This window comes from Balaenoptera ricei, chromosome 2, assembly GCF_028023285.1.
Source record: "Balaenoptera ricei isolate mBalRic1 chromosome 2, mBalRic1.hap2, whole genome shotgun sequence".
Lineage (NCBI taxonomy): Eukaryota > Metazoa > Chordata > Mammalia > Artiodactyla > Balaenopteridae > Balaenoptera > Balaenoptera ricei.
The window spans coordinates 12,767,539-12,839,627 of NC_082640.1; the positions used below are offsets into that span (position 1 = coordinate 12,767,539).

Here is a 72,089-nt window from a genome sequence, read left to right on the forward strand (position 1 = left end):
GTGAAAGTGTGGAGTCCTAACCGCTGGACCTCCAAGGAATTCCCCTAAAACCACTCTTGAGTCCTCTATGTTAGCTTTCCCCCATCTTGTTGTCTGCCAACTGGATACAGAGGATCTGGCAGAGGACTCTGTGGCCCTGGATGATGGCAGCGACATTAGGTGGAAAGAACCACAGCCGCTGGGTGGGAAGACCATCATTTACAACATGCTAACACACACTGAAATATGAAATGAGCAATAATTACATCTTCATGCTGTTAAGCCACTGAGTTTGGGACACTGTTTATTACAGCTTCTAGCTTTACTTGCCCTAATATACCAGGTTGCTTCTAAAAATGTCCCATAACCACATTTGGAGAAACACTACCCTAAACAAAACATCATCTCATTTATGCTCACGCATATTCCTTCAAATTTGACATTCATATTCTCATTTTACATTGAAGACGCTAAAACTTTGTTGGAATTGTTGCTCTAAGCATTTAGAAACTTACAGGTGAGTTTACAGCTCCACTGTTTTAAGGAATCTTGCTGGGTGATCAAAGTACCCCTGAGCTGTGCATCTCAGTGGGAAGATAAAAGTGCGTGAACCCAAGGTTAGTGGCGTCCATGGACTTGGAGCAGCGATTTGGGGAAATCAACAGATCAGCTGACCTGGTTCTGGGAGGAGCTATTCTAAATGGACCTAAGATGTGTCTGTTTGGATTTGATAACTTCCTTGAACTCCGATCCTGGAAAAGGGACGTGTTGTGTATAAAGAGCCTTAGGAAGGCATTATTTTTGGCTCTTGAAAATCCATTTCTAGAGATCAATTCTAAGGAAATAATTTGAAATAGGCTGTACAGAAAAAGCTCTGCCATGACACTGCCTATAGCTAGAAAAAGAGGAAATTACTTAAATATTGTTCAAGTTGATATGTCCTTTAATGATGCACCATTAAGTGAAATACATGGTCATTAAAATAATTACATGAGCGTTTGTAAGAACTTTGAAAATGCTTACAGGATAATGTTAAGTGAAAGATATTAAAATATAGATTTGAATAAATCTGGCTATCTATCATGAAAAATAAAAACATCAAAAACTAGTCATGGGGCTTCCCTGGTGGCGCAGTGGTTGAGAATCTGCCTGCCAATGCAGGGGACACGGGTTCGAGCCCTGGTCTGGGAAGATCCCACATGCCATGGAGCAACTAGCCCCGTGAGCCACAACTACTGAGCCTGCGCGTCTGGAGCCTGTGCTCCGCAACAAGAGAGGCCGCGATAGTGAGAGGCCCGCGCACTGCGATGAAGAGTGGCCCCTGCTCGCCGCAACTAGAGAAAGCCCTCGCACAGAAACGAAGACCCAACAAAGCCATAAATAAATAAATAAATAATTAAAAAAAAAAAAAAAACTAGTCATGGAGAAAAGATTGGAAAGAAATATACCAAAGTATTAACAGTATTTGCTTTGGGAGAAAGAATTTAGTGGTGATTTTTTCCCACTTATCTGATGTTTTTCAAATGTTCTTTTATGCTCATGAATATGTTTTATCATGGAAATTCATAAAGTAAGAAAATTTCAAATGCAAGGAATTTGTTTTTAGGGAAATAGTTCAGAATTTACATTTCAAAATTTTCTTCTTAAAAGTGTGAAACATAGCACACAGACAGAAAAATGTGTAAAATACACAACTCAAGGATTTGGCACGACAAGCACCCATGTGATCACCACCAAGGTGAAGAAATAGAGCATGGCCAGTCCCCCAGAAGCCCCTCTCATGTCCCCTCCCAATCACCAACCCCTTCCTCACCCCCAGGAGTAATGAATATTAAACTTCTGTGGTAACTACTTCCTTTTCTTTAGAATTTTGTCTCCTAAGTATGAATCCTTAAATGCTATGATTTCAGCTGCTTTTTGAACGTTATGTAAATGGAATCAGAGAACATTCCTTTGCACCTGCTCTCTTTTTCTTTCAACACTATGAGTGTGCACATCATCCACTGTGCTGCGTTCATTGCTCCGTAGTATTGCATTGTAGGAATACACTGCTCTTTATAGCATTCTCCTATAGACGGTTCCAGTTTGCACTGTTAGGAACAACGCCGCTATGAGCACTCTTGTACGTGTCTCTTAGTGCACATGTGCGGACATTTCTTTGAGTGTAAACCTAGAAATGGAACTTCTGGATCATGGGGTATGCGTATCTTTAACTTCAGGCGGTAACTCCAAACTATTTTTCACAGTGGTTCTAACAGTTTATACTCCCAGGAGCAGGAAGCACGTGCTTTAACTCTTTTTGAAGTGGGAGGGTATGGTCCAGAAAAGGAGATTCCAGGCAATTTGTTTTCAGTCCCTTCCTTCCCAGGGACAGACTGGGGAAAGCCTCTGTATCAGATTTTGGAGTCTCCAAGGCCCACCATGGATGCCTCCATTGCTATACACTCAGCAGACCAGAATCTAAGCTGACCTTGAAGTAAACCTACCAGTACAATGAAAAAAAATCTTCCACTCATAGAGCTGAAAGGCACTCAGAAATAACACTGGGGTGAAAGGAGTTAGATAACTGAGGTGTAAATTTCAGGATCTAAATGGATCACACAAATGAAATCTTTTTCAGTAGTTCTCAATCTGGGGCCTTTAGGAAGCCATAGAGGTGATAATGGGGCTTCACCAAGTATTTTAAATATTAAATAAAAACTTAGAGAAACCAACCATTTACTGAGGATTGGACTGGGCAGGATTTCTAAAGCTTCCTGGCTTTGCTTTCATCTGGAATTCACTGAAATCATAGTGAGAGCTCTGGCTACTTCATGCTCATTACAAGCTTTGGTTGGAAGTCATATGTTTCTCTGATGAATAAAAATAGAGAAAAATTAATTCATGCATAATCTCTTAAACCTTGGGGCCATGAGGTCTGTGGTGATGAAGAGGTTGGGAAGCATGGAAGGGTTGATCAGGCAGAACATGGGTGCTCTTGGCAACCCCTGAACACGCCCACAACTGCTGGCTCCAATAACTCCTTGGCCATCCTTACTTCCTGGAGCAGGCTCACACGGAGGTTCGCACGTGTGACGACCATTTTTACCTATACTTGCAGGGCATAGGGTCTTAGCATTTGGCTGGCATGTTCCATCAGAGTACAAGAAAAATCATGGAGATAGCACGCACCACCTCTGTCAGAAATACATCTTGGGAGGGAGAATGGATGTCACCAGATGATAAGTGGGAAGACTGTATTCATTTTCTGTGGCTGTCATTCAAATCACCACAAACTTGGTGGCTTAAAACAATACAAATCTATTGTCTTACAATCTGTAGGTTGAAAGTCTGACATAGGTCTCACTGGACTAAATCAAGGTGTCAGCAGGGCTGCATTCCTTCTGGAGGCTCTACGGGGGAATCCGGTTCCTTGCCTTTTCGGGCTTCTGGAGGCTCCCACATTCCTTGGCTTGTTGCCCTCCTTCCTCCATCTTCAAAGCCAGTGACATGGGACCTCTCTGGCCAGTTTTTCCGTTGTCACACCTCCTTCTGCCTCCTTTTTCCATGTTTAAGAACCCTGTGGTCACGTAGGGCCCTCCAGCATCATCTCTTTTTTAAAAAAATTTTTTTTGGAGTATAGTTGCTTTACAATGTTGTGTTAGTTTCTGCTGTACAGCAAAGTGAATCAGCTATACGTATACATATATCCACTCTTTTTTGGATTTCCTTCCCATTTAGGTCACCACAGAGCATTGAGTAGAGGTCCCTGTGCTATACAGTATGTTCTCATTAGTTATCGATTTTATACATAGTATCAATAGTGTATATATGTCAATCCCAATCTCCCAATTCATCCCACCACCACCCCTTTCCCCCTTGGTATCCATATGTTTGTTCTCTACATCTGTGTCTCTATTTCTGCTTTGCAAATAAGATCATCTATACCACTTTTCTAGATTCCACATATACGATATTTGTTTTTCTCTTTCTGACTTACTTCACTCTGTATGACAGTCTCTAGGTCCATCCACATCTCTGCAAATGACCCAATTTCGTTCCTTTTTATGGCCGGATAATATTCTATTGTATATATGTACCACATCTTCTTTTCCATTCCTCTGTTGATGGACATTTAGGTTGCTTCCATGTCGTGGCTATTGTAAATAGTGCTGCAATGAACATTGGGGTGCATGTGTCTTTTTGAATTATGGTTTTCTCTGGGTATATGCCCAGTAGCGGGATTGCTGGGTCATATGGTAATTCTATTTTTAGTTTTTTAAGGAACCTCCAAACTGTTCTCCATAGTGGCTGTATCCATTTACATTCCCACCAAGAGTGCAAGAGGGTTCCCTTTTCTCCACACTCTCTCCAGCATTTGTTGTTTCATCTCTCTGTCTTAAGGTCAGCTGATTATCAGCCCTAATTCCATCTGCTACGTTAGCTGCCCTCCACTGTGGAACAGGGGGTGCCCTTCGCGGGGACTAGGGTGTGGGTGTTCTCAAAGGACTGCTGTTCTGCCTACTGCAGACCCTTCCTCACACATGCTTGATTGCCGTGCCCTGGGACTCCAAGGGGGAGGAGGCCCTGGGTGGAGGTGGGAAAGTATAGGAGGCTGACTGAGAAAGTATAAAAACAGCTGCCTCTCTGCTTCCCCCAGGTGAGGCAGAGGTACAGGAAGGTGAGCAAGACCCGGAAATGACGTGACTGTGCATTGCGATCCTGGAAGGGACATCCCTGGGTTTACTGAAATACCTATCAACTCCCCCGGTGTTTTCAGGCCACTCCCTGACTTGTTGCTGAGACACTGATGTGCTGGGGAGTCGTATGGTTGAGCCCTCTTCGCCTGCATCTCAGGAGACATTTTGTCTGGGTTGTTTCCCGGCGGTGGAGGGAGTAGAAATAGCAGACGGAGGGACCAAAAATACTAGAAATTAATGGGGTCATAACAGCTCCTGTGAAACTGCTAAGTGCCAGACATCAGGCATCAGCTATAGGCTCTGTCTTAATCTTTGCAAAAGTAGACATCATCTATTATTACAACGATTTAGAGATAAAGAAAGGAGGGTTGTAGGCCGTGTCCTTGGCCATCACGCCCCCGCAGGCAGGACCACGTGGGGCGGGAAGAAGAGCTGGACACATCCGGGTCTTTTCTGGAGCGTGCTTGTCACTCTGAAGGAAGCTTTGGGCTTGCGCTTTCTGAGCTTTTGCTAAGCATCGTGGACCACACTTGGCTGTCTGTACCTTCTCCCTGGCAGCCTGGCAAACGGAAGCGAGAAGTCGTTACATTTCTAATTGAGCGGATTAAACATGCCAGTTCCCAGCAGCGGATGGCAGACTGGCCCTAGGTGCCACCTGGCCCATTTGAGGCCGCAGCGCGGCTGAGAGGGGCGGGGGTCGGGGGTGGCCAAGGGATTTAGGTCTCCTTTGTCCCCAAACTGCCTTGTTTGGGTGGGGCTGCATCTGTTCTGGGGGATGGCTGTCCTGTAATGAGGCTTGCGGTGTTGCCGTCTCTGCTCCCTGGCCTCGTTGGCGTGGGACCAGCCTTTCCAGGATGGGTGTGAGCCTGGTGCCCTCTTTATGGAGGAGGCAGGTCAGAACCCTGGAGCCTGGCTTTCCAGACCTTCCTTCTGACGCAGCTTTATTTACCACTGTGGTTCTCACTGATCTCTCCTGCTGGAACCCCCATACGTCCAAGGTAAGGTGCCTAGCTGCCGCCCACCCTGGCATCTAAGTCTGTACTGTTCCACGGTTCAAGTTATTTCCTGTGTGTTACTGTTACGGCTCAAGGAATTTTCTAGAACGCAAATACTATTCTCACTCTCTGGCATCTCTTCATTCATCCCAGTGCTGAAACAGAAGAGGCACATAAATAATTGCTCATTTGTTTGTTTATTTTAGAGTGAATTCTAGCAGAAATTAAGCTGTTTAAATGCATTTCTGACATACGTGGGCTTCTGGTAGAAATAATAGATCAGCAACTTCTGAGCAACACGCATAAATATATAAAATGCTTTTTCTGCCTTACTGAAAAATGATTTTCCGTCACCTACGTTTATCCACTAAAACCAAGAGTCACGTCAGAAAATTCTTTTAGCTGTTGTGTCAGTAACTCTTTTATATTTTGGAAATGTGGTATGCTTTCTCCTTCCTGAAAATGAGAACAGTTCAGGCACTTCTGTTTTCTTTCTGCCAGTGAGCTCAAAGGACGCCCCAAAACTTAGAGCAATGATATGAAGTCCTTCCTGGGGCTCAAAGTTTCCATTCTGTCCTCAGATTATTTTTGGTGAGAAGTGGAGTGTAAATGAAGAAAAGGAAAGTGGACGTTTTAGGAAGTATAGGGAGAGAGAGACGGGCTTACTGTTAAAGAAGCATCACTGGGAGATATTTTTTAAATAGTATACCTGTTACGATTGTCTTCTTTTCAAACCCATTTGATTCCTGACCCCATCCCCCAACTTACTTTTTCACTGGCGTCCACGGGGATCCTGGTCATAGGGCTGTCATTGCGGACCCCCAGCCAACAGCCCTGAATGCAGGGGGCTCCTCCACTCAGATCTTTGCAGCCTCTGCCCACCGAGCCTGGTGATGCGAGTCACAGGCAGGCCTGACACCAGTGAGTCGGTCCACCTGAGGCCAGGACTGAAGACTCCTCTGACATCGAAGCCTTGGCAATAACCGCCGTTAGGGTTCCCATCTTCTGGCTTGTTTTCCCTAGTAGTGAGTTTAGAGCTGTGAGTGGGCTCTGTTTTCCAGAGCACCCCAGGCTTTAAAGTTCGAAACAGCCCCTGGAATTTCTGCTGGGAGAGGATAGCCTTCACCTCAGCGTATTTAACTGTTCTGGCAGCTTCGTCACGCTGTTTGCTCATAATGCAATCCTGAGCCCCCTCCCCCTTTCCCTGGTGTCACTGTCAACACCTCTCTCCCCATCCCATAGTTGTGCAGAGGGTTTTCAGAGTCTGTGAGCTGGCGCGATGATGCATTTCATTTGTTAGTGGGAGCCCATTGTTCTTGCCATTTACGATTTTTTTTTTTTTTTGGCCTTCCCACGAGGCAGGCGGGATCTTAGTTCCCCGACCAGGGATCGAACCTGTGCCCCCTGCAGTGGAAGCACAGAGTCCTAACCACTGGACCGCCAGGGAATTCCCATGATTTTTTAACAGCTTTTTTGAGGAATAATGAACATATCATACAAGCCCATTTCAAGTGTACAATTCAATGGCTTTTTGTATATTTAATATAGTCACTATATACTATATCCATCGCCACAATCAATTTTGAACATTTTCATTATCTCCCAAAGCAACTCAACACCCCTTAACTGTCACACCTCTCCCCAGCTCTAGGCAACCACTAATCTGCTTTCTGTCTCTAGAGATCTGCCTATTCTGGACATTCCGTACAATTGGAATCATGCAATATGTGGTCTGTGTGACTGGTTTCCTCCTCTTAGCTTAATGTTTGCAAGGTTCATCCATATTGTAGATGTATTAGTACTTTACTCCTTTTTTAAAATTCGGAAGTACGTTATATAATTTATTTTTAACTTTAAAAAATTGAATTGTAGTTGACTTAAAATATTACATTAGTTTCAGCTCTACAACGTAATGATTTGTTATTTTCATAGATTATACTCCATATAAAATTATTATAAAATATTATTATTCCTTTTTTTTCAAATAATACTCCATTATACAAATATATCACATCAGTTGATGGACATTTGGGTTGTTTTCACATTTTGGCTATTATGAATGATACTGCTGTGAACATTTGTGTGCAAGTTTTTGTGTGGACATATGTTTCTATTTCTCTTGGATGTACACCTAGGAGCAGAATAAAGTAACTTTATGTTTAAACTTTTGAGGAACTGCCAGACTGTTTTCCAAAGCGCCTGCACCATTTTCCGTTCCCACCAGCAGTGTGTGAGAGTTCCAGTTTCTCCACACCCTCGCCAACACTTGTTATTATTTGTCTTTTTGATTATAGCCACCCTAGTGGGTGTGGAGTGCTGTCTCATGGGTTTGATTTGCATTTTCCTGCTGGCTAATGGTGTTGAGCACTTTTCATGTGCTTGTTGGACATTTGTATATCTTCTTTGGAGAAACTATTTAGATAGTTTGTCAATTAAAAAAATTGGGCTAATTGTCTTTTTATAACCAAGCTCTAATAGTTCTTTATATATTCTAGACACAAGTCCCTTATCAGATATATAATTTGCAAAATTTTTCTCCTGTGCACTTTCACTTTCTTGATGGTGTCCTTGGAAACACAAAAGTTTTAAATTTTGATGATGTCCAGTTTATCTATTCTTTCTTTTGTAGCTTGTGCTTCTGGTGTCATATCTAAGAAGTCATTTCCTAAGGTTATGAGTTTAAAAAAAAAAATCCTCATCTATCATCCAATATATTTTTTCTCTTTTCTGTACTGGTGTCATCCTCTAATTTCACGAGCAGATAACGTCTGTCCTTATGAAAGTGAGTAATAAAATGCTGACTGGCACAGGCCTGAGTACTGAGTGTGGTGGGCACAGCTAATTTCCTATCAAGCTTGCTTTTTTTCCATGGTAGTGAACTTGTCTACTTGTACTTGTACATGGCTGCCCAGTGAGACCTCATTTCCAAGCAGTTACTTGTGTCTCTGTGACCAAGTTCTCTCCAAAGACAGGGCTAGTCCCAACCGCAGAGGACCACAAGGCCCTTGGGAATGGCTGGGCCCCGGGACGGAAGAGCCTGGGTCCCTGGATGACCACATGAAGAGAGCTGCCCGCTGGCCCAGAACACTCACTCCAGGCTATTATATGAGGTAGAAATAAATATTTTGATCTTTAAGTCATTGAATTGTGGGGTGGGGGGGAGTCTTCTTGTTACAGCAGCTTAGACCTACATAAGACATGAGGTAAGTTGCGTGTTACTCCATTCAAGTTTTCCTTAATTGTGAATTAATTGGCACCCGTAGGGTATAGTCAGTATGCAGGTACACATCTGCATAACCACCTCTAATTCCCGGGCATAGTTCTTTATGGTAATGTGGCTGAGAGTCCAGGTGGTGGCATCACCATCCTGGGGTTCAAACCCCAGTCTCGGCTTATACCACTCATGACCTTGGGCAAGTTACTTAATCCTCCTCATCAATCTGAGGTCACTTTTCTCAACTTTAAAATGTAGGTGGTAGTAGTACCTGTTACCTGCTTCATGGGGCATTTCTTTTTTTTTTTTTTTTTAAAACTAACTCATCTGTTTCACTTTTTTAAAAAAAAATTATTATTTATTTATTTTTGGCTGTGTTGGGTCTTCGTTTCTGTGCGAGGGCTTTCTCCAGTTGTGGCAAGCGGGGGCCACTCTTCATCGCGGTGTGTGGGCCTCTCACTATTGCGGCCTCTCTTGTTGCGGAGCACAGGCTCCAGACGTGCAGGCTCAGTAGTTGTAGCTCACGGGCCTAGTTGCTCCGCGGCATGTGGGACCTTCCCAGACCAGGGCTCGAACCCGTATCCCCTGCATCGGCAGGCAGATTCTCAACCACTGCGCCACCAGGGAAGCGCCCATGGGGCATTTCTGAGGATGAAATGAGTTCACACATATCTAGTGCTTAGAGAGAGGCTGGCACAGGGAAAGTCATTGCTTGCTCCTAGCTTTTATTATTTTACACCTTGTTCAGGAGGATATTTTTTCCATAAAAATTGATGAACTCCTGTGTGCCTTGCACTCTGCTGGGTTCTGTGGCTAAAATTTTCTCGAGGAAATTCAGACAAAATTCTTTCCTCAAAGCTTTGACAGTTTAATAAGGAATTCAGATTTAAAATAATTATATAATGGAATTGGAGCTATAATTTGTTACAAAGTGTGTGGGATCTCAGAAGGACCCACTAGCCCCTGGCTGTGGGTTGAAAAGGTTTAAGGGTGGGTACCAAGAAGGAGGGAGAGTATTTTATTTATTTTTGGCTGCGTTGCGTCTTTGTTGCTGCGTGCGGGCTTTCTCTAGTTGCGGCCAGCGGGGGCTGCTCTTTGTTGCGTTGCGCTGGCTTCTCATTGCGGTGGCTTAGTTGCTCCGCGGCATGTGGGATCCTCCTGGACCAGGGCTCGAACCTGTGTCCCCTTCATTGGCAGACAAATTCTTTACCACTGCGCCACCAGGGAAGTGGAAGGGGAGTATTTTAAGAAGCTGGTTGAAATTCAGAGGCACCATTTTCCCAGCAGTTCCTGGCTACAGAATGCCTAGTCACGGCCAATGCCAACAGGAGGATGCTGTTGACCTCGATGAACAGTCTCCTAGGTCTCAAGCAGAACAGAAGCAGGAAGGATGTATTTGTCTAGGTGATTTTTTTTTTTTTTAATTAATAGCTACTCTATTTATTTATTTATTTTTAGCTGTGTTGGGTCTTCGTTTCGTGCGAGGGCTTTCTCTAGTTGCGGCAAGCGGGGGCCACTCTTCATCGTGGTGCGGGGGCCACTCTTCATCGCGGTGCGCGGGCCTCTCACTATCGCGGCCCCTCCCGTTGCGGGGCACAGGCTCCAGACGCGCAGGCTCAGCAGTTGTGGATCACGGGCCCAGTTGCTCCGCGGCATGTGGGATCTTCCCAGACCAGGGCTCGAACCCATGTGCCCTGCATTAGCAGGCAGATTCTCAACCACTGTGCCACCAGGGAAGCCCTGTCTAGGTGATTCTTAATGCAGAGCCAACCCCTATCACAGCATAAGAAGAAAAATTATCACTGTCAAGTCCCCTTTAAAACAGATGCTTAAAATGTTAGTTGAAAATATATGAAAAGTGATCAGCTTAACCTGGTAATTGTTTATACTTAGAAACCATTCTCCCATCCCCTAGCCCCCCAGTATACTTGAGGATTTATTTCTCACTGTGCATCCAGTTAATGGTCTTTCTAAGGCAAGATTTCTCTTATTATTCTACTCCCTATTAAGAAGGCAGAGAATCTTCACATTGTTGAATATGTCACCACAGCGGCATTACTTGTTTGTTTAAAGTCTGTGGGTAGTTAAGTAAGAAAATACAGAATATACAGTTCTGCTGCTATGATTACTTCTGATTTTTAAAGGGGAAGGAGGAGGGTGGCCAAGAGGTATTAGGAAGCAGCTTCCCAAAGAGGAATCCCAACGGGCAGTGAATGTTTCTAAAGCAGTCATTTGGCTCCCTCTAGTGGACCTTTCCAGAATTACTCATTCCCCCACGTATAACCCGGTTACACACAACAAACACACTTGTTTGGACAATGGAAAGATGTAGTGCAACAGTCTACCAACCGAAACTCTCAGCTATATGCCAAGGGTGGGAGAATTGGCTAATGTCCTTAGGTCAATCTAGCAAGAGGAAGAGCTTAATGGAAGAGAGAAAATTGATTCAGCTCTATTCCATGCAAAAGAGACAGGGCGTTTTAGCAATATTCGTATGTCAGTTTTCTAGTTACCAATCCCACCCACATCCTACTGCCTTAGTCTACAGCAAAAAGCCCATTCAGATTCAGTACATCTCAGGGTCTCGCCACCCCTCAACCCCCTCCTCCCCAAAAAAAGTGTTCAAGGGACTTGTAAAGGTGAGTGACGCCCTCTATTGGCTCAGGTAAGTCCTACATGTGAGTTTTTTTTTTCTTCATTTGGAAAAATCAGAATCTACGCCTACACAGAGCTATTTCTGAGCCTTTTAGAGTTCCAGGGGAACCCCCCCTCCATATTAGTTGTACCTTTATAAATTGGTTGATAAAAGATATTTAATGATAAAAATCAATGAAGTTCATGCACAATTTGCATTCTGTTCATCGTATGTGTGTGCATGTGTGGTTTCTGAACTTCAGCCGGTCAGTGGGATATAGATCACAGGGGTCCAGAGAGCCTGACCCCTGGAGGACAAAAGCAGGTCAGGTAAGACACCGCTCACTACCTGGGTATTTCCTTCCAGCTGTGGGTCCCCTGAACTCCCTCCTCAGCCCCCAGGACTGGGGGCCATTTCCTGCCCACTTTTCTATGATGCTATGTTGTTAGATGGGACCACTGTGCCTGGAGCCCGTTGTGATGGCCGTGTCATGGGATGCTGGGGAAGAGGCGTTTGTCCTTGGCTACATCTAGCTGTCCACAGACCTTGGCTTCAGTCCACTGACCCAGGGCAAACCGGAGGCTAGGTGTTCTCGTCTAAGCCCCACGCGTATCTCCTCTCACCTGGCTGCAGGGGAGGAGGGTTCACATCATCTCCAGGCCACCTCGTGGGTGACCTTACAAACGCAGCTAGCTCTGGCTTAATTCAGCCATTCAGTTTTTTAAAAATGGGTTTAAAAAAAAAATGGGTTTGACGTACCTACCATGCACGAGGGCCTGGATGCTATGGCAATTGAAAAGTCAGTAGAACGCTGTCCCAGCTCTCACAGAGTTTCCTTTCTAGAAGACAGGTGGCGTATTCAAGGAGAAATCTAGTGACCAACACAGGCAAACCTGGAATACGGCACTCACCATCTTGTTGTATTGAAAGCATCTGTTTAAATGCCTGTTTCTTAAATGAAAGAGACCTAGTGCTTCCATTTTCCCTCTCTCCCTCCCTTCCCTTCTTTCTCATCACCAGGCACAAGGCCAGGAACACTGTAACGATCAGAGCAAATACAAGTAGAGTGGGCTGGTTAGGGGAAGACTAGCTCACATATGCTGGTGGGGGAGGTGGGAGGTGGTGCCTCCTCTTCCAGTGGGTGTTTAGCTGTGACAATGGGTGTCATACTCAGCACTGTACAGCCATCTAACTGGGACCCCCCCCCCCCAATCAGGCCACAAACAGCCAATCCAGGCTTCTCTGCTGCCATCCTTTCCCTGATTCTTTCTGGTTCCACCCAGTCCCATCCAGCCCATGGATAGTTCTCGTCTTGCCTTTCTTGCGTTGTTCCCAGTTTGCCACTGTCATGAATATGGCGCTGCTGTGAGCTTTCTTGTATGTGTCTCTTGGTGCAAGCAGAGACGACTTGGTTAGATATTTACCGGGAGTGGCCCTGGTAGGTGGTAGGAGGCAGGTGTGCTCAGCTGTAGTGGACGCTACCCGTTGTGGTGACTTTGGCTGCTGAGCCGATTTTCCCCCGCTTTATCGTACGTGTTTTGTGGGCCACGAATTCGGGCAGGTGGGGGGTGACTAAGGTCACTGAGGGCCGGTGGTCTGGGGGCTCCCCAGATGGGGGCTCCCCCTCATGGCTAGTGCACATCGGGACAGCTGTGAGGCTGGGACCGCCGGGTTCCTCAGAGAGGCCTCTCCCCACCTGGCAATCTCGGGGCGGGGGGGGGGATGCTGTCAACGTGGCAGCCGCCCTTCCCCTCCCCGCCCCACCCCAGAGCGAGTGGGCAAGACCCAGGCAGAAATCCGCCAGCTGCTTCTGGCGGAAGTTACAAGTTGCAAGTCACGTTTTGGGCATCACCTCTGCCACGTAAGTCCCTGTGTCCCTGCAGCTCAGATTCCCGGGATGGAGGGTGAGCCCCTGCCCCCCGCCCCCCGCCACGTCCACGGGAGAAGGAGCAGAGGGCTTGTGGCTCCTGTGATTTACCGCACTGCCTGATACTTTCTTTTTTTTCTTTTTATAAATTTATTTATTTAATTTATTTATTTTTGGCTGTGTTGGGTCTTCGTTGCTGCATGTGGGCTTTCTCTAGTTGCGGCGAGCAGGGGCTACTCTTCGTTGCGGAGCACGGGCGCATGGGCTTCAGTAGTTGTGGCTCACGGGCTCAGTAGTTGTGCTTCGTGGGCTCCAGACGCGCAGGCTCAGTAGTTGTGGCGCACGGGCTTAGTTGCTCCGCGGCATGTGGGATCTTCCCGGACCAGGGCTCGAACCTGTGTCCCCTGCATCGGCAGGAGGATTCTTTTTTTTTGTTTTAAAGTGGTTAACTACCCTTTTTTTTTTTTTTTTTTAATATTTATTTATTTATTTATTTTTGGCTGTGTTGGGTCTTCGTTTCTGCGCTAGGGCTTTCTCTAGTTGTGGCAAGCGGGGGCCACTCTTCATCGCGGTGCGCGGGCCTCTCACTATCACGGCCTCTCTTGTTGCGGAGCACAGGCTCCAGACGCGCAGGCTCAGTAGTTGTGGCTCACGGGCCCAGCTGCTCCACGGCATGTGGGATCTTCCCAGACCAGGGCTCGAACCCGTGTCCCCTGCATTGGCAGGCAGACTCTCAACCACTGCGCCACCAGGGAAGCCCAGCAGGAGGATTCTTAACCACTGCGCCACCAGGGAAGCCCCGATACTTTCTTAAAGTGGTCTTAGGAGGTTTTAAATACCAACCTTTGTTGTAATGAACAAAACCTGTTCACATGTGTCTGGAAGCTTCCTTCTCCTCTCCGTCCCCAGCTCCAGGGCAGAGTTGCTTTCACTGCTCCCCAAGAACCTGCCCCGATCTCTACAGGGGGAACCTTGAGGCATCATCTGTCTTAGCTTCCTGCCCCCTCCACAGACTTATCACCCGCTCACCTGGCTCTCTCTCTCCTTTCCTCTTCACCAGGGCCGGCCTCTCTCCCGCCTCTGCCTCCCCCCATTCCGCCCCCCCCCACGCCCCCGGCTCTGGCCTCCCCCGGACTTGGCCCCAGCGACCACGCCCCGTCTTTCCTCCATCTTCGATCTCCCCAACTCCACTGCTTCTTTTCTCCCAGGTACAACTCTAACTGGACTGTTAAAAAGTACCGAAAACTTAAAGTGGACACATTAAGCATTTTGGCTTTTTAATGTATTTTTAGTGATCAACTCTGAATTATAAAATAGATCTCAAATCCAACAGAGGAGGAGAATGACCTAAGAGGAAAGAAGGGGGTGAGAGATTTTTAGACAATTTATATACACACATACATACATAAATATACATATATATACACACACATATGTATGATAGAATCTATAAACAAAATAGATTTATATATATATAATATATATACATGAGAAAAAATATATATGTTCTCTTTTCTTCCAGAAGGGTCTTGAAAAGGAGAGACATTTTTCAATTTATCAAAATATGAGTTCCAGCACTACTGATTGTAACCACAAAGTGTTGACAATGATTAAGATGTCTAGGGGTTTACAGATTCTTAGAACACTTTCCTAGATATCCTCGCATAGGGATATAGGATTGAGGAGAGTCTCCAGAAATCTTGTTGGTCCCATCCCTATATTTGGATAATCTTCTGGATACCCCAGTGACTTCCCCTTAAAGGAAAACTGTATCTATTGCTTTTTGGGAAGGTCCTTGTTGTTCATGTGAATGACAAAAACCCAGGTATTATTTCAAAAATGGAACAGAGTAAGTAAAAGGAGTGGGAGAAAGGCCCGTGCAGAGGGAAGACCTCCAGGCTTGGTTCTCGACCCCGACCACTGGCAGCACCCCGGGTGGGTACTGCCCGATTGCGCCTGCATGGGGTGTAGCCCGGGCTGAGCAGGCACCAGGTCAGGTATATATATATGGAAGCTATACCCCCAGATATATCATCTGAACAGCAGCAAGATGTTCTGGGTCACACAGGATACATGCTGCCTGGCAACTTGCATGTCTTAACTGCGCCTGCAAGTGTGCTGTCATTTTGATAAAAAGTATGTATTTTCATGGGAGAAGAATGATCTCAGAATATTAGGGTGGGTATCTCTGGGTGTTGGGATTACAGTGATTGAGATGTCCTCTTTTTTGCGTATCTGTATTTCCTAAATTTTCCAAATTGAATATTTATTACTTTGATAATAAGGAAATAAAGGTGGTTTACGAATAAATTCTTGTTGAACCTAGGATCAAAGTGAGAAAGGGGTTTTGAGCCCCGAGTGAGGTGTTTTCACCCCTGCCCTCCGTTTTTATTTAATAGGAAGACGTTGGCTTGACTGATACTTCCGCAGGGCGTCCAAATACATTGTCATCAAAACTAGGACATTCTTAGGAGGGAGGGACAATTGACAGATCAGGACAGCCCGGCACACGGGACATAAGGTCATCCTAATGATCACTGTTGGAAGCACTTTGTGCAGCCGTGACCCGGATGGCCAGCCACCCAGCATTCACTGTCATCCGAAGGAGTACTTCCTGGACTCCTACAGTGAACCAGGCATCATGTAGGTCCCGGAAAAACAGCAGTGACCTCGACAGCCTTGGTGCCCCCTCTGAGCCATCACCTCCACGGAGAGGACCTGCCCTGCCTTTGGGGACATCTCCAGGGCCTGCTGCTCTGAGGCAGGGTGATGTCAGACTGGGGCTCTTCATGCTACACCTGAGACTTGCTGTTTAAACCTGCATTCGATGCCTCCCTGGAGCGAGGTGGGGAGACGCTGAGGCTGAGTGGAATCTGGGAAACCATATGGGGACAGCCCATCATCAAGAGGGGAAGAATGTTAAACAAGTAACTACATAATTTATGAATTGCAAATGTAGTAAGTGATTTCAGAGAGTCTGGGGTGTATGAACGGGAGGATCCGACCTGACCCAGGTGCTTACAGGTTTTCCCAAGGAAGTGACAGGAAGCTGAGACCTAAGAGAGAGACAGGAGTGAGGCTGGTGAGAGGGAAGGAAGAGGCCCTTCTCACGTTGAAAAGTGAGAAGGAGCTCACGCCACGTCTGTGCATCCAAACGGGAAGTTCGTGTGCTTGGTTTCTTTCTTTTTTTTTTTTTTTTTTTTTTTTTTTAAATTTTTATTTATTTATTTATTTATGGCTGTGTTGGGTCTTCGTTTCTGTGTGAGGGCTTTCTCTAGTTGTGGCAAGTGGGGGCCACTCTTCATCGCGGTGCGCAGGCCTCTCATTATCGCGGCCTCTCTTGTTGCGGAGCACAGGCTCCAGACGCGCAGGCTCAGTAATTGTGGCTCACGGGCCTAATTGCTCCGTGGCATGTGGGATCTTCCCAGACCAGGGCTCGAACCCGTGTCCCCTGCATTGGCAGGCAGATTCTCAACCACTGCGCCACCAGGGAAGCCCGGTTTCTTTCTTTATTTTCCTATATTATTAGAAAAAAATCCCATCCTGCTTTTGAATGCCACATTTCCTTGTGAGCATTTGACTCAGCAATAAAAGGCAACAAGGATAAACTGTAAGCACAGGGTATTATACCCGATGTCTTGTAATAACCCTGTAATGGAGTATAACCTGCAAAAATACTGAATCACTATGCTGTACACCTGAAACTAACACAATATTGTAAATCAAATATATATCAGTAGAAAATAAAAGAGAAGGCTTTCTGGTGGTTTTGAGTAAAGCAGTCTGCAGACTCACTGGTTTCCTGGGACGTGCCCGAGAGTTCGAAGGCAGCCAGGGAGCAGGGGGGAGAAGCCCTTCCTGACACTGACCCCGGGGGGACAGAACCACCTCTGCTCCAGCCCCTCGAGGCCGGGCGTCCTGTGACTTGTGCTGCTGATGTCCCCACACTGGCCGTGGGCCAGCAGCTGTGTTCTGTCAGGGCCCATCTGTGAGTTTTTACGAGCTGACTGGTTTTGATGTCCCCAACTCCCTGTTGCTTCTTCCTGTGTTAGGGTCTTATCTTTCAAGTGGCCCAGGAATGCAGTATCTGGCTGGGATCACACTGATGGGGCCCAGCCGGGATGATCACTGAGACGGGGGCAAATCTGGTGCTGATGAAAACAGCCTTCTTGCCTCTGCCGGGCTGGCTCGGCCATTTCTGCTGGGGCAGTAGTTTCACTGCCAAGATCTTCACTGGAAGATCAATCTGGGATGTTTGATCCAGGATACATAACTGACCAGGGACGCTGGGGGCTTGCTTGCCTCCTCTCATTGGAATGCTCCTTGTTTTTAGGCCTCTTCATGGACAGGGTTAGGAAATTATTTTTTTTTTAAGATAAAATGAGTTTTATATGATTACATACTTGAATTTCCAACTCAAATTGAAAACTATAGGCTTTTTATGTCACCTTATCTATCATCCATTGGTTTCTCCTCTCTTCCACACCGAAAATCCCAGTTCCCAGTGACACCAACGTAATTGCTCATCTGCCAACACTATGATATGAAAATAGCTTAATTTTTTCTTTGGCAGTTCTTTTTGTCCTAGGTAACAGCCCATTGTGGAGAGACAGTCAGATTACCACGTTTTAAAATTACTTACAATTGTTCCTCTCCCTATGGCAATGCCACTAACATGATAGAGAGTTAGGTTCATTGTTTCACTTTATTCTTGATTATTTGGGGACTGATTTTTTAAATTTAATTTTGTTTCATAATTACGGAAAATATGTTCATGGTTTCTGACCCAAATCTACAAAGGAACGTTTATTTGGAGAAGTTGCCGTCTTTGGTAGATGAAAGTAGCGTATTACACACAGTCCTCCCCACTGTTATACAGCCTGGAGGTCATTTCATGCTGGCAGTGGAGACAGTCTTCATTCCTGTTTTTAATCGGACAGTACTCGTCGTGTGGCCGCATCATAGCTTATTCAACCGTCTCCTGACTGATGCACACTTCGATTGTTTCCAGTCTTTTGCTTTTACAAATGGCGCTGCAGTGAAAATCCTCGTACATTCTCTTTTTCTTATTTTTGCCAATACAGCTTTAGGGTCAATTCCTAGAAGTCAAATTGCTGGGTCAAAGGGTAAACGTACGTTTTCTGGTAGATATCACCAAACTGCCCCGTATGGGGTTGTGCTGTTTCGTATTCCCCAACTGTTTCTCCACACTCTCACCGACAGAGTGTGTTACTGCATTTTTGGACTTTGCCAATCTCAGAGCCGAGAAATACTATCTCAGTGAAGTTGCTAATTTGCTAATGTCATTTTTTTTTACCACTGAAATTAGAATAAAGAGGTAAGAAATGTTTCGTCTAGATAATATTCTCTTTAGTTTCATAGTCATCACAGGTACAAGGGTTACATCCAGGCTTCACTAGCCTGTGGCTACAATATTAAGTCTCATTAACTTTTTTTTTTTTTTTAGATTTTGATTGATTGATTGATTGCTATGTTGGGTCTTCATTTCTGTGCTAGGGCTTTCTCTAGTTGTGGCAAGCGGGGGTCACTCTTCATCGCGGTGCGCGGGCCTCTCACTGTCGCGACCTCTCTTGTTGCGGAGCACAGGCTCCAGACGCGCAGGCTCAGCAGTTGTGGCTCACGGGCCCAGTTGCTCCGCGGCATGTGGGATCTTCCCAGACCAGGGCTCGAACCCGTGTCCCCTGCATTGGCAGGCAGATTCTCAACCACTGCGCCACCAGGGAAGCCCAACAATGTGACTTTTTGTGCAGACATTCTGGAAGCATCGCTGAACTGAGACTGAACCATGGTCTAGGCTTCACTGAATCCACTGAAGTCATTTTGGAGGTGGTTTGGTCACCATGCCACCACGTGTCATGGTGACAGGGGCCCCTCAGGCTGCTCTTGCCCATCCCACCTGCTTGTGGATTGCCCGAGGGTCTCTGGCCCGGGAAGGAGACCCCAGGGAGCAGCTCTGCCCCTGCAGTCATTCCCATCCTGGAACCTTGGTTTAGCCTAGGATCTGGGGATGACACATGTCTTAGGCTCAGTGGAAGTGGTCACCCCAGGGCCTCTCAAAGGGGCTCCCGGGCTTCCCTGGTGGCGCAGTGGTTGGGAGTCTGCCTGCCAATGCAGGGGATGCAGGTTCGAGCCCTGGTCCGGGAAGATCCCACATGCCGCGGAGCAACTCGGCCCGTGAGCCACAATTGCTGAGCCTGCGTGTCTGGAGCCTGTGCTTGGCAATGAGAGGCCCGCGCACCGCGATGAAGAGTGGCCCCCGCACCACTATGAAGAGTGGCCCCCGCTTGCCACAACTAGAGAAAGCCCTCGCACAGAAACGAAGACCCAACACAGCCATACATACATACATACATACATACATTAAAAAAAAAAAGAATGTAAGCAGACAAGAATAGCATTAAAAAAGAAAGAAAGAAAGAAAGAAAGCCCTAGAATTAATTATAAAAAAAAAAAAAAGGGGCTCCCACTCCTGGCTCAGACCCCAGGCCCAGGTGAGGTAGGCTCCACTCCCGCTGAGGATGTTTCTTCTCCACTGTACCTCATCTTGGTGACTCTCCTCAGTGCCCACCCCCTGTGCAGGTCACCCTGCCCCTTGCCGTTTTCGTCCCCCTCTTCTTACATCTTTTGGGGTACCCATAGGGACAAGGATGAGGCCAGAGAGGCACCTAGATGTGAAATTTCAGCATCGGCTGCCTCTTGGGGTCTGAGGGTGAGTGTCTCCTGGCTAGTGTGGGCCCTCTCCCACCTCGTACAGCCTTGGCCCTGCTGCAGGTCTCGGCCCCAATCCGCAGTGTTCGGGCTCCGGGGAGATGGGTGGGTCTGAGGCGATGCAGGATGGCCACCCGCTTAACGTGGAACACTGCTGAAGACAGAGCACAGTTTTTGCAGCTCTCAGAGACTCCTGGTCCTGACTGTGGCCTTGAAAAGTCCTCAAGTCCATTCCTCTGCCTGAAATCAGGATTGTACCTGAACTGTTGTACAAATTTAACATCCTAGAGAAGCCACCTAACCCAATTTCCACCCATGAAGACCGCGTAGGGAAGAGGCTGGCGTGAGGACTCAGGAACCTCGGGTGTCGCTATCGTCACGAGCTACTTCAGTCTCTCTGGGATTCAGTCTAACGGTAAAATGCACAGGGGTTGGACCCAGTGCCTTTTCATTCTCTTCTCTCTGTGGCATTTTACGGTGTTTGGAGTCTGTTACTCTGGGAACAGTCAGTCCTGATAATAGGATGTTATCTGTAGGCAAAGCTCATTGCAGGCTGTGGCCGGCGTCCAGGGAGAGCACAGGTGTCCCAGGCTCTCCGCCAGCACTCGCCCCGGCAGTTGGTTTCTTATCATTAGTCCCCAGCAATGGAGACTGGAGGGGAGTGCTGGTGACCCCCAGAAGGACGCCAGGAATAGGCATCAAGTCCAGTTCTCAAGTTAACGATGCACTAAGAGATTCACGGACACCAAGAGCTTCCTCCACACTTGAGAGGCCTCCAGTGACTCCAAGAGCTGGCAATCGGTGAAGGTGGGGACCCCGAGCGAAGCAGTGCCCGAGGCTGAAATCAATCAAGCAGCGGTGCTTATGGAGTAACGCGTAGAATATAGATGCTTTTAATTGCTAATTGTTCTTGAGCCGCCTACCAAGATTTTTTTTTTTTTAATGTGGCCTAAATGTTCTCCTCACAGGCACAGTGAAGGAATTACAGTTTATTCACAGGCTGACATGCTGCTGATTGAAGTACAAAGAAGGGTAATCAAGGTTAGTTTTGTTTTTTTCATATGGCTTTTAACATTTACAAAGAAAATGATTTCAAGGGGTACACGCTAGAAAGAAACAAGCTGTACGCAGTTACCAATCAGTCAAATACTCGGATTACTAAGAATATCCCGCCCCACCCTCATCTTACCACCCCTCCCCCATAATCAGCATCTAAATGCAACAGGAATTACTCTTTTGTTCATGACTCTCAGGGGAGACTCCAGGACCCAGGCATGGGTAACTTCATTGAGACAAACATCCTTCCCTGACCCAGGCAGGGTCCCTCGCAGGATGCCCCCAGTTCAGATGAAATGAGCAGAAGTCTCTTTGTCTCCCATCCCTGTTCCCCAGAACTAGACTTGGGGGCCCCTCTATAGTGAGTTTTAATATGGGAGAAAGGTCAGCAAGTATGAGGACAGGAAATTGGACCCATGTGACAGCAAGCCCGCAGAATACCGGTTCTTTGAAGAATTCCTCTCTTGCTGGTGTATTGAGAAAATGGCCTTTTCCTGGAGTCCTGAGGCTCCAGTGATGTCTCTCGGGGCACCTTACAATGTCAGTGGGTTGACAGACCTGGGAAACTCAAGGTCACTGGTGATATAATGTGTTCAGAATGTCCTTGCATCATGGGGGATGGATAATGGTGTTTACGGCCTATGCCAGGGCAGAATCAAGCCACGATAACCCTTGAGAAACATCCTTGGGCTATTCCTAAGGACAGGCTTTCTTAAACCCCTCAGAGCACCGGTGAGCTCCAACATACAGGAAGAAGCCCTCCAGAGTCATCAACCAGCCTTCAGACTGAGGTCTATACCTTTTTAAGGTACGAGTGCCCACTGGGTCACATTTTAAACTCAGTTTTTTAGCCAAGCCTAACTTCATGATTCAGGACAAGATGTGTACGCAGGTGGCAATGTGACCTGTCTGCCCCACCCTTTCCTAAGTCCAACACCAGCCAATGGAACTATTCAGATCCTTCCATCGCTCCAAAGGAAACCAGGGTTCAGAGGAGCATACACAAACCAAGAAGAAAGTCAGAGAGCAGCAAGAAGGAGCTCTCTACAAAAAGCAGCCCTGCATCCTCGGCTTCGCTGCTGTTTTATTTTTTATTCTAATTATTTGTTTCCAAATGTAACTAATCTCTGCCATTTTCCCTGGGATGTAGCCCTGCTTCTGGTTCAGTGTCTTGGTTGGGGTGTGGTGGGGGGCACAGTTTCAGGCTTCTGCTTGAGCCTTTGTATCACGATTGTACTTGCTCCACAGATGGGGTCCTGCCGGCTGGGAGGTATATGCGTCCTAAGTACTCAGGGGCCGGCTAATGGATCTATGGGCTCAGTGATCCCCTGGTGAATGAATCTGGGCCAGGCCCACGCGCTCTGTGTATCTCCACTGTGACCACGGTGCTTTTGGGGTCCCTGGAGTCAGTGACAGCTCAGATCCCGTATCCAACAGACCTCAAAGTTCGAGGTTTTCTCCTCTCTAGTGTACAGTGACTACAGCACAGGGCTCTGTGTCCCTTTGGGGAAAGATTAGGGGAATTAGTACCACCTTAAAGACTTAAAGGATACGGGGTGGCGTCCCCAGTTCATCTCCACTTAACGCACCATATTGGAAAGAGCAGACGGCCACTGTGTATTCAGTCCCTATGTCATTCTTCTCTGGCTGCTCTTCCGCCACACAGGTCTCCTCAGTTTCTAAACACCCCTCCACATAACCTTTACAGTGTGCAGTTCCCTCTGCCTGGAATAGCTTCCCTCATCTCCAAGTCTTTCCATGGTACCTTCTTAGTGAGGCATCCCTGATCACCCTATCTAAAACTGTAACCCACCCAACGTGCCCTATCCTCTTTCCAGGCTTAATTTTTCTCCATAGCACTTAGCACCACCTAAAATTTTACTGTATTTATTAATTGATTCTGTTGCCAGAATCAATACTAGAATGGATGCTCCAAATGAGGACAGGACTCAGATGTTGTGCTGTTGACGGCTGGGTCTCTGGTACCTAGGAGGGAGCCCAGCATAGGGCAGGTACCCCTTAAATACTTGTTAAATACACGACTGAATGGATGAGTGATGTTGGCTTAACCCCCCTCCACCCCCAGGAGACCCAGCCTTTTCTGAATGCTTCCTGTCTCACTTCCTATTAGAGTCCCACCTCCACTGCCCACAACATGCCTTGACCATTTTCTCTTAGGTCCTGCAGGCCAAGCAATGTAATTGGAAACAGGAGTGTTTCATGCAGGTTCTATTTTTGTTTTGTCTTGAACTGGAGTGACCTCCAAAGAATCTTAATTTTTCATACTGACCAGAGTAAAAGCCGAATGATTCTTTTAATATCCCAATGAAATTATTTTGTTAGAAATTTGCTTAATGTTTTCACATCTATTTTCTTGGGTGAAATTGGTTTATAGATCTCCTTCTTTTGTGTTATCCTCTACCTTGGATGGGATTTAATGTTCATTGTTACGTTATTTTCCCAACTATTAAATTGACTTTCTCTCCCCCTTCCCTCATCCCACCAACCCAGGAACTATGTCATGGCACAGGAATTACTGGAGGTTTGAAAGAACTCGCTCATGAAACTCTCCAGGCCCAGAGTCATTTTTGCAGGCAACTATGAATAATTTCTAGTCCTCTATGCACATTAGTCTATTTGGGCATTACAGATTTTATTATAGTAATTTTGATCACTTAATATTTTCTGCAAAAATCATACACTTCACCCATCTTTTTCAGTTGAGCTCTACAAGAGCATGTTAGCAATTTTTAAATTTCCTGTATCTGTTTTTATACCCTGCATTTCATATCTAATTTTAGTTCAGATAAATATTCTTTTCTTCTAGATTACCTACTAGAAGTTTGTTTTATACTGTTGTTTTTCAGAGACCCATTTCTTTGATGTTTTACTCTTACTATATTTTTCTCCTAATTCATTAATGTCTCCTTTTGTCGTTTCTTTATTCTATTTTCCTTAAGATCACCTTATTCTTTTTTTCTACCTTCTTTAAATGAATCTTTAACTTCATTTATTTTCTCTTATAAATAAAAAAAGCATTTAAGGCTATGACTATAGTATTAAAAGCACCCTATAATTTTCTATATGTAGTGTTACTTCCTAAAAGTCATATAATAAAGAACTTGTCTGGTCTTTGTCCTGGGTTCCTGGGATGGAGCCTTTAAACCATTGGAAGTTCCCGAGGGATGTCTGAGTCTTTGTTATTCATAATGAGCACTGGACTATACCTGAGTTTATGCTAAGGAGGTGACTCAGGTGGGAGCTGGTCTTGCTGGAAAGACCAACCATGTGATCAGAGGATTTTAGCTTTGAGCCATGAGATATCAGCCAGCCCAACCTCCTGACTCCGGGTAGGGAAGGGGGAATAGAGATTGAGTTCAATCACGTGAGCAATGCAATCAATCATGCTAGGTAATGAAACCCCAATAAAAACTCTGAATGCTGAGGCTTGGGTGAGCCTCCCGGTGGCTGTGCCGGGACCGTGGTGCATCCTGGCTCCACAGGGAGAGGGCGCCAGAGCTCTGTGTCGGGACCTCACCCTATGTGTCTCTTCACTGACTGGTCTTGATTTGTATCGTTTAGAGTAAAACTGTAATAATAAGCATAGCACTTTCCTGAGTTCTGTGAGTCATTCCAGTGAATTATTGAAGCTGAGGGGGTCGTAAGAGCACCCCTGGATTGTAGCCAGTTGGTCAGAAGTGCAGGTGGCCTAGGGACCCCCAAAATGTGCCTGGCATCTGACACGAGGGCAGTCTTATTGGGGATCATGCCCCAAACCTGTGGAGAGGGTGCAGCTCCGGATGGTTTGTGTCAGAAATTCACTGCAGCACTGCAGTTTATATGTTATTTAATATTTTATTTTTTTAACACAAGTATATAATTCAATCTCTTTGCTCTAGTCATTTGACATTCCTTCTAGATCTTAAGATATAATTCAAAACAATTATGGGGTGTTGTTTTGTTTTTTGCTTGCTGTTGCTGTGAACAAAGAGGAGCAGAGGTGCTCCAATCCACCAGTACATAATCCAATGATCATTTCATCAGTCATAACTCTCTGTAGTTATTCAAACAAGTCATGGTTTCAACTTCTTTCTGACTATATCTCCTTTATTTTTTACACTGTGTGTATGTGTGCTGATTTGATGGTAGGCATGAAGTTCCTGGATATGAGGTTAATCTATAAAGTTGTTAATTCAATAAAAAATGATTGAGGTTCTCTCCTGTGGCCAAAGAAAGACATGCCTGGAGAGCAGATGAAAACCATTTTCTATTAAATTGCTATTATTCCTCTGCATGCATTACTTGGTGCTTCAGTGTGAGAACGCTCACACAGTACTTGGTTGGAGTGGCAGAGGTCTCCAGAAAGCAGGGTAGACTAGTGCAGCAATCGATGCTTCTATTTTTTAGGAAAGGTCCTTCTTAAAAGAAAATATGGTCAGAGTGGAAATGTAACAGCTGTGGCAAGCACACCTGAAATCAGGCAAATCACCTTGAGAAAGAGTGCTCCAAAGGTAGGCAATGAATGGGGCGAAGGATCCTGTCTGATTAGTCATTATTTTCTGAATGGGTCTTTCCCACCCTCTTAGTCTGGGAGATTATATCTGAGATGCTATGAGAACCCAGCAGCCTGAATCATAGTCGCTGACAATTAGAGCAACTTCAATTTCTTTAAGCTGTGAGAGGTGCAAAGAAAAAGAAAAGGAGCAGAGACAAGCAGAGTGGGCCCTCTGGAAATAAAAAAAACAAAAATGGAAATCAACATCTAATATCAAGGGAAAATGGCCACCATATAAATATACAACTATTCTTCCTGGAATTCTTTCTTTTCTAGAATAAATACATTTCCTCAAACAGTTATACAGGGATTAAAAAATAAAATATTAGAACCCAACTGACAGGCTAATGAAATTGGCACCAGTGATTCTTTTTTTAACCCACAGCATAACATCCAGCAAATGGAATCTGTGGTCCTTAATAATGATTTATATTTTTTATAATATGATAATAACCAGCTATTAACGGTGATTTACATTTTTGCAACATGATCTCAACTGGCTGTAATATAATGAATATATTTTAAAACCCACAAAAGTTTAGGAGCCAGAATACAGCACATAAGTTGTATTCACAGCCAGTATCCTGCACAAAATATCTTGATTCATCACATACCACAAGAGGAGTTAAAAGGCCTTTGGCTGGAACCTCCATCTTCCAGTAATTCACCAAAATTACAGGCACAAGGGAAAGAGAAGAGGAACGTGTTATATGTTCTCTAGGCCTTTAGAAAGCCTGGAGTTGTTTCTTTGGCCATGTACATGCGAATTTGCCAGAAAGGTGATACTGCAGATGTCAAGGGAAGGGCACGGTTAAAAACGCATGCCCCACCACTGCTCCCATCGGCATGCCTTTGGTGTCGTTGAAAACCAACAAGGGCAAGATTTTTGCCAAGAGAATCAATGTACATTCTGCGCACATGAAGCACTCCCAGACCTGAGATAGCTTTCCGAAACACATGAAGGAGAATGACCAGAAAAAGAAGGAAGATAAAGACAAAGGTACCTGCATTCAACTGAAGCCCAGCCTGCTCCACCCAGAGAAGCCCACTGTATGAGAACCAGCAGAGGGGCGTCTGAGCTGCTGGAACCTATTCCCTAGGAATTTATGAGAAAAGAAAAAAAAAAGGCTATTAGGTATCAAGGAAATCACAATATAAATTTCTCTGTTAAAGACCACCTGTTACATATTTCTGTGTTCTATAAGGCCAATGTATACATCTGAAAAAGCAATAAAGCAAAATTAGGGATGACAATCTTTTATGAAAATTGAGTCAAAACAAGGGTCTTGTCCACCTCGTCTTTGACAATACTCAAGGCCCCGTAACTCCACTGACATGCACTGTGGTTTTCAATCAGTGTTAGGCAAAGGGCCCCTTTGAAGATCTGATAAGTTAAAAAACTCTCCCCAGAAAAAAAAAAACACATGTAAGTCACTTTTAAAAAAACAATTTCAGGGGTTCATGACTCCCCTCAAGCCCATTAAAGGATCTTAGATTAAGAAGTGAATCCACAGAGCATAGCCATGAGTTATAGGTTGGAAAAACTTTAAATTAAGACTTGGCCAATAGCTTTTGGCTTCAGAAAAATTTCTCAATGATGAGCCTCTAAAACATTGATTTTTAATCTGTACAGCTTCCTGGCGAGCCAGGAAGAATGTATATCACCAGAAGAATGTACAACATCATTGAATAAAAATCCAATTAAAGTTCTGGAGACCATGCCAGAAAGGAGGACACACCACTGAGAAAAGTACTGGCAACTGAGAGTCTTACGTTTCCACTTCCAAGAACAATGACTAAGGTGACTCCAGATGACTGTGCTTCTGCAGAAAACAACCAGAAGACTGAACATAATACACAGAGCAACTACCTGAAAGGACTGGAGAGTAACAAGAAGCAAATGACCTCCAGTGAAGAATGCAAGCTCTCCTTGAAGAAGGCACAAGGGAGCCACAGCAGCTGGTCTCATCTGCCCAGATTTTAGCCCAGGGCTAAGAGAAGCCTGCGGTGCACTCAGAGGCAGTGGCGGGGTCGGGGTGGGCGGTGTCATGGCAATACTAGAAAATATGTTGATAGTATATCATATAAATATGATAATGAAAATACACATATCAAAATTTGTGAGATGTAGGCAAAATAGGGTATACAGGGAAATTCAGAATTTTAAATGCCTATGTGGGAAAAGAAAAAAGGTCTAAAACTCAATGATCTAAGCTTCTACTTTAAGAAACTACAAAAAGAAGAATAAATTATACCCAAAGCAAACAAAAGGAAGAATAAAGAGTAGAAATCAATAAAACTGAAAACAGAAAATAATAGAGAATATCAGTAAACCCAAAACCTACCCTTTGAAATAAATCCAAGAAAACTAAAAAACTTCTAGCTAGAGTGATGAAGAAAATGGAAGACACAAATTCCCAGTATTAGGAATGAAAGAAGGAGCCTCACCACATGCCCTTCAGACACTAAAAGGATAATAAGAGACTATTATGAACAATCTAATGCCTACAAGTTTGACAATCTAGATGAAATAAACACATTCCTTAAAAGAAACAATTTACCAAAAGTGGCTTAAGAAAACTTGACAGACCTATATAAATTAAGGAAATTGAATCCACAATTAAGAACCTCCCCACATAGAAAACTTCAGATACAGATGGCTTCACTGGTAAATTCCATCACACATGTAAGGAAGAAATAATACCAGTCTTAAAAAAACTTTTTCAGAAAATAGAAGAGGGAGCATTTCCCAGCTCATTTTATGATGCTAACATTACCTTGATTACAAAATCAAAGACATCACAAGGGAAATGCGGAGCAATATCACTCATGAACACAGATATAAAAATTCTCAACAAAATATTAGAAAATAAAACCCAACAGGATTCAAAAAGGATACTACTATACATCATGTTCAAGTAAGGTTCATCTCAGAATGCAAGGTTGGTTTAACATTAGAAAATCAACCAATGTAATTCACCACATTAATAAAATATAGGAGAACCACATAATTATTTCAATAGATGCAGAAAAAAAATCTGATAAAAATCAACACTCATGATAAAATCTCTCAGCAACTAGGAATAGGAGTCTTCCTCATCTGATTAATGTCATCTATGAAAAATCTACAGCTAACATTATATTCAGTGGTGAAAGATTTCATGTTTTCTATCTAAAATTAGAAACAAGGCAAAGCAAAGATACCCACTCTCACTATGTTGATTTAACTTTGTACTGTAAGGCCCAGGTAGTGAATAAAGCAGGAAAAAGAAATAAAAGGCAGATTGGAAAGGAAGAAGTAAAACTGTCTTATTTGTTGACAATATGATTGTGAATGCAGAAAACTCTAGGGAATTCAGAAAAAAGCTAAGAAAGTCAATTTAGCAAGTTTGCAGTATACAAGGTCAAAACACAAAAGCTAATTGTATTTCTATATAACAGCAAGAAACAATTTAAACAACTCAATTTATAATGTCATTAAGAAAATTAAAACACTTCGGGATAAATTTAACAAAATAAGAATCACACACTGAAAGCTACAAAATATTTAAAGAAAAATTAAAGAAGACTTAAATAAATGGAGGGATATACCAGGCTCATGGATTGGGGGACCAAACATTATTATGATGTCAATCTCCCCTAATTGATCTAATATAATTCAAGATAATTTAAAAATTTATATGGAAATGCAAAAGAACCAGCATAGCCAAAACAATTTTGAAAAAGAACAAAGCTGGAAACCCATATTGATCTGATTTTACGACTTGCTATAAAGCAATTATTAATCAACATAATGCCATAAGGATAGACATATCAACGGAACAGAGGGTCCAGAAATAGACCCACACTTATATGGTAAATTAATTTTTGTAAAAATGTCAAGGACATTCAAGAAAGTCTTCAACAAATGGTGCTGGGGCAACTGGCCATCTGTAGGGGGGAAAAAAAGGAAGTGTTGACAAGGATGTGGGGCAACTGGATGTTCATTTGTTGCTGTTGGGAATACAAAATAGAACAGCCACTTTGGAAAAACATACACAGTACCTTATGAAGTTAAATATATATTTCACTCCCAGAGAAATGAAAACGTAAGTCTACACAACAGTGTGTATATAAATGTTCATAGCAGCACTATTTGTAACAGCCAAAAGTGGAAGCAACCCAAATGTCTGTTAACTGGTGAATAGATAAATTGTTTACCCATGGGTAGACTATGGTATACTGCTCAGCAACAAAAAGGAACAAATCACAGTATAACATGGATGAATCTTAAAACTGTTAGGCCAAGTGAAACGCTTCAAATACAAATGGCTGCATACTATATATTTCCATTTATGTAGAATGCTAGACAAGGCAATGCTCTAGTGACAGAAATATCAGTAGTTGGCTGGGGTCGGGGTGGGGGAGGGATTAATTAATTTTAGGGTAAGGGAATTGTTCTGTATCTTGATTGTAGTAGAGGTTACATGATTGTTTGAAATTATTAACATTCAGCAAATTTTTCACTTAAAGTAACTGTATGTAAATAATTTAAAATAGGAGTGCTTGATTCTGATTGTGGGTCACAGACATTATAATAATGGAAAGAGGACTGGCTGTGTTGTCTAGAGACCTGTGTTGTAGGCTTGACTTGGCTTCTTAAGCATTATCTAATTTGGAATAATTCACTTAACCTTCCTGAGCTTCCACTCCAAATACAAAATAGCAAAAAAACATACTGTCTTTGTCTTCCTCACAGGGACATTTGTGAGGGCAAAGTTAAAAGGCGTTGGATACTAAAACTGTGAGCTATTATCCAGGAGCAATGAGTAGCTAGCAGCATACCAGCACTCTCATCCAGGACAACTAGAGCTAGGCAAAATACAGAAATTATTTATTAATTTATAAATTATTAAGTAATTACAAATTATTATCTCTGTAGACAACAGAAAGGTTCTGAGGTAACAAGAAATAAAGGGGCTAAGATTCCTGTACTAGTTTTCTATTGCTGCTGTTACCAACCAACCACAAACTGGGTGGCTTAAGACAACACACTTATTACCTTGCAGTTACACGGAAGTCTGAAAACAGTCTCACTGGGATAAAGAAGATGTCGGCAGGGCTGGGTTCCTTTCTGAGGCTCTAGGGGAGAATCCATTTTCTTGCCTTTTCCAGCTCCTAGAAGCTATTCACATTCTTGGGCTCATGGTCCTCTTCTTCCATCTTCAAAGCCAGCAATGCAGCATCTCTCCGACCCTTCTTCCATCATCACATCTCTCCCTGACCCCAGCCAGGAAAGGTTTACTTCTAAAGACTCATGTGATTAGAATGGACCCATCCAGAGAATCCAGGATAATCTGTCTCCCTGTATCAAGGTCTTTAATTCATTCACATCTGAAAAGACCCTTTTACCATGAAAGTAATGTATTTACAGGTCTGGGGATTAGGATATGGACATCTCTGGGGAGCCATTATTCTGTCTGCCACAACTCCAGAGAGGGAAGAACCCCACAGAGCCCCTTTTATCCTGGGATCATTTGCCAATTCTACACTCTGCCAAGAGCCTGAGAATTTAGGCTTTGTACCCACAAAGGGCATCTGCTAGGGGACACAGAAATGAGCAGAGCATTTATAACAGAGACTTGGGGACCCTAAGTAAATGGCTACTTTTCATCTTAGCACATTTGATGAATATGGGATCTGCGTAGGTCAGGGTGCTAAAACCCTAAGTGGAAAGCCTCTGAAATGCAGAGCACTGTTTTTCATCAGTTTTGTGAGCAGAGATTAAAAGTTCAACCTATTTCAGGAGGAAAGGCCTCATAGAATTTTATTTTTGTCTGTTGAAGACGGAGAACTTTAACAGAGAACTGGAATCCATAAAAAAGAATCAAATGGTTATTTTAGGACTACAAAAGTACCACACTTAAAATTAAGAATGCATAATAAGATGTGTTTAACAGCAGACTAGACAAGCAAAAGGATAAGATTAGTAAATAAGAGAAGAGGTTGACAGAAAATATCCACATAGAAATACAGATATTTAAAAGAACGGGAAGATACAGAAAAGAGCCTTAGAGATATGTGGGGTGCAATAAATGGTCTAAAATTTGTGTAATTCAAAAGGAGAGAGTCTAGGGAAAAAAAGAAAGAGATAATAACAAAACTGATGAAAGTATCAACCTAAGATTCAAAGAGCTCTGTGAACCCCAAGCACAATAAATACAAAGACAACCACACCAGGGCACATTACAAACTGCTGAAAATCAAATAAAAAGAGAAAAATCACAGAAACAGTTGTGGGGGGAGGGGAACACATTACCTTCAGAGGAGCAACAATTGCACTGACAGCTGATTTCTCAGGAGAAACTATAGAAGCCATAAGACAATTGAATGAAACTGTAAAATGTTTAGAATTAGACATTCTATGTCCAGGGAAATTAGAATTCTATGTCCAGGGAAAAGGATTCTTCAAAAATAAAAGGAGACCCAAAGGTATACATTAAATATGTGCAATTTTTAAATATATCAATTGTACCTCAATAAAGCTTTAAAAAAAGGAAAGGCGAATAAATACATTTTCTTGCCAATAAAAACTGAGAAGATTCATCATGAGAAATCATGAACTAAAAGAAAAAAGAGTTCTTCAAGCAGAAGAAAAAAAAATCCCACAAGGAAACATGGGATTTCAGGAAGAAATAAAGAGCAACAGAAACAGCAAATATGTAGGTAAACATAAATGAATATCAACATATACACTAACAATGATTTGTGGGGTTTATATGTATATAAAATTAAATACATGACAATAGTAACACAAAATATGGGAGGATGTTAATGAAATTAAAGTGTTCTAAGGTTAACATTCTTGGAAAAGTAGAAAAAATTAATAATTTTAGTATGACGGTAATAAGTTAAGGATGGATGTTGTGATTTCCAGGGTAAGTACTAGAAGAAGAGGTCATAATGCATAACACAGTAATAAAGAGAAAAATAGAATACTTAAGCCTCCTTTCTGTCCATAAAGTCTCAAAGAAAATGATTTAAACACTTTCAGTAACATATTATTCAAGACTCAATTTGTAAAAAACACTTGAGTTGCTATCAGCATTGGTGTAACCAAACACCTACTACCACATGAACTAACTATTTTTTGGCATTTGATTTAGTCATTTTTATAAACGAGCAAATTCACAGACTTAGATAAAAAGCAAACAGATTTTAGTAAATATTTTATTTGAACTAAATTAAAGTTTAACTTTGTAGCCACTTGTATTCATTATCACTGAAATCTAGCAAACTCCCATTGAAACTTAAGTTGCCCATAGAGAAGTTGGAACTGGAATGTTCAAAACAGTCTATAAAGTTTTGAAAAAAATATCATGCATCCCATGGATCCCCCAAAACATGGCTCATCCACAACCCTCCTCCTCGTTGCTTCTTTCCATGCTGGGACTGTGAATTAGTCTAACCCCATATTTTCTTTTTTTTTTTTTTTGATTAATTTATTTATTTGTTTTTGGCTATGTTGGGTCTTCGTTTCTGTGTGAGGGCTTTCTCTAGTTGCGGCAAGCGGGGGCCACTCTTCATCGCGGTGCGCAGGCCTCTCACTATCGCGGCCTCTCTTGTTGCGGAGCACAGGCTCCAGACGCGCAGGCTCAGTAATCGTGGCTCACGGGCCCAGGTGCTCCGTGGCATGTGGGATCTTCCCAGACCAGGGCTCGAACCCGTGTCCCCTGCATTGGCAGGCAGATTCTCAACCACTGCGCCACCAGGGAAGCCCTAACCCCATATTTTCCTTCCTCTTTTCATTAGATCTCTCACCTATATATGTCCATGAAGAACTTAACTGCAATGGAACGTTCAGGGTGGTTTTGTAGGAATTCTTTGGTTTGTCCATCAGCCTCCAAATGTCCCCAAAGAGTCATGCCCTCTGGTCCAAGCGAAGCCCACAGAAGTCGATTTAATGGAAACGGTTGCCCCTCTGTCATTTTGTGAAATTCCAGTCAAAGCCAGAGCCAGGGTTGAGCTGACTCCAGGTAGTAAGTTAGAGAAGGTGTGACTTGCTTGGTGATAGCAGCAAACTTAGCCTGGTTTAGTAGGTAATAAAACTAGCCATTCACATAAATTATGAAAATTGAGTTTGGAAATGAGGGAGTGGCGAGGGAAGGGGACTCTTGGAGGTAGTCAGTGTTTGCTTGGTTTGAACTTGAGTGCCACACTGTTGATGCAAAACCTCTGACCAGTAGGCCCAGGTCCATCAGGAAACACATGGCCAAGGTGAGCTTCGCACTGCAAGGAGAGAAGCCTCTGTCATTCCTCAACTGGGACAAGGCTCTTTATGTAAAACCAGACACATGAATCCCACATGGCCGCCCCACTCGAGTTTTTGACACTGGTGTGGGGAAAAAGTCTATTGTACCAGAATTTGATTAAGAAATGAAAGGATGCAGAGCACAGTAGTGGTAAATAGCTCTCTCCTTTATCAGTGAGAATGTGAGCAAGTGATTTAACTTAGGCCTTGATTTACTCATCTATAAAATGGGGATGATAATTATACCTACGTAATAGAGATGTTGTGACGATTCATTGATACGACACATCTAAAGCACTAACACCGTTCCTGGGTGAGTACTCGGTAATCTTGTAGCCAGTGTATTATTATTGTTTTTTACTGAAGACAAGACTAAGCTATATTGATCTGCTTACAAAACCAGAACATTTGAGCACCCAAGGATATCTACGTGAATATGCTGTCTGGATTTAAGCCACTCTCTCCTACCAAGCTCACAGGAGGAATAACGCGCTGATGTCACCTGCAGCGCCGCTCCGCCGGTTGCTGACACGCTGCAGAGTGAGAAGGGGGCGTAGGGATGCCAGCCAGGCTCGGCCTTCCTGCTGATTGTCCCTGTGCAACAGAATGTAAAGGGCCAGCTCTCTCTTTCAGACCCTTGCTCTGCTCCCATCTCTGCAAGGCTTGAACCAGGAAAGGCTCCTTCTCGGGTGTGCGGTGCCCGGAGTGATGGGAGATAGGGACCAGCAGCACGGGAGAAACCCAAGGTGCTTCCGTGACAAAAGTGCTCCAGGCCGTCACACCGGATATGCAAGGACAAGCGAGCTCTCTGCAGCATTTGGGGCGGCACTGGGGAAAACAAATCAGAGAAAACAAAGACACCCACCTGCTTGCAGACGACCTCTGTGCGAGCTGGTCCCAACGAGGTGTCCACACGTCGCAGGATCCCTGTGTCACTCTCATCAGAGCCAGACGTCCCGTGAGCCTCAGAAAACGAAGGCCATCCAGTGCCTGAGCAGTACTTTTTCTCAGAGCTGTGTTACACATCATGACACTACAGCTGTGAAGGCTGCTATTACCATACAAGGAGCATTTTACGCCCCGAATCATTTTTCTACCAAGCACGATTCGATTCCCTTCTCCTCTGCCAGATCCCAAGGCCAGTTCTGTGAACCACTGGTTCCACAGGAATCTGCCCACTGCATCTCCACTATTAAAGACGCTGTCTTATCAGGTCAAAGATTTTTTGTTCTTTTGATGTCGAAGGCATCCCTCTCAATGGGATGATGGGATGTCGAAGTCATCCCGCTCAAGGACTAAAAACATGAGGAGCTTTGTGAACTGTTGCACGTTAGGAAACAGATCAAATCCCTGTGTTCTAAACGTAGGAAAGGGGGAAATCGAAATGAAATAATAGTGGTCGAAGGAGGGCATTGTGAGGTTAGCGTACCAGAGAAGCGTGAGAACTGATGAAACAGCCGTCTTCAGCCACCGGAACTTCGGGTTATCTAAATTCAAAGCCTGACTGCCTTCAGGGGTTCAAGAGCTGCCTCTGTCACTTCTTAGCTGTGTGAAATTGGACAGGCTGCTTATTCTCTCCAAGCCTCAGTTTTCTCATCTGTAACATGCAGATAATCACATCTACGTTATAGAGATGCTCTGAGGGTTTAAGGAGCTGTGCTGTGGAGCAAGTGGTGATACATCAGCCTGGGCACCCAGAGTCATCACCGCAGTGCAGGGACCTTCCTGGGGAAGCGCCACAGGGACGAATGATGCTGGGGGTGGGGGTGGTGGCAGAGGAGCCGGCAAGAGGAGGAGGAGAGCAACAAGCAAATCTACTCATCAGAGACTCACTCTCTAAGTGCTTTGAAAGATGACTCCCTTAAATCACACTAGGAAAACAAATTTTAAATGGCAGGGAAATGGCTCTCTCTATCTGAGGAGGAGAGACAAGAAATGAATTGTAAATTCTGCAAAAATAACCAAAAACACCAAAAACTGAGTAAAGAGGGGGGAAAAGTGGCAAATAATCAAATCCCTAGACTATGAGCACAGAAGGAAGCTCAGTTTAGAGCACGAACCCCAGCAGAGTCTAATGTAAGACAGAGACTCAGACGTTCTGGTCTTGGGACCCCTCTGTACTACAAAATTACTGAGGATCTCTGAGAACTTTTGTTTACATGAGTTTTGTCTATCAATACTTAACAAATTAGAAATTATAAGTAAGAATTTTAAAAACATATGCATTAAATTATTTTTAAAAATAATAAATTCATTACATGCTAACATAAATAACCTATTTTTACAACAATAATTCTATTTTCCAAACTGAAACAAACATTTAGTGCAAAGAGTTGCACTGTTTTATAACTTTGTAAATCTCTTTTCTGTCTAGCTTAAAAAAAATGACAATTGACTCTTTATATGTGCTCGTGCATTCAATCTGCTGCAATGCTGTTTCGACTGAAGTGTAGTAAGAGCATGTGGTCTCACGGATACGCAGTTGCAAAAGGGAGCACCTCGAAGAGCCCTGAAAAGATCCCAGGAACTCAGGTATAGCTCTGAGGTTGACTTCTGAGAGACTCGGGTGTGAAGCCAGGCTCTGTCTGTTATGTCTATGCAACCTTGGCAAGTTATTTAATCTTGTAAAGCCTCTGTGTCCTGATCTTCGGAATTGTAATGGCATTGTTATTTCATGGGGTTACTGAGAGGATTAACTGAGATGCTTTCTACGTTTACTGTTTTTAGCATAGTGTCAGACACGTGGTACTTAAGTCAGTAGCTATTATTTTTAAAATATCATTATTAGTAGTAGTAACAGGTATCCATGAAATTTGAGCAGCTGTGGGTCCAATTAGAAGTGTCTGCACATTCAGATTGGGTTCTCTGCAACCCTTTTTGTTTTCCAAGGGTTCAAAAATATTCATCCGAGCTACTTTGGTCCAGGGAAAAACATTTTAAGTATCTTTTAATCATAGCTTTTCCATGCTGAACGTTATATATAAACTAGTGATCATTAAAGGAATTTTGATGGAGAATTATGAATATAATAATTTTTTTAATGAATGAATCTAAGACTAATAAAAAGTCACTTAAAACATTTTATGGGAAACAATAAAAGTTTTATTGATGCAATTTACAGAATCTGGAGATTTACCAGGTAATATGAGAGGCCCATCATATATCATTTAAGAGTGAAAACTTAAATATTAAGGTGAATTAGAAATTCCAATATACACATTTAAATGATTAGCAGATTGTAAGGCCCTCCCTTGAGAAACTAAAACCATTCTGGACCATCTTTAGTCATGTACTCTTAGAGGTGCTTCTTTTGTTTAGTTTTGTTATATGTTTATTTGCTTTGTTTTTAATCTTCATTTCTGGAAATTCCACAGCCCCCAAAACAGCAGCAGAGGCACTTGGTGATAACTGACAACCCTCATGGTAGAAGAATTTTCCTTCCTTTGAAGGAATGGGAACACACAAAAGGTTAACAATGTTACTTAGTTCCTATTAACACGTAGGATGTCAGGATATTCTGTAAAAAGGGAACTAACATCAGGCTCTCAGTTTCCTTCTGTTCCAAGATTTATGACCATGAAACATGTGATCTCACAGTAGATTTTAATAAACACTTTCAGAGTCAGTGTGGGGGGGGCAGGGGGAGGAGAAGGGAGGGGAATAGAGGAAGCAGGGGAGGGGCAAAGTCACAAAATTCCAAGGTTAAGGAAGCAACAGCCTGGAGTCCCCAGGGGAGTGATAAAATCCCGAGAGCGCTCTTGACTTGGAAACCCTGGATTAAATGTCTCTGAGTTGTCTCCCCCAGAATGTGCACCATACTGGTTTGGCCTGAAGGGAAGTATGCAGGCAGCAAGGAGCCCAGCAGCCAAGAGACAGTGATCCCTCATTCACTTGATTCCTTAACTGTTTAGTTGACTTTTCACCTGGTTTTGACTCTGTACAAGCATTTGAAGGAATGTTTACTTCTTTTCTACTCCTGCTCTCTGTTACTGAGGCTGGAGACTGGGGACAGAAGAGAGAGGGAAAATGAGAGGTCAAACAAGGATCCCTACAGCTAGCCACCCTCCTGAATGGGAAGCACGGTCAGGAATATAGTCTTCATTTATAGATTCTCATTAATTCGAAGAAATTCTCAAGAGTTCCTCATTATCAAAGACACATTCATGTATATGGCCCTAAGAAGGATCTGTCTCTAAGAATGTCTCATTGCTAACATGTATCCAGTGCTTGGCATGTGTGAGGCATTGCTCTGGTGCTTTCACATGTATTAACTCATAACTCAGTTAATCCTCCCAACAACTTTATGAATTCAGTACTACTAGCGTGCTCATGTTACAGGTGGGGAAACTGAGGCACAGAGAGGTTAAGAAATTTGCCTGAGGTCACACAGCAATGAAGCCAGGATGTACATCTACAGACTTAGCCACTGTACTACACTGTCTCGCCTATAAATAAATGCATCTTTAAGAAGAGTACATTCTGGAACATAAAAGATTCTTATGAATATATTCTTATTTTTCTCAGTCTCAGCTGCAGCAGCAGCAGCAGCGGGAGGAAAAAAAATGGAACAAACTCAAAAATCCTTAAGAAATGAAGATGGAAACTGCAACTAAAACTAAATGATTAAAAAGAAACAAACAGGTTGGCAGGTCATTAAACTGGCCACTTGATGAAAGGGCTTTTGGGGAACTGGCTGGTATTCTCATTAGTCTTGGCTGCTTTGGGGATGGTCACTCAGCTTCCTTAATTTGGACGAGCACTGTGCTAATACAGTAGCTACTGGTCACATGTGGCCTTTCAAGTTTAAATTATTTAAAATTATTTAAAATGAAATAAAATTAAAAATTCAGTTTTTCAGCCGCATCAGCCGCATTTCAAGTGCTCAACAGCCATGTGTGATTGGTGGCCACCGAAGTGGATGGAACAGATACAGAACATTTCCATCATCATAGAAAGTTCTACTAGACAGAGTTTTTTGCTCTGGTCTCTCCGGTCCCTACCTGCCCCCAACATTCTGTGATTTCCTGACAGAACCTGGCTGGGCATTGGGTAGGAAGAGAATGTCATCTTTACAGGTACAGAAACTGGAACGCCCATGAAGTTAAAAAACAAAGACTCAAATGTAGGAAGGAACATGCTCTTGCAAAGATGACCTCACATCTTTTGCCTTCACAGTCGAAAGATGGAAACAGAACATCTGGCTGGTTAATGCATAGTCACAAGGCCGTGCTTTATACTTTTACAACACGGGTTCTTTGGCTAAAAGCAGTGTGGCCATCTCAAGGTCCCACTTCTCCCTTTTAATAGAACCAAAGGTCAAAAAATAACTAATGGTTCAGAAATATGCAACCATTTTACTGTTCCTAGCTTCCCCCAGGCCATCTCAGCTTGACTGCCGTCTTTTCTTTTCTTTTTTTTTTTTTAAAGATTTATTTTATTATTTATTTATTTATTTTTTGGCCATGCCGCAAGGCTTGTGGGATCTTAGCTCCCCGACCAGGGATTGAACCCGGGCCCTTGGCAGTGAGAGCAAGGAGTCCTAACCACTGGACTGCCAGGGAATTCCCCTGACTGCCATCTCTGCTATCTCCTCACCAGCCACCGACAGAGTGAATGAATCCGGACAAAGGCCTGCCCTTCCGTGAGCATGAAGGAAAATCAATCCTAATCGTTCCTCATCCTTGCAGGCGGGGTCTGGCTTTCCAAATTCAGCCCACATTAGCAGCCTAGGAAAGCCCAGTCTGCTCAAAGCCCAAAGCACATAATGAAGCGCTGCCTAATGGAAGATTCACAGAGCTGGCTTGATTTATATTTTATTCTAAACCAATTTAGGGTTGATGCAAAAGAAAGGAAAACATCTTTGAAGTTCTGAAAAACAGGACTTCAAAGATGTTTTCCTTTCTTCTTCGTCGAATCTACTTTTTTTTAGACTGTTTCCTGCATGTCTAAACAAAAAAGCCTTTGTGGACAGATTTCAGATCCTGATTGACTTAAAAGAGGCTTTGAAATCAAGGGACAATTAAATTTACTTTTAGCTGCATAGAAGAGGGCATGGCATTCACTACTGTCAAGCACTGTGGGGAATCTATCCTCATAAAATTCTACATCTTCTAAATTAAGTTATAAGCCCATTTCTCCCTGGGAGAGATACAGTTTTAATCACATGGCCAAGCAAATACCATTATGGTTTAGATTTATTTAAATACTTTCCCAGGAAAAAACCTCTAATAGCTTTATCTTAAGGTGCCCACCAAGTTTGTTTTGTTTTTAGCTGTTTCTTGCGGATACAGAAAGAAAGAATATAGGCTAAGAAGTTAATGCTCTAAACACTAGAAATAATCAAGATAGGCAAGAATCTTAAATGAACAGCCCTCCTTACAGCAACCAGGCCAAATGAGAAGGGCGATCAAAAACATCATGGGTATGTATTTATCCAAGGCCCCAGGAGACAGAGATGTATGAATTTAGAGGCTTACTCTCCTTCGGTTCCTTTTGATCTTTATCTCACCTGAAGAGCGGGCTGTCACAGCACACACAGTGATACATTCCTGATTCCTTGTTATTCAGGTAGATCCCACTGAAAGGCTGAAAGCAAATGAGATACATCAGGTTCAGGTTTCTCATAATTCCGGCAGGACATGATACAGCAGATCCAAATCCAAGATTAAGTCTCCCAATAAAGGAATTTTTGTACTAATTTGACAAAGTGCAAATATCACTGGAGAGAAAATTACAATGCACCCAGTGAAGAAGCCTACAGGCTTGTTTACGACCGGCCTTTATTGTGCCAAATATTCAAATTATGACATTAATAATGCTTTGTATTTATATAGCACATTTCACCCAAGAACATCAAAGCCTGTGAAAAAGCGAGAGAACCGCGCCTCTGGATTGTGTAAGATCTCGGTCACCATTTCAAAAGAGTTAATACAACAGGAATCTAGTCCACTGTCTAAAACACTTTGAAATCTCCAATTAAAGACAGGATTTAGATACATAAAAAGCAAAGCTCAGTGAGATTAGGGTTGTGCCTTTAATATGCTTCACGTGGTGTTTAGGACACTGCATACTTAATAAATGCTAAATAATGAGCTAGATTCTCGCAGGGCCTAAGTTACTACTTAGATGAAATTACCACGTTAATCGTGGCTTAAGGAGTTTGCAGGTTCCGAGAGGAACACAAGGAGACTTGAGGCAATGAGTGAGCCAAGACTAATTTTTTTAAATGTTATTTTGTAAACTGATCTCATTGTTTGAAAAAAAAAAAAGGCTATTTTTGCCCAATTCCTTTCGTCATCTCCTCTGTCAAAGGAATGTCAAGAAAAAGAAACTCTTGCACGAGCCTAGTGTGAAAATCTACAAGCAGTGGCTCGTGGCAGGCGCCGTCCCATTTTATGGAGAGAAGCTGAGGCACCGGGTGGGTCACCGAGTCCCAGAGCTGACTCAGGAAACAAGCAGCCCCCTTGGTCCTCTCTAGACGTCCCACCTCGACAAATCCACAGGTCAAACATTCACATTCCTCGTGGTAGGATTAACAGCACATTTTCAGGGAGCTGCATAATGGACAATTTCAAATTAACCTACTGAGCCCACCATCTCAGCACACTTGGACGTTTTTCCTCTTTAAAAACCCTGAACTTGGCTGCAGACATCCAAACAGTGGTGAGCTGGTCTTTTTCTGGCCTGTCCCCTCGAAGACCTGTACCCAACGCTGGCACGAATGGGCATCTGGAATGAAGAGGAAGTTTCGCATCCTCCCTACCTGGGCTGATGAGACACACATGCCAAAGGGCTGCCCAGACCTGAAGGTGATCTAGAAAAGCCTACTCATGCGATCTGGACAGCCTGATAATATTCAAAATATAATTCTGTCATTGCAGGGACAGTGGGCAGAGGAAGTGACAGGGAACTGGTAGCACAGTAAGTTAAAAAAAAAAAAAAATCAACCATAAAAGAATGCTTAGCCGACGTATTTTATGAAATGACATCTCTCCTCCACCTCCTCACCTGATTTCCTCTGTCTGCCCTCTTACCCTTCCTCCCCAGTTTTATACAAGTCCTACCACTTATTTAGGGCTTCTCACTTGTTCATTCCAGTATTTACTTGAAAACCTAGTGTGTATCCAATGCTGGAAGACTTTATTAAAATCCCACCCACAGGAAGTTTTCAAAAATACCAGTATTTCACCAGAATCTATTGGGATCTGCTGGCCTGTCTAACGGCTTTAGCATCGGTGGCGAAGTTGAGGGTGAGACCACGGTTATACGGCCATAGCACATGGACAGCTTACCTGAATTTTGCAGGGACTGCTAAGTTCAAAGATATAAATATTCTACAACTTTTGAAACCGCTGCGCTGTGGTCCACTCTGTGGGGTCTGCTTCACCAATGAAAATATCTAATAACCTGGTTCAATAACTATATTCCAGTGGTCATATTTAGGACTAAGACAGACTACTTGTTGGGAAATGCAGCACAGTAAACATGGTACATACTATAATGAGGAACCACTGAGGGCTGTTCTCTCAGGAAATGAAAGAAAGCTGAGATTACTGAAGGCAGCGTCAATAACGTGTCCCCCTCGTGGCCTGCAGTCATGCGACAGTCACCACGGTTTATTTTTTGAGTGCCTGTTATCTGCAGGCACCATGTTATGTGCTGGGGTATACCAAGGACGGCAAGTGCTAAGAAGAGAAAGTACTGGTAAAAGCAAACCCATTGGGGCTGAGGAAAGGCTTCCCTGTGGGAGTGAGAGTGGGGCTGAGAGCTGAAAGGTAGGTTTGAATGGGTCGGGGTGTTGGTGGTGGGGGAGGACACGGGGTGAAAGGGCCTGAACCGAGGGGAAGCCCAGGGTCTGAGAGCTGAAAGAGGACAGTGTGGCCGGAGTGCAGTGACCAGGGGGAAAAGTGGCCGGATCTGAGGACAGGGGTGGGAGGTAGGGGCCAGAGCCTTTAGGGCCTTATTAGCCACTTTTCAACTTTTCTCTTTACTTTGAAAGCAGTGGGAAGCCACTGAAGAATTTCGAGCAGGGGGTGATGTGGTCAGATCTGTTTTCAAAAGATCTCTTTGCCAGCCATACGGAGAATGGCAAGGTGGGGAGCAAGGGCAGCTGTGAGGAGAGCAGCTGGAGGCAAATGCACACAAGCCAGGGCTGGTGGGAGCCTGGACCAGCCTGCAGGTGAGAGCAGCGGAGAGAAGCCGAGTGATGGGAAGGTCATTTAGGAGGCAGAATGGGTGGGCGAGGCGACGGAGGGCAGTGTGTCCAGAGGAAGGATTCTGGTTTGCACAACTGGATGGATATTCATGGCCGAAGAAGGAGAGCAATGAAAGGCACCAGATTCTCAGAGCAGAGGATGAGTTAGGTTTTGTAGCGAGATAGATTCCAACCTGTCCTGCCCTGCCCCCAACACATCTACTCAGAAACTGTCGATCAGTGTAGCTTACCGGTTCCGTCCCTTTTTCTCTTGTGACGTGGAACTGCTCTGGAGTCAGCTTCTTCTGCCACTCACTCTTGGAGAGAACCGGCTTCCGCTTTGTAAGGGACCCTGTGTTGTTAAATAGGAATTAAAAAAAAATTAAAACAGCAAGGCCCAGAGTGCTGAGGTTGACTTCCTTGGATTTGTCTAAGAAAATTTAGTTATTTCCCCAAAGAATTCGAGTCATGCCTTTACTACAAATATTTATATTTTTAATTGTTTTTCGTATTTCATTGCATTGTTTGGGATCTCAAAATAACTACGGTATAAGAATTTATTTAATGGCAATGGTCGACAAATTGCAAATTATAAGATGGGTGCTACTGACTTTCAAATGATGTCTTTGATCAAGGTAAGGACTTTAATATATTTCTATATTATTAAAATATATTTTGCATGGAAAAAACCCAGTAAGGCACAATGACCTTTTCTTCCCTAGCCTCTCTCCTAAAGTGCACCATCTCCCAGCAAAACACGCCATCCCCTCCCCTCCCCCTTCCACCCTTTCCTTCTTCACAGAGACCAGAAAGCTCAGGTACAAAATACTGTAATTGACTCATTAGTTTAATAAGAAATGAGTAATAAGTAGAGAGCCAGTTTTCCAGTCCTGCTGGGGCACAGAAGATAAGAGGCAGCTGAAATATGAAATAAGGTAGAATAAATTCTCCTTGGGTTACTAAGGGTAGACATTCATCTTTCTTCTATTACTACGTTCAAAGGAGTGTTTCCTGTCAGGATACAGCTGGGAGTAGCTGAGTGATTGGAGAGAAAAGATCGTGGAGCCAGTGGGTTATTAAACCCTTCTTCCTTGCTGGTTTATAAAGATATCTCTGATTTTGTTTGTCAAGGGAAGTCTTTTATTAAAAATTCTTTTTGTGTGGAAAAAATAAGAGACTCCTATAGCACATACTCCTGAACGGGAAACTGAGACCTACCATAATCTATTATCATGCTTCATGGTTTTTTTCCCACTTTTGTCTTCCTTTCTTCTGCTCCCTTCAGCTTCTATCTTACAACTTTTTTTCCAGTGAGTGTAAACAAAATAACTTTAGCCAAAGGGAGGTAGGAAGCCTAATGTATATTATAATAAATAAACGTTTTAATCATCCAAACGTTTTAATCATCCAACGTTAAGACTATGAAAGGACCTTATCATCTGCTTACACCTCAACTTACAAAGGAGAAAATAAGGCCCAAAGGGTTAGTAACTTGACCACAGCACTGACGATGAAATGTTAAATACCTGTGATGTCACCACCCACATAACAAACATGTCAGAAAATCGTAGCTGAATTTCATTTTTGGTTACAAAAAAGAAAGTCCTAAATAATCTCTCAGCAAGAGAAGACTTGTGTCTTCATCACGAGTTCATAATACTGCACAATATGGTATTTTCAGTATTATATATTATTGACTGCTTATGGTTGTCTACATTTTATTTAAGGGTTTTTATCTGTTAAATATATTAGAAGGTGTCCTTTCTTAAATACTTTTTATAAGGCCACAGGGATTTCTTTTTTCCAATGGAAATATACCTCTGAAATATTCCTATGGAACTACTGCTCAGTTACACACAAATTTTTCAGGAACTCAGCTTCTGGGGAGCAAAGCAAAATGTATTCATGTGATAATTATTACTGCTTAGTGACTTTCAGAGTTATTATGCAGAATGCCAAGTAATAAAGGGAGAAGGAATGATGAAATTTTTAAAATCACCATTTTTGCAATCGCTAAAATAATAGACGGATTCAAGCAAGAATCATCAGGGAATTCTAAAACCCTTGGGTAAAAAGACTGTTGAAGAATGGAATAGTTACACATTTTCAAAATGTGATCCCTCAAATTATTAATTTTACAAGTAAGAAAATGTACCTTTACGATGGAAAAGTCTAGAAATCACCACCTCAACCAAGTAAGCAAGGCTAGCATCACTGACAGTGGGGCCAGCTGACATCATGTGCCTCTGGGTGGGACGCGCTGCACTGGTCTGCTCTCAGAGAGCTCAGCAGGACTTCTTAGGGACACCCAGGAACACTTCATCCTCATCCCATCTACTTCTCCATAGAAGTGACACTAGACATTCTCTCTTTCTGGTGGAGTCTAATCCCTCAGCTTCCATGACACTAAATCCTCCTGTCTCTCCAGTTCCTCCCTCTCAGCATCCTTTCTCAGCTCCCCTTCCTCAAGCCATCCTTGAATACTGGTGTTCTTTAGAGGAGTCTGTCTGTCTTAGGCTTTCTTCTATCATCCCTCCACACCCCCTCCCCCGCCCTGGGAGATTTTATCCTTAAAGTACCATCTACATGATGAGACTCCCAACCTATTTTTTCCCTCCATCCTAGATCTCTCTGCTGAGTACCGGATCCATACACAATCCACACCCGGATATCTCCACTAGGCCCATCCCAAACAAAAGAATTTCATGTATCTCCTCCACCCCAACCCAAATCTGATCCTCCTCTCATGTGCTCCAGCTCATCAATTCCATGTTTCAAACCAGAAAGCCAGGCCATCATCCATGACTCTTCCCTTGCCCTTGCACCAAGCCTGTTGGTTCTACTTCCTAAATAACTCTAGGATCTGCTCATTCTCACCCCTCTGCAACTACCTTGGATCAGGCCACCATTACCTCCAGCACAGATTATTACAGGTTTTTTTCTAATTTGTATGCCCTCCCCTATTCCGACCGCTTCTTTTCCTCACTGCCCGAAACTGTTCAATGTGACATAATACCCTCAAGATAAATTCCAAACTCCTTGATGTGACTTCCAAGGCTCTTCATGGTTGGCCCTGCTTACCACTTCCAACTTCTCCCTTCTACTATGCTCCAGTCCCTCTCAACTGTGGTCCTCTGAGTTCCCCCAGAAGACATCATAGTTTGTTTAGCTTTTTACTTGTTGTTAAGATGGAGTGAAGACTTCTAAGATCCTTACATGCCACGACAGAAACCGAAGTCTCCAATCTCTGGTCTCAGTTTACATGTTATCTTCTCCAAGAAATATTCCCTGATCCCCTAAGTCTGGGTTGCAAGCTCCTCCTCTGGGTTCTCACGGCCCTCAGTGCTTTCATGATAGACACGACAATCGCAGGTTAATCTGTCTGGATGTCTCATTCAACTAGAAGCTGAAAGTCTGAAAAAACTGTCTTTGTTCAGTGTACCCCTATTTATCAGTGCCTTGGCATTTGATAAATATTCATTTCTTCATTCATTTGGTCATATTTACAGAGCACCTACTATATGCCAGACACTATTCTAGATGCTGGGGATACAAACGTAAAGAAAACAGGCAAGAATCGCCGCCCTTATGGAGTTGAGGTAAAGAAACTAAGAATGTAAAACTTTAGATGATTTTTTCAAAAATCACAAAGGAGATTAGAGAGTGTGAGGATGTGTGTGTATGTATTTATGCGTGCATACACACACACACAATTTAAAATAATGAGGGAAGGCCTTATTAAGAAGGCGACATTTCAGCAAAGAGTTGAAGGAAATGAACAAACACACAACGTGAATACCTAGGAGAAGAGCACTGCAGGCAAGAGGGGCACCAGGCTGGGTGTGCCTGGCGTGTCTGATGAACAGCAAGGAGGCCAGAGCAACGGAGGTGGAGTCAGCAGGGAAGGTTAGTACAAGGGACAGCAGACAGATGATGGGGGCCAGATCATTTAGGGCCTTGAGGGCTATTGTAAGGACACTGGCTTACGTTCTGAGTGAGTTTGGAAGTCATTGGAAGGTTAGCAGAGGCATGACATGATCTAACATATTTTAAAAGGATCAGTGGTAGATATACTAAAAAAATATTTGAAGCAGGGTAAAGTCTGAAGCAGGGGAACCATTACAGAGGCTACGTTAATCTGGCTGAGAGGTGGAAACCTGGATCAGGGTGGCAGCAGGAGAGTGGCTAAGAAGTAGCGAGACGCTGGACACAGTCTGATGGTAGAGCCGGGGGATCTGCTGATGGGTCAGATGTGGAGGTAAGAGAAAGCAAAGGGCCAAGGGTCATACTCCACAGCTTCTGGGCTCTGAAAGATGGGGGAAGACTACAGGAGGAGTAGGTTTGGGAACCTGGTTTTGAATTTGTTAACTTTAAAAATGCCAATCAGCTATTCAAGTGGAGATGTCAAGTAGGCAGTTGGATACATGGATTTAGAGTTCCAAGAGAGGTCTAGGATGAAAATATAACTTTGCGACCCCTCAGCCTTTAGATGTTATTTATCTTGGGGACTGGAAGATCCCCAAGTCAGTGAGTGTAGACAGAACAGAGAGGCCTGAGGGCTGGACCCTGAGGCTCTCCGCAATATGCAGGTTGAAGAAATGGGGACAAGCAGAGAGGTGGGAAGGAAACCACAAGAACGCAGTGTCCTAGTGAAATGGAGCAGGACCCTATGGTGCTTGCCCCCCATGTCCTCAGTCTGCCTTTTGTCTGTGGAAAAACTTTAGCCAAAGAATAAGTTTAATCAGAGAAGTGAGAAAATGCAGAAACAAAGGAAAACAGTCCAACAAGACTAAATAATAATACTTTTGTCATTAAGTATAGTCAAGGACCTTTAGTTCCTCCTCAAGGGCTATAGATAACATTCTGAGCCATATCCTTTGAGCTGTCTTACAGATACTTAAACCCCCTCCACCAGGTGGAAGAAGTTAACTACATGATGACCAGACTGTAACCATGACATAAGCTGCCACAATTCTGAGAGCTGGCCTTAAAGAAATGGGAACAAATTGACCCTGGAACTGAAGATTAACTGTACTTAAAACAATCAAGAGGATGCCGATCAGACCACCGATGACCAACGTCAAGATGACTGTCAGAGCTGACTGCGCTGTTTCTGCGTGTAGCCCCCTCCCCGCATCTATAAAAGCTCTTGCCCACTGATTGTCAGTGGGGGGAGTCGGCCTTTGGACAGGCCTCTGCCCCCTCCCCCGCCAGGCTGCCGGCCTCTGAAATAAAGCAAACTTTCCTTCCCACCAACCCGGCCTCCTTATTGGCTTTAGAGCGGCCAGCAGCCCGACCCCACTTCCGGTTACAGTTTCTGGCTCTCAACCTGGGGCTGCTGTACTCTCGCGACATCTGGCTCCCGGGGTTTTCCCGAGCAGAGCCGCCATGACGACGCGCGGGGATGGCTGTGAGGAGCCGCTGCTCGAGGCTCGCTGGACCCCAGAGGGGGCTTTGGGGGGACGCTCCTAGCAGCTGCCGAAACCATGTGTTTGGGGGATTCTCCCTGTTTCTCCCCTGCTTGGCACTGGCTGTCAACGTACGCTTTTCCTTGGTGGAACGGAAACATGCTGGACAAACTGACGAGCTCCATGACCGAGTAAGTCCACGGGTGTGCAGCCGGGCCGACTTCTCTTTTGAGCACGAAGTGCTATCTGCGTATTTTGCCAATTGGTTCTGATGTGTCTGACACTGAGGGCTATTTGTGAGCACTGAGTGTGTCATTTGGGCATTTTGCCAGTTGGTTCTGACGTGTGTCTACTGTCGAGGATCCTTTGTGTTGGGTAAGTGTTTGGGACTCCACATGGGTCACTGTCTTGGAGGATTGTGACAGTTCTGTCTTCTGGTATGTGAGTGTGTATTTCATTTGTGTGATTGGTATCTTTGCTGTCTTTTGTAAAATGGGAAGGTCAGGTTCAATTCATTAGAAAAATTTTAGCTATGAGATTACGACTAAAGAAAAAGGAAGATAATTTTTTTTAACAATATATGACAACAGTATTCTTTATACTCTGGAGAAGAATGGATAAGATGAAACTCTTTTGAAATTCCAAAACCGCTTCTTTTTGCATATGCAGTTAGAGAAAGCTGGCTTGATAAAATACTGTTTTCAGAATTCTGACCCTGAGAGAACAAAAATATGCATAGGAGAAAGCTTGAAGTTAACTCTTATCATGTCCTTGAAGTACAAACACAGCCCACTTTGCCTGAGACTTCAGCCTTGGGTTAAATAGTAAAACTTCAAAAGATGTTTGGGTTTATTAAACACACATCTTGTACCACAGTAAAGAGAAATTATGCTATGAGAAAAATGTTAAGTTTTTAGAGGTTATGGAATATGTTCTTAAGTTTGCCAATTAGTAAATGCTGGTATAACAGTTCAATTACTTGTTTCTTGGTTTTGTTAAGGCTTTTAAGGGTTAAAAATTGTAATATGTAATTAAAGCTACTAAAAATGATAAGGGAAGCATTTCAGTGTGGAAAGCAAGTAGGATATGTGTTGTCGGCAAGAGAAGGTATAAAGAATGGAGATATATTTGTTGAGGAAAAATGAGGATAATAATTTGTCCTACAGTTGGTTGTTTTTGGATGGGCAAAAAAAAGGGACAAATCATATGGATACAAAAAGTGATAAAAGGTTTGTGAAAAAAGGGAATTTTGAGAAAAGAATTTCGTACATTGAAGGAGTGATTAAGATTAGATTGCAGGCTTCCCTGGTGGCGCAGTGGTTAAGAACCTGCCTGCCAATGCAGGGAACACGGTTCAAGCCCTGGTCCGGGAAGATCCCACATGCTGCGGAGCAACTAAGCCCGTGCGCCACAACTACTGAGCGTGCGCTCTAGAGCCTGTGTGCCACAACTACTGAAGCCTGCGTGCCTGGAGCCCCTGCTCTACAACAAAAGAAGCCACTGCAATGAGAAGGTCGCAAACCGCAACAAAGAGTAGCCCCCGCTCGCTGAAACTAGAGAAACCCCGTGCACTGCAACAAAGACCCAATGCAGCCAAAAAAAAAAAAAAAAAAAAAAAAAGATTAGATTGGATTTAACTAGGTAAATGACCTTTGTTATTAATAGTAAGCTGGTACAAAACTGGAATTAGGTTTTCTTTCTCCCTGTTAAGAGAACAAAATTATCCAGGAATATTGAGGTGCTTTTGATAACAGATTGTAAGTTTCTTTCTCAAGCTAACTTCGAGTATTCCAAAGGGCCCCTAGACATCTCAGAAGAAATATTAAAGTAACTAGGATTATTTAGCATGTTAAATTATATGGAAAACGTATGGTAACTTTCAGATCATACTGCTGAACTGGGTAAGAAATTTAAAGAATTCTAGTGGAAAGCTACTGTTTTGCTTCAAACCACATTTTTGACCCCAATGTTCAGGATGGAAAAAATTGCCTAGTTATCACAGAGTATAATGACTTATGAGGTGTGTCACTGCTGGCTTTAAGTTTACTGCTAAAAGCACATGTACAATGCTTGTGTGATAATTGGCTATAAGTGATAAAATGTATAGCCTATAAAATGTTTCCCCGTCAGCAAACCTCTGTACTTGTTTATGTCTCACTAGTCCTCCCCACAACGTGGATAACTAGGCCAATATATAAACAAGGCCCCAAGTCCACAACACAGGGTTAAATGCAGCTGCACTTTTAACCTTTCCATTTCTTATGTAATTATAACAAATGCTTATTGTATACCTACTAAGCACCAATATTGTGATAAAATGTTTTTAGGTTTTTTTTCATTTATTCTGTAAAACAACCCTACCATTATCACTATCCTTATTTTATAGAAGAAAAAAACAGGCTTCAGCGTACCAAGTTCAAGACGTGCCCAAAGAAACAGGGTCAGTGATTGACACTGTCGACTCTGAAACCCCCTTAACCACAAAACTAGTACCTGCCCGTCATTCTCAGTGGTTGCCTACTAGTTTGTTGAATTGAACTTTCATGGTTTACTTAAGCATTCCTTAACTGATGGACGTTTGGGTTAGAGCCAGTTTCTAGTTCTTAAGAGTACTGTTAAAGACATCTCTGCATATATAACTCTGTTCTTCTTTAGAATTATTTCCTTAGAAGGAATTCCCAGGAGGGGGTGTCTGATAAGTTAGCAGTTACTGTATTGGTGTCTGGCCAAATTTTAACGTTGCTGAAGAACCTCAGATTCCAGGGCGATTCATTAGGCTGTTTCTGACAGCACCAAGTACAAACATGAAGGACAAATTTCTGCTGAAACCACCACCCTATAAATGGGAATGAGAAGAGCTCCAGCGCACAGCTGTGATGTTTCCATCACCTGTGGTTCTCAGGAAACCATTGCTTGGCACAGAGTAGGCACAGAACAAATAATGAGATTGGCTGACTAGAGACACCAAGCGGTTCTGAAGAACATGGCCCCAAGTCATGTTGGATCAGTTCCCACTGCACACTGCCAGGGCTTTTATTTATTTAACACAGCATTTTGAAAACTTAAGGGGATAAAAAGAATTCCAAGTGACTGGGTACATTTTCAGCACAGATATGTAGCTTTAAATGTCTTCAATGGACACATAACAAATGGATTCAGAGATGGGATGGCTAGGCATCTGCCCAGAAAGCCAATGGACACGAGGCACTGGATTCCCCTGAAATAGGCCTGAAATATAGTGCCAGCTAACGCACGTCTCCACAAGTGACTCCGTACTAAAGGATGAAATGTAAACGTGCCCCAGTCCCACAGAGCAGCCAAAGGCATTTTGTAGAAAATACACACGCTTTTCCCTAGTCTGTATCACAGCCATTGACTAACGATGGTTATCAGGTTAAAGGAGGTGTGGATTATTAGTCCACACGTTTCCCTGGGTCCTGGAAACACAGAAATAGAGCAGGTCAGGGAGCAGATCCACAGGCATGCAAAGTATGAACCGCCTGCTTCTCAGACGCGAAAAGCAGCAGACATAACTGGAGAAGGGGGACAGTATAACAGAGCAGGGGCCACTGCAGCAGAGAGCGCGCGGGGTGGGCTGCTGAGCCAACACCTTGAGGCCCGGCTCTAGAGCATAACATTTTATGCAAAAAAAAAAAAAAGAAGTGTGTGCACGTTTGGAGAGAGGACCAATACCTTTACACAAATCCTTACAGGGGTCAGTGACCTCCCCCCCAACTCCCCGCCCCTGCCAATTTACAACCAGCTGTCGCAGAAGGCAGGAGGTGGGCGGGCAGGGGCGTCCCGAAGGAGCTTCCCCAGAAAGTAAGCGCCAGGTCCAGAACCAGCAGGCGGGCTCCCAAGTCCTGGCAAGTGAATGGAAACCGAAAGCCGGGAGGTGGCGGCGGGGCCTGCGAGGCCCGCGTCCTACCTGCGTCCCCAGGTCCGGTACTCGCGCCGAGGCCGCCCCGGCCCGCTCGGCCCCGCACCCCCCACCCGGGCACTTCTCGGAAAGGAAGGCTCCTGAGCGCACAGAAGAAGCGCGCCATGACGCTGTACGCGACCCGGCGGGGCCCACGCCACAGGACCCGCCCACGCCCGCAGGACCCGCCCACGTCTTCGATGCTCCGCTCCGCCTCCTCTCACCTCCCCTCCTGTCCGGTCTCCAAGCACCACACTGCGCTGTGCTCCTTACCCCACTCCTGCCCTTCCCGCTTTCCTCCTCCTAACCGCTTCCTGCTCCTGCCCCTACCGTCTCCCCTTGGCCTTCTTTGGCCCCCTCGGCCCATGTACCGCCTACCTCCCTGCGCTGCTCCCCCAAACCTGGCTCTCCCCTTGCAGGCTCTTCCCCTGGTCCCACCTCACAGTACCCATTCCCACTCTACTCCCCATGCCCTCTCCCCCCACCCCACTGATCTGTTTTAGTTTGTTTGCATTTTCTAGAATTGTTTATAAATGGAACTATAGATTAGTTTGCTTTTTCTTGAGTTGCACATGAGTGGAACCATTTTTTATTTTGTCTGGCTTCTTTCACTCAGAATAACTAATTTGAAAGCCCTTCCTGTTCTTGCATGTAACAACTGTTCATTCCTTGTTGGTGCTGAGTACTATTCCATTTATAGATATAAAACAATGTGTTTACCTAGTCACCTGTTGATAGACATTATCATTCCCAATTTTTCCTTATTAGAAGTAAACCTGCTGGGAACATTTCTGTGCAAATCTGTGTGTCACTGACCAGAGTTCTTGGACTCCTTAATCAATAGAAATTGATAAGAGGCCAGACAAGAAACTCAGGCAAGGCTCTATTGGGACTCATACTGCAACATGAGGGAGCGAAAACAAGTAACAGGTTCCCTTGCTCGCTTCCTGAGGCAGGGCAAGCTGTTTCCTTATATGGGGTGAGGGTAGGTGGTGGGTCCAGGGGCTGTGCTGGAGGGGTGGCTTGGGTGGGCTGGCCGCCCCTTTGGTGGTGCTGTGTGCAGGGGGCCTGTGCAGCATCCTGCTTTTGCTTCCAGCTCCTCAGAAGTGGCAGTTGTGTTTTTGGTCTTTTTGTATGTGTTGTTCATAATTTGCCCCAACTCACAGTTAAATTTACTCCCTTATAGTTTCTTTGTATTTTGTTTCTGGAGGAGAAAGTTTGTCCAGGTGCAAGCACTACAGCAAAGGGTCCCAGGTCCCAGCCTGTCTCATTTACATGGACATGTGCTTTGCTTTCTCTTGGGTAAATAACTGGAAATGGAATGGCTAGGTCATAAGGTAAGTGTAACTTTTTAAAACTACCAAAATGTTTTCCAAAGTGGTTGTTTCCCCTTCCATTCTGGGGAGGACCACCAGCTTTACAGAATCCACCAATGCTCCTCTCTTCCAGAAACACCCTCACAGATACATCCAAATAACGTTTAACCAGTTATCTGAGTATCTGGTGGCCCAGTCAAGTTGACCCGTAAAATTAACCATCACAGTCCCAAATTGAATAAATAAATAGGAAAACAACAGGGGGAACACTGTAATAACCTACAAACATTTACTATTATGAATTTAAGGAAAATTAATATTATCTATTTGGACAATACTCAAGTCTGACTGGACAGATGGTTAAAGGATGTGAGGAGATGGTTTGCACAAGGGAAACTACAAATAGTGTACAATCGCTTGGGAAAATGTTTAGCTTCCCTAATAATTAAAGAATTGCAAATTAAAAGAGTCCAGTATACTACCTCCTACATATTAAATTAATAATAGGTTTTTTTTTTTTTTTTAAACCAAAGTTAACAGTGCTTTGGAGACTCAAGTATACTCATGCATTGCTTGTAGAAATAGTGGAATAATTTTTCTGGAAAGAAATCTGACAACATGTACCAAGCATCACAGAATTCATTATATCCTTCCATGTGGCAAATCCACTCCCGGGAGCAAATCCCAGGGAAAGAATTCAATAAAGAGAAACACTCGATTTTTGCAAAGATGTTTATGCTTTTCATAATAATAGAAGGATCCAAAATCATTAGCAGCTAGGAAATGGCTAAGTAACTCTTGACAAAGTAATACAATGAAACATCATATAGCCATTAAAACTTCAAATTTAAAGATTATCTGGGTTTATGGAATGATCTATATGAAATAATGCCAGTGGGAAAAAGTAGAACACAAAATAGTTAATACTTAAGAAAAACAACGTAAAAATATGCGCTATGAAATTGATCTGAAGCATAAAATTTTGGAAGAAAACTTTTTTGGTGAAAGATTTTTTTTAATTTTTCTCTTCAAATGATTTTTAATTTCACCAATGCTTCGTATTCCTTTTAGATAAATTAGAAAATAGAAGTATACACAACACAATTCTTGAACACTATCTCAGAAATCATTACTGAGAATGTTTTGATGTGTATTCTTTCCATCTTTTTCACACATACTGTAGTTGATATGTTTTAATTACTTCCCTTTTCCCTGAACTATACTCTCTCTTTCTTTCTTTCTTTTTTTTTTGAAGAATATACTCCTGCCTCAATCCCCCATTCTCATTTATATAATTTGGATAGGATGGCTCTAGAGCAAGATTTCTCAAACTCAGTCCTTTAGACATTTGGAGTCAAATAATTCTTTATTGAGGGTGAGGGGATGGTTGGGCAATGCCTTGCAGGATGTTTAGCAGCATTTCTGGCTTCTACCCACTAGATGCCAGTAGCATCCTCCTCCAGTTGTGACATTGCCAAATGTCCCCTGGGGGGAATCACTGATAGGATACAGATGACTGTATTCTGAAACAGTTTAAGTGTTGTTTACTGTGTTTTAAAATCTGTCAGTATGTTTTTACAACTTGATTTTATTATTCAGTATTTTGGTTTTTAAAGATTTATTGCCGTAGATAGATAGACAGACAGGTTTAGATCTACTTCATTCATTTTAACTGCTGTGTAGAATGCATTGTATTGACAAACCTGAGGATATCCATTATTCTACTTAGAGACAGTAGGATGTTTTCATTCTTCAGCTGTTACAAACCATGTTACCATGCTACAAATGAACGACTTTGTACAAACCTCCTTGTTCACCCAAGATTACTTTAGAATAGACATGTAGAAGTGGAACTACTGGATCAAAGAATAATGCATCTTCAGCTTTCCTTGGTGTTCATCAATTGCTCTTCAAAGTGGTGGTACCTACAATGTGCGTGAGTCCATTTCCCCACATCTTCACCAATATTTGATGTTATGAGATTTACTAATTATTGCCAATATGATGGATGCACAATAGGGTTTCACTGATTTCTAATTTTCATTTCCCTGATTGTTAATGGGGTTGAGAATCTTTTCAGATGCTTAATAGCCACCAATTCACAATTTTTGTGAATTGTATGCATTCTTGTCTCTTTTTCTTTTAGATGTTTCTCTTTTTGTTACAGCTGTGTTGGAATTCTTTATTATTATGCATACCAATTATTTGATGATTGTATGGGTTTTAATTATTTTCTCCCATTATGTGAATTTGATTTTTACTTTGCTCATGATATCTTTTGTACAGAAGTTTTAATTTTTAAGTAGTCAGATTTATCTACCTTTACAGTTTGCTTATGTTCTTTTACTGTGTTTGTTCCCATATGTGTGTGTTTATAATTTTGTACAAACAGTACACACTATTATCATCAAAATGTATGCATTCTTTCCAACTTGCTTTTCTTACTCAGTATTTTGTTTTAACATTTTATTTTATTTCGTTTCATTTTTTAAAGATAGATTTTATTCATTTAAAAATTTTTGGTTTTTATTTATTTTTGGCTGTGTTCTGTCTTCGTTGCTGCGTGCAGGCTTTTTCTAGTTGCGGCGAGCGGGGGCTACTCTTCGTTACGGTGCACGGGCTTCTCATTGCGGTGGCTTTTCTTGTTGTGGAGCACAGGTTCTAGGCGCACGAACTTCAGTGGTTGTGGCTCATGGGCTCTAGAGTGCAGGCTCAGTAGTTGTGGTGCATGGGCTTAGTTGCTCCGTGGCATGTGGGATCTTCCCGGACCAGGGCTCGAACCCGTGTCCCCTGCATTGGCAGGCAGATTCTTAACCACTGTTCCACCAGGGAAGCCCTGTTTTAACATTTTACCTGTATGGATTTTTAAAATCTATTTTATTTCTTTTAATGGATTTTACATAATAATGATATTCTCTTGTGTTATCTTCTAAAGCTTACAGTTTTTATTTTCACTTTTAAGTTTTTAGTCCACCTGAAATTAATTTTTGTGTATAGTGTGAGGTAAGGGTCTAGTTTTGTCTTTTTCTTTTTTTTTAAAGAATTTTTTTTAAGGCATTGTTTACTTTGTTTATTTATTTATTTTTGGCTGTGTTGGGTCTTCGTTTCTCTGCGAGGGCTTTCTCTAGTTGTGGCAAGCGGGGGCCACTCTTCATCGCGGTGCGCGGGCCTCTCACCATCGCGGCCCCTCCCGTTGCGGGGCACAGGCTCCAGACGCGCAGGCTCAGTAATTGTGGCTCACGGGCCTAGTTGCTCCGTGGCATGTGGGATCTTCCCAGACCAGGGCTCGAACCCGTGTGCCCTGCATTGGCAAGCAGATTCTCAACCACTGCGCCACCAGGGAAGCCCTAGTTTTGTCTTTTTCTACATGGAGAGACAATTGTCAGAGCCATTTATTAAATGTCCATTTATTAAACTATTTATTTAAAAGTCTGTTCCATTAGCCTCTTTGTCTATCCCTGTACCAATACCACACTGTTTTAATACTATAATTTTATATTAAACCTTACTATCTGGCAAATATAATTCTCCCTTCTTCAAAAATGTATTGGCTTTTCTTGGCTCTTCATTCATCCGAATGAAATAAATTTCACCTTACATGTGAAATTTAGTTGCATAAAAACAACTTTATTGATGGGACTTCCCTGGTGGTCCAGTGGTTGAGACTCCGCACTTCCACTGCAGGGGGCATGGGTTTAATCCCTGGTCAGGGAACTAGGATCCCCCATGCCGCGCAGCGCGGCCAAAAAAGGAGAATAAAAAAACCTCAATTGAAGTGTTGGTTGAAATTGCGTTGAATTATTGAATTTACAAGTTAAAGAGCAATTTCTATTTTTGATAATATTTATTAAAGTAATGTAGCTTTTCATTTATTTAGGTTTTATTTTATATTTTTCTTCAGTTTTATGTTATTATTGAGAAAGGAGTTGCCCATCTTTTGTTAGATTTATTCGTAGAAAACTTGTAACTTTTGTTGCTATTGTGTGTGTTTCATTTCATGTTCTAATTTCTAATTATTTGTTGCTGGTGTATTTGAATGCTGTTTCAGTACATTGATATTTTATACAGTAAGATTGACAAATCCTCCTCTTATATTCCACAGTTTGTCTTGAAGAGTTTCTTGAATTTTTTATGAAAACAATCTTATCATTAGATCATCTTTCTTTCTTTCCAGTTCTTATATCTTTTATTTCTTATTGTGCTGGCTTGGACTTCCAATAAACTTCGAATAGATGTAGTGAAAGCAGGCATCCTTTTTTTGTTCCTGACTCTAAAGGAAATGCTTCTAACATTTCTCCAGTATGCATGATATTTATTGTAGATTTTTGGTAATCTTTACTAGGATGTAGATGTTCCCTTCTATTCCTAGTTTACTAAGAGTTTTTGTCATGAATGAGTGTTGAAATTTATTCGTTGGCTTTCCAGTATCTAGTGAGATGATCATATGTCCTTTCTCTTTTACTATGTTAATGTAGAGCATTATATTAATAGACTTTCTACTAATGTTAAGCCATCACTGAAATCTTGAGATCAACCCAACTTAGTCATTATGTATTTTTTTTACACATTTTTAGACAGTTTGCCAATATTTAACTTATGATTTTCACATTTATCTTCAAAACTGAGTTGGCTTTATAATTTTCCTTTCTCACGGTGCCATTGCCTGGTTTAAATATCAAACTTACGCTAGCCTCACCAAATGAGTCTAGAGGCTTATGGATATTGTTCAAGATCAATGTATCATAATTTTAATGGCTTCACTATTGTTTGTATCATAATAGACTTACAAATTGAAGAAGATACTATGTGTCTAGTTTGTCAGTAATTTTAATAGTGAAGATAGTAAGTATTTAATAAAACCAATTTTTAAATAATCTGTTATTTTCCTGATCTGATTTTGCCCCCATATCACAGAGGTTTTGAGGTCAGATTGGTATGGCTGGCACTTACTTTTTTCACTGAGGTTCAGCTCCTCTTCCAGAGGACTGACATTCTTACGGCTCTGAAGACTGGCATCATTTCAGATGACCTGGGTTGGCCCAGGGAACTTGAGGTTGGCCTTTGACCTCCTGGGCCATCTTCTCTCTATCCTCTGACTATGCTAATTCATTTTCTCCCATTAAAATATGAAGGCTTTCTCTGCCTTCTGTGCTTCTCTGGGTCCTCTACTTTTTAAGACTAATCTATATTCGTTTCTGGGTTCTTCAAGGGAGCAGCCCTTATCTCTAGCATGATCCAGAGAGCTGAATTCTGACTCCTAGTAATTTCCCTGTTAGTCCCTCCCTCTGCTCACTTTCCTTTTCATGAGCCTTTCTCTTTATCTAGGCAATACAGTTTCAGGACAGTTTCCACTGGCTTTTCGTCATATCTTTGCAAGACCTCAAGCCAGTCCTTGAAATCCTGGTATCACCCTCCTGCAGCGGAGGAATATTGAAGCACAAAGGAAGGACTAGATTTTCCTTCAGTTGCATTTTAATTTCACTGGGTCAACTGAACAAGGCTTTCAGAGAAAACATCATTTGTAGCTTTGAGCACCTTCAGCAACTTCTTCAAAACCGTGGTGGTAAATCTCTGAACATATTTACAGGGGAAGGTGAATTCTCTCTCTCCAGATGGCTCTCCACCACAAGTTAATCCCACTTAGTGTTACTGGTGATTGAATTCTCCTGTGAGAAGGAAATTGTATGAGGTCCATGAACATTTGATGTATGGATATTTCTAAACAGCCTGACTTGGAAAAGATTAAAACAGCCTTGTATTCCCAATCCCTCAAACCTCCTCACCGGCGGGACCCAGATTTTAATCTGCTCCAGGTGGCTAAACTCAGGAAGGCTTATAGCTCTCAGCATCTTCAATTAATGCCAAGTGTAATCACAGTTGGCAGAGTGCAGGGTGTTCTGGCACATTTCAGGGATGGGCATAGAACTTCTCTGCCAAGTCCTCAGAGTACTACTGTCTTTTGGATTGCACTTTTCATAATCAAGAGCTACCATGAGGCGCTTCCCTGGTGGCGCAGTGGTTAAGAATCCGCCTGCCAATGCAGGGGACACGGGTTCGAGCCTTGGTCCGGGGAGATCCCACATTGCCACGGAACAACTAAGCCCGTGCGCCACAACTACTGAGCCTGCACTGTAGAGCCCACGAGCCACAACTACTGAGCCTGAGTGCCACAACTACTGAAGCCTGGGAGCCTAGAGCCCGTGCTCCGCAACAAGAGAAGCCACCTCAATGAAAAGCCCACGCACCGCAACGAAGAGTAGCCCCCGCTCGCCACAATTAGAGAAAGCCCGCGCACAGCAATGAAGACCCAACACAGCCAAAAAAAAAAAAAAAAAAGCTACCATGATTAATGAGCTACAGGCAATGGATAATCCCCTACACTTAAAAATCAGAACCATGGAAAAAAAAGTAAGAGCAAATTATTCCACATAGCCCTGGGTTTCTCAACCTCAAAAGCTTTGTACAGAGCCCTTCTTTGAGGACCGTTTCCATGAAGACAGCTGAGTCTGATTGAGTTGTGTTATATCTGAGTGTGAGAGAGGTTGCCCACTGTTCTGCGTCAGTGTGTGTATTTATTTTGATTTTGCTCATGAGTCCAGAGGCATTTGGAATTGGCCACACTTAAAGCAAAACGAAAGCATCAAAACATTGGATATGGGAAGTAATCACATAACTGGACTCGCCTTTTCCTGCTTGATTCGCTTCTGGTATGAGGCAGTCTGAAACAAGATGTTTCCAGAGCTTGTTATAGGGACAACTCTGCAATGGAAACTGAGAGCACCTTCAGCAAGTCATAAAGGTCCAACTTATACTCCAGTACCAAAAAGAAAGTTCTACTCAAAAAAAATTAGGTGTTGAATATATGCTTTTCTTTAATCTGATAGCTATCGCGAGGTTAAAAAACTGAAGCTTCCTAAATTCCACCGGAAAAACAAGAAATTCAGAGTTACAAAGCAGGTGAAGGAGAGAATAATCCTTCTATTTAATGCCTCTTTAGATACACTACCAAGATGATGGAGTAAAAAATCACCTCCGGACACTATAAGAAATGTACAACATTTTTGATGTAGGTAATAGCTTGGCTTATATGACTATCAACAGGTCATGAGAGAACAAGAAAACAGGGTTCGTGTGTTTGGACTAAAGTAAAAAAAAGCTTAGTAAGTCCTTGGCATTTCTCTCAATTTTATAAATTACTAAAGTTTGTATTTAAATTAGATTTTATTAGTCATTGTAAAATGGTGCATTGACTTCATTACACATTGTTTTTAAAAGCTGGAGAAAAGGATTTCTAATTCTGTTTTATCACACATGACACAAAAGTGTTTGTAATGACTTTGTGTCGTGAGACTCCCCACCAGTTGGGAACGTTGTCATTCTCCTATTCCATGGTTTATAGATGGAGATTACAAAGCATGTGGATGTTAAATTGTTCGTGTTCACATTACGATAGCAGTGACGGGATTAAATCCGAGATGTTATCTGTAACGGAAGAATTTGCCTCGTTATATGAAACCAGAAGCCCTCTAAGTGTTTTGACAGAGAAGAGCTGTAGAAATGATATCTCCCAACCTGGAGCAAGCCCACACATGAGTCTCAGTTTTGTCCCGTTGGATGTGGCCTGCCCCCTTTGTCTTGCTCTGCTGTAAACAACAACAACAAAAGAACGTGTTGGGCTCCCCTTAGCACAGCTCAGGCAGAAGGGCAATTTCTAAAGAATGTGAGAAATGCAGAAGGAAAATCAGAAGGAACAGAGAATTCTGTTCCCTCATTGGAACAGAATGCCTCCTCCATTCACCCATCATCTCCCACAATCTGATTTCACTGTACCCAGACCCCCCCCTCCCTCCCCCGGCTCCCCTTCCACTTAAGTTCTTCCAATGTGCCCTCTGGAACTCTTTCTACCATAAACAAGCCCCTGCTGTGAGGCTCACGTTACTTATGTCTACAACACCCGTGACCTGGTCCTCAGTCCTGCCATCTGTCAACCTTCAGGTCACTCTCCCACATTCACTGAGGACATTTGCACCTGGCCCATTGTCTGTCTTTCCAGCCCCACTGCTGGGTGACCTGAGTTCATGCAGGAGACTGTTCAAAACCCTAGCTGCAGGTCTGTTTGGCTCCCAAGTTTAATATCTTCCTCTGCCCCCTTCAGGAGGCTGGAACATCAGAATCGCTAAGCCTGGCAGCTTAAATAAAAGGTGATACCCAAAGCTTTTTGTCTCAAGCAGCCACTGGAACTCCCAGTCATAGAATCAGAAATACCTCAATGATCGGGGAAATTGTTCTTATTTCTAAGATGTATTATCTGACACAAGGCAGATTTCCAAGCTTCTAGTTGAAACTGCTAGGAAACAAGGTCCTAAAAGTTTCTCTTGAGTGCAATATAGTCAGTGGGAATTATTAAGGACGCATTCATGCTAATTTAATATGTATAAGTTATCATAGATATCACTATTGATTTTGTGTGCAGCTATGCTTATGTGATTTAGTGAATATAACAGATTTGTAAGGTCTTTTCCCACAGGAACAGAGCTACCCCCAAGAACCATTACACTTGGCCTGGGGCATTATTTGCTTTTGTTTTCTAATTGCTCCATCTGTTTTTGTTTCTTTTTTAACCTCAGTCCTTGAATTTTTTTGGATTGAGTTTTTTGGTATTCCATTTTCCCCTTTCTGTTGGCTTTTTAAGTTATACCTCTTTGTTTTATTTATTTTTTTAATGGTTGTCCTAGGGATTACCATATACATCCTTAACTTATCACAGCCCATTATACCCAGATAAAATCTTTTTTTTAAAAAAATAAATTAATTAAATGATTTTTGGCTGCGTTGGGTCTTCGTTGCTGTGTGTGGGCTTTCTCAAGGTGTGGCGAGCGGGGGCTACTCTTCGTTGTGGTGCGCGGGATCCTCATTGTGGTGGCTCCTCTTGTTGTGGAGCACAGGCTCTAGGCACGTGGGCTTCAGTAGTTGCAGCACGCAGGCTCAGTAGTTGTGGCTCACGGGCTCTAGAGCACAGGCTCAATAGTTGTGGTGCACAGGCTTAGTTGCTCCGTGGCATGTGGGATCTTCCTGGACCAGGGCTCGAACCTGCGTCCCCTGCATTGGCAGGCGGATTCTTAAGCACTGTGCCACCAGGGAAGTCCCTCCCAGATAAAATCTTAAACCATATGCATCCACCTACTACCCTCTCTTTGTGCTTTTGTTGTTATACATCTTCAGCATACAGTATAAACTCCAAAGCACATTGTTTTATTTTTGCTCTAAATAGTCAATTAACCTGTAAGTAAAAATTTTAAAAACAACCAAAAAAAGTTTCTAAATATATCATTTCTGGTGTTCTTCATTCCTTTGTGTAGATTTGAGTTTCCAACTGATATTAGTTCCCGCAGCCTGAAGAACATTCTTTAATATTTATTGTAGTACAGATCTGCTGGCAATAAAATCACTTTTTTAAAAAAAATCTCTTTTCACCTTCATTTTTTTTGAAGAATTAGATTTCTTTTTTTTTTAAGAATTTAAAAAAATTGAAGTATAATTTACAATGTTGTGTTAGTTTCTAGTGTAAAGCAAAGTGATCTGGTTATACATATATATATTTTCATGTTCTTTTCCATTATAGTTTATTACAAGATATTGAATATAGTTCCCTATGCTATACAGGAGGACCTTGTTGTTTATCTAAATATTTTATATATAGTAGTTGTATCTACTGATCCCAGACTCCTAATTTATCTCTCCCCCCCTTCATTTTTGAAAGATATTTCTGCTAGTTAGAGAATTTTAGGTTGACAGTCCCTCCAGCCCCCCCTCACTAAACACCAGCACAGTAAAAATGTCATCCCATTTACTTCTGGCTTCATTGGGTCTTATGAGAAGTCAGCGGTAATTTTTATTCTCCTACCTCTAATGTAATCCTCCTGCCATCCCCACCAGCTGATGTTAAGGTTTGGCATTCAGCATGTTGACAGTGATGTGCCTAGATATATTTACTGCTATGTTTATTCTACTTGACGTTTGTTGAGATTCTTGAACTATTGGGTTGAAAATTTTCCACATTGTTCAGCCATTATGTCTTCTAATGTTTTTTTCTGCCTCAGTCTCCTTCTTTCCTCTTCTTCTGTGGGATCAAAAGCAGATTGACAGCTTGTGTTTTCTGACTTATAGTGTAGACTCTTTATGTTTCACTATGCAAATGAAAGATTCACCTATTCTGGTTCCCTTGTCTTATCAGAGGTAGATCTGATTTTCAATAAGTTCTACTCACTGGAGAACTCTGTAGACAGCCATGATGAAATAGAAATGACTCAGATGATCATATCTATTTTGTCTTGACTATCTTGATGCTTTTTAACCTTCTTAATTCTTGGTGTAGTGCTCTAAAGGCCCATGTTTTAATTGAACATACTCATTTTTGTTATAATGAATGCATACATTTTATTTAAAGTATCCATTTTACTGCATATCTTCACAGCTGAATAAGCAGGCCATTGCAGGCTATTTTCACTACATTTTACCTTGCTTCTCTCTGCTTACCCAGATCTGTCTGGGCTTTTGGATAACTGAATTGCAAATTAAAAAGCAGAACATCACACGCCATTTCTCTGAAAGCCAAGTTCACACAAATCTCATAATTATCTACACAGGGTGTCATCTATTTTTATGCCTTTGTAAATAAATAATCTTCCCTTGAATAAAAATCATTTGCTTCTTGATTCCTTAGTATTTATAATTTTCTAGAACTTTATGTGTTCACATTATGATTTAAGAGGCATCATGTGTAGACGCTCAATACTATAACTGCTACCTCGTTTAAGGACGACTTAAGTCAACAAGTCTTTAGTAAGTGCTTGTGAAAAGTCATAAAATAAGGGACTTGATAGTATTTCTGTCTTCATGATGCCTCTAACCAAATTAGGCAGGCAAGAAGCACACCCACATGAATGGAAACATCCTTGTGGAGAAGCTGGGAAAGTCAGGGGTAGTTTTATAGCAGTGAGACTGAAGTAGGTATGGAGAGAGAATTTGGAAGCTGAAAGGAAAGCATTCAAAGCAAGAGTAGCACAGCAAACAGACATAGAGCCAAGCACTCTACCCATACCTGTACATGCTATCTTGTTTAACTTCCCCAAGGATGAGGCATTAGTCGTTAACTGACTTTTGTAGGAGGTAGATATCATTCCTGCCCCTCTTTCATAGATGAAGAAATTGAAGTTCACAGATAGAAGTGATATGCTGCAGGCTCCACAGCCAATGGTGGTGGGGGAGGGGTGTGGGAATTTGATGGTCCAAATGCCTGGCTCTACTTCCTGTGCTCTTCTTAACCATTGTGCTCTCATACTGCTTCCACAAGGGGGATTAGATATAATAGCAGTCAAGTATCTATTCTTATTAACTGTGTGAGACTATGGGACTGATTCTGATTTAGGATTTTGCAAATAGCACTAACCCTGTATGCTTTCACCTGCCTTGCAAACCAGAAGGTTGTGAAGATTTACACCCATTTGATAGTATATTTCAGTTTCCACTCAATGGGAAGTGCCTTAAATTCAGCCTCACTCCAGTTTCCAGCCTTAGCTCTGCCCTCTGCCCTGCATTATTTTAAGATTACTATTTAGTTGTGGATAAAGTTTTATCATAACCATGATTATTACAGCTTCCAATTTTGAATTTCTAATTTCCATTTCATAGAAGAGGTGAGACTTGAAACAGGTCTTGAAGAAGTCAAGTTGAAGGAGTGATTAGCATTACAGGCATGAAGGAAAACCCTCATCAAACCCCACTGGTTGTAAAAATATTGAATTACTATGTTGTACACCTGAAACTATTATAATATTGTAAATCACCTGCACTTCAATTAAAAAGAAAAACCATTGGTTGGACCCGCTGCACAAAAAATCCTTTTGCTGGCATTAAATTTCTAGTTTATTGTACAAATTTACATCTAGGTTAATATGTGTTGGAAGTCATATCTTCTGATTAAGTGGTCAGAAGTCCTTTGCAGCCAAAGTTTGGCTTCAGCAGAATTCTACTGCCCTGATTTACTCTGTTATGATAAAGAATAAAACCTGAGATGTGATCACATCTGAATTTCTACCTGTATTTTGCAGATGTGTCACATTATATATAAATAAAGAACATTAAACTTTCAGAAGGGTTATCTGAGGTTAATGAGATTGCCAGCAAATAATATCAACATACTAACCAGTATTTAATTAATCTCCAAAAGGCAATACATTGGTTAATACTTTAATCCACCAAAATTGTGGATATTTACTCATGGAAGTAAAATTTTCCTAGTACATACATACAAGACTAAAAAGCCTTTTTCTCTAAGAAAGTATAAGATAAGAGTATCCATGTGGACTAATAATGTCAGCAACATTTTTGGGGTGCCATCCTATACTGAGAGAGGTATATATATTTAGTAGTTGATATAAAATGCTTGCATTAACTTTGGTTTGTTAGGCCATCTCTTCAATGGAAAGTTCTGTTATTTAGCTTTCTAACTAGACTTGAGTCATTGACCAAACTGTATAAGTCAAAGTTTTTAAACCACCACCATACACAGACAGACAGACAGACACACACACACACAGAGAGAGAGAGAGAGAGAGAGAGGGCACTAATGAAAAGCTTTAGTCACGAATGCATATTCATTAATTTCCCCCTGAGGAACACTCCATCAATCCTGACATACTAATGCCTGACAAGTCAAAGCAGTTGAAGGTTCTCTTTGGGCCATGAGGCAATATTTTCCTGTGTCATACGACATGATGCATAAAGAACTTTCTTCTCTAGGGCTAAGAGACGATGAAAGAGAAAACCACAGCACATACCTTATGATAAATAGTGGAAATCTGAAGATCACAAGTGTCTCTTTTTCTTCTGTATAGTGAATTTTTTAGGAGTTACTCTTTCTAAGAGAAGTGAAACAACATTCTAGATCTTTCCCTGAGGACTGTGGTTCTATTCCACTTCTTGATCCAGTCAAATGTATTCCAGAAGAGGACTTAAGCAAACTCTGACTCCTTTATCTTTTCTTTAACTTAATTCTCTCCTTTTCCCCAGGATAATTATTTATAGAAATTGCAGTACTTGCAAGAGACTTGCTTCTGATCCCCTGGCTGGAGGCTTAACAAGTTAGAACAGAGGGTGGTGAGAGGATTCTTAAGAGTACTTGATGTGAATTCTCTGGAATTGGGGGCATACAAGCACAAGGGAGCTGTCGTCAGTTTTTGGTCAGGAGTGCCCAGTGGAGTACTCTGTACCAGCAAGTCTTGAACCGTGGTAGTGGCCTGGAAGAAGTAGGGTACAGCTCCACCCCAACCAAACTCTCTCTGCCCCCTGAGAGAAGGGAGAAGTATCCTAGTCATACCCATGGCTCCACATGAAGGAGTATGGAACCCAGAGAAAGGGTAAGAGCTGTGGGGCTTCCCAGGAGACCCCCCAAGTCAAATGATGGGGTGGTCCATCCTGAGAAAGGGTTGGACGTGTGGACTACTAGAGAGGCAGAGAGGGAGCTTAGACTATTGCTCTGAGTGGTCTTCAGTGACAGAGGGGACTGAGATGGAGCTGAACACCACCCAACTAAAGGGGGGAAGCCACCTATGAGGAGTCTACCCCATCAGTCTAAGTCACCAACTATTAGACCAAACCAAAGGCAAGCCAGAGGGCCGCCATTCTGAGTTCTATAAAATAGCATGTCAAACCCAAATCTGTTCACTTGCACTTGGATAAATATCCAGCTATATACATTCAAACATCAGTTCCTGAAAAACATTTTATTATCATAACAACTGCTGCTTATTAAGTGCTGTGAGCACAACAGTGTTTCAGTGGTACTTCCCTTGTCCTTCCTCTACCTTCCCACCAGAGAGCAGCTGGACCCAGCAGTGGGGCCAGCATCCCCCTCTACCATCTACCAAATCAACATGCTAGGGTGGCAGAAAGAATGAATAAGCAAACCATGGCCCAGACCCCACTCCTGGCTCTTGGCCCCCAAACCTAGCCTGTGTCAGGTACAGAGGGAGCTTTGAATTTAGCTAGGTTCTAATAACTGAAAGTAATCAGAAATTATAGACTCTGCCTAAGACATCATTAGGAGAATGGAAAAACTCATTTGACATAGCACCACTGAAAGTCATGACTGAGGGGAAAATGCTGCCTTTACATTCTCAAAGAATTGAAATTCCTTGGTAAATCATTTACATATATAATTCATTTTAGAAAGATTGCCATCCAAGGTGGCAGATACTTTTCTAAGTTTGGGATTTTAAAGAAGCAAGGTTACTCTATCTAGAAAATTAATTTATGAGTTACCAACGTTTTTTTTGGATGAAGTATTAATATACTTCTTATTTCATCCCTTGTCTTAAAAAATAAAATACAGGGAAATTACTGGACTCTGGGATGGATATTATCATAAATGAAATAAATTCCTTAATTAGAAGACATCTTATCTCTTAAAGTATGAAGAAAGTACCACTCTTATTCATTCACCTATGATTAGTGCCTTGAAACAGCAGTTTTCCACATGGTGACCTCATAGATAAAATGCACTCATGCATCTTACAAACTTGAGCCATTGAATGTCTCTCACCTGGAGGACCTGTCCCCATATGTCATGACAAAGAGGAAGCAGAACTGTTGAAAAATTACATAACAAGAAATGGATAACCCATTCTCCTTTTGTATGAGTTCCTTTGCTTTGAGTAAAGAGATTTTATCATCTTAAGAGGTCCAGTCACCACCACCAATACCAAAGTAAAAATAGACAAATTCCCATAATGTTAGCATACTACTTACAAGTCTGAGCCTCCGTTTTAATGGTCATTTGGTAAAATTTTCATCTTGGCTTTGTAACACTTTTTCTGTAGTTTGTATTTTATCTTTGGTATTTGAGAATTTGGGATTAAAAACAATCTCATTATATTGAACCTTTCAAATTAAGCATTTGATGTCATCTCTTATGTGACTTTAGGAACAAAGGGTAATGACTTTTAAAGAAATGAATATACAAAATAAAATTGTAGTCATTGCCAATGTTCTGCCTTAATTTTATGTAAGTGCAGAGGCTTCCTGGGATGTGTGTTAGGTCTTCACCATGAAGAAAGGATGGTGAGAAAGGACGATGGAGTGAGCTGGGCAAAAAGTAGAAATTGTGACAAATGAACACAGAACAGTTTTTTTAGATTAATCTCTGACTTTCTGGTCAAGAGATTGAGCTTGAGAAGGGCTCAAGGGACTAATAAATCAGGGACTGTTCACAGTTACTGATTATGGAGAGCAAGCCCTCGAAGTAAATCAGGTCTCCAGGATGTAGGCTGGTTTTGAATCCGGAGATGCACCTGTGGACCTCAGAGACCCAGGAGGATGTGTGCGGTGCATGCCTGACCGTATGGCAAGGGAAACTAAAAGAGTAATAAAGAAAACATGATTTTAAAATGTTTTCTCCTTGAACAGCACTTTGTGATTTTCGTTTATCTCAAGATCTTAATTCTCATGCCAGCTGTGGAGTATGTTTTGCTGCTTTATAAGAGGCAAATGACTAACCCAAGATCAACTGGAACAGCCACTCAGACACTGGTTTTCTGACATCAATTCCAGTGTCCTTTCCCTGATGGGCTTGACTGGAAGGGTGAGGTTAATGCACCATGGCCAGGCCATCTCCCATAGGAATGTACTTTCAACGCAAGAATTGGGAAAAAGCCTTTCTTCTGATGAATTGTTATATTTCCTTTTGATAGACAATATGAATTTTGCATTTCTATTATTATTATAATTATAATTATTTTGGCTGCTGAAAAGCTCAGAGCCCAATTTCTGGCCTAGTCTCCTATTTTGGAAATTGCATGAAGCCTTCTGATCATGTCTTTCCATTCTATCTATATTATTCCTCACCTTTTTTATTCACACTTTCGTATTTTAAGGTGGCATGCACATTATAAGCCTCTTCAAATTATTTGTGGAACGAGGTAGGATATAAATATATCAACAACAAAAAAGAGCAAATTTGTGGCATTTGACAGCTTTAGGTTTCTGGAGGCAGAGCCATCATTCTTTTCATTTTTTAAAAAATTAATTAATTTATTTATTTTTGGCTGCATTGGGTCTTCATTGCTGCGCGCAGGCTTTCTCTAGTTGTGGCGAGCAGGGGCTACTCTTCGTTGCGGTGCGCGGGCTTCTCATTGCGGTGGCTTCTCTTGTTGTGGAGCACGGGTTCTAGAGTGCGGGCTCAGTATTTGTGGCACATGGGCTCAGTAGTTGTGGCTCACAGGCTCTAGAGCGCAGGCTCAGTAGTTGTGGCTCACAGGCTTAGTTGCTCCATGGCATGTGGGATCTTCCCGGACCAGGGCTCGAACCCGTGTCCCCTGCATTGGCAGGCGGATTCTTAACCACTGCGCCACCAGGGAAGCCCCAGAGCCATCGTTCTGAGTCCTGGAAAACAACAGCTACCCCATCTATTGTTTCACCTGCACTTGGATGAATATCCAACTATATTTAGCTATGTTGCAAAGCACTGGAGCATCAGTTCCTGGCAAAAGTTTCATTATAACAACTGCTTTTTATTGAGTGCTGTATAAACTGCTGGGGGTGCCTAGAGATGGGCTCATGTTCTTTGGGTTCAGACAGGAAGCATCGTTCCCTTCAATACTGAGAAAATTCCTGCTGGGAAGAGGTGTAAGTCTGGCCTTTCCAAATAACCACCTTACGTGGGGAAGGAGCACCCAGAGTTGTTTCATCTGTGGATTTCCATGCCCTTCTGTCTTCTGCTCCCAGTTCCTGCCTGCACCCGTGAAAACGCCCAGCTCGGAGGTCCATGCTCTTCCTGCAATCTCAGATTTCTTCTTTCCTTTTCCTCCTCTCAGCTCTGAAGAGCAGGACCCCAGACTTCATAATCTCACTAGCCCATGACATACACAGTCTTGAAACTCAAGGAAAACATGGCCATTCCTCCCTAAAAACCCAATCTCACCATGTGAATATAGCAACGATGTAATTAAATATGTGGAACAATATAACGTTTCACTGTGAAGTACTGAATAGTTTGACAGAATTTTTAACAGACACTGGAACTTACGCCTCCAGCTGAATTTGGATGTGTTCATTCTGTCATTCTTTTTAAACAATCCAATCACCGAGTCCCATCTAGGCAGTTATAGAGGTGGTCTTTGGTATATTGTCACCATCATTAACTATGACAATGGAAATTATCAATGAATGAACACAGATTGGGGCTAAGCTCTTGGCTGAGGTTGTCAAACCTTCAGAACCCTGACTGCAGAGTTCAAGGTTGAGGGCATCTTCCTGACACAAAGGACTCGGCTAGAGCTGCACCCTGAGCATACAGTTACTCATTAGTTACACATATAATTAAACAATAGCCCATTTGTATCATCAATCTACAAATCTGCAAAGCTGAGGGCCAAGGAGTGAATGAAGAGTCATTGTGATGCAGTTATAGGTAGAATTTGCTATCTCTTTTCCAATTTAAAAATCCTGTGCTAAAATGGGCAGTTTAAAATGATAAAGCTGTTGGGTGCGTCTGAATCTCTTTCCTTGCTTTTGAATTGTTGCATTTAGATCTTAACTCTTTACTTTTCATTCTTAGTCCTAGACATCTTAGAAATTCTGCTGACTTCGAATATATTTGGTGTAAAGAATAGGGGAAAAAATAGTTGAGTGTACCTTTATTCGGCTCAAATGCCCTCAGTGTGGTGGCAGCTGTGACCCATTTCTGAATGTAGTGTTTTCCTTGTTTCTAGTGACAATCTTTCCAGGGCATGAAGAAGATTAAAATCGAAATCCCCATGGGTTATTAACGAAAAGACTTTAATTTAGAAATTCTCAAAACTGCGTGTCTCCTTCATTTATAAGTCAAAATGGTAGTTAACTTTTCAGAAGTGAGTAGCATCTGCTGTGTTTCCATATATTGGGAGAGAGTCAGCCTAGCCTAAGTGGGAGATTTCTTCCGGTTCTAGGTCAGTGGTTTCCAAAGGGTGGCCCCAGACCAGCAGAATCAGTACAACCTGGAACCTGTTGCAAATGCAGATGCTCAGGTTTTACCCAAAAACTACTGAATGAGGAACTTTGAGAGTGAGGCCCAGTAATCGCCAGAGCACAGGTGATTCTGATGCCACTGAAGTTTGAGACCACTGCTCTGAGTCTAGAGTGAGAACAAGTGCTTGTAATCGAATCCTGCTATGAGAGCAGTGAACTCACTTTCCCTTCTTATACTGGAGTATGTCCAG

The 72,089-nt window shown here is 42.7% G+C and overlaps 1 protein-coding gene across 1 annotated transcript; it reads right to left on the minus strand.

Moving 5' to 3' along the window:
• Positions 1-32,904: 32,904 nt before the first annotated feature.
• Positions 32,905-52,663, minus strand: MSRB2 (methionine sulfoxide reductase B2). Its single transcript, XM_059911066.1, has 5 exons — positions 52,529-52,663; positions 43,444-43,544; positions 40,508-40,584; positions 34,865-35,012; positions 32,905-33,977 (listed from the first exon to the last, which is right to left on the minus strand). The coding sequence occupies exons 1-5, from the start codon at positions 52,644-52,646 to the stop codon at positions 33,873-33,875; spliced, it is 549 nt and encodes a 182-aa protein (XP_059767049.1). The 5' UTR covers positions 52,647-52,663; the 3' UTR covers positions 32,905-33,872.
• Between the last annotated feature and the right edge of the window lie 19,426 nt (positions 52,664-72,089).

What these genes read in the sequence shown, in the direction of transcription:
- MSRB2 (XM_059911066.1), bottom strand. Translation starts at nt 52,646, where the DNA reads ATGGCGCGCTTCTTCTGTGCGCTCAGGAGCCTTCCTTTCCGAGAAGTG. An exon ending in TACCGGACCTGGGGACGCAG is followed by an intron (nt 43,545 to 52,528) that starts GTAGGACGCGGG and finishes TTAACAACACAG; the next exon opens with GGTCCCTTACAAAGCGGAAG. An exon ending in CAGAGGTCGTCTGCAAGCAG is followed by an intron (nt 33,978 to 34,864) that starts GTGGGTGTCTTT and finishes CTCTCCTTGCAG; the next exon opens with TGCGAAGCTCACCTTGGCCA.